The sequence below is a fragment of the Cryptomeria japonica genome, chromosome 1 (assembly GCF_030272615.1).
Source record: "Cryptomeria japonica chromosome 1, Sugi_1.0, whole genome shotgun sequence".
NCBI lineage: Eukaryota > Viridiplantae > Streptophyta > Pinopsida > Cupressales > Cupressaceae > Cryptomeria > Cryptomeria japonica.
The window spans coordinates 624,514,006-624,586,094 of record NC_081405.1 but is presented as its reverse complement, the minus strand read 5'-3'; positions in this window follow the sequence as shown (position 1 = coordinate 624,586,094).

Below are 72,089 nucleotides of genomic sequence, written 5' to 3'. Positions count from 1 at the left end.
CTGCAAAGTTAAAATAAACCGTACATTTCATTTTGGAGTACTTAAAATGAACATTAGATTTCCTTTTGGGGCTTAAAAGAAGATTCATATTTCCTTATTTGCAAAGTAAAAAGAACAACAACATTCACCTTTTTTCTTTCTTTCAAATTACAAAAAGAACACACTTTATTTTTGGAAGCTCTAAAAACAACAAGACAACATTTATTTTCTTGCAAAGTTTAAAATGAACCTCACCATCCTTTGGTGTCTAAAAGGATCAATTTTATTTTGCAAAAGTAAATGAACTTCATCTTTAATTTTTAAACAAAAAGAGGGAAATATTTCCCCTATCGACTTTACAATTTGTTGACGCAATATTGAAAATTTGCTTTGTTGACTAGGACTTCATTACTTAGATAGAAAAATCATTGATTTGAAAGTTAAAAGGAACACCATGCTTTTTTGGAGCAACATCTTCAAATAGATTTTAGCAAATCACTGAATTGAAAGGATAAAAAGAACCATTTGTGCCTTGTCTCAAAAGTGGAGGGTGAACTCACAAAGCTGGTTCCCACTTTTTGGTACATCCTGATTTTTGCTGAAATCATACATTTTTTGGAAAATATAATTATTTAAGCTTTAAGAGGTCCCATTTGAAGTAATTAATTGAAGAGAGTTAGATCAAAGGCTCTTAGATCAAAATTTCTTGGATAGAACCTCTCTACTTCTAAATCATACTTGCAATGGAGTCTCCTTTGCATCTATCAAATGCTGATAAAAAACCAATTTTACATTAGCTTTTGAGGGGTCAAACGAATTCATTTAGAAGTTTCATTTTCTTGAGGATTTAGTCCTTATTATAAGCTTTCCAAATAGTATAATTTTTAATATATTTAAGTTTATTAATATATTTTTATTTTATTTTTTATGAATGTAGGTTTTTCACCGAACATGAACTTCTTTGTTCAATGCATTGGAAAAAATAGCAAACTAATTCAAAAAAATTCTGAAAAATATCTATGCCCTAGGTATTGATGTCTTCTTTCTAACAAAAAAAATAAAACTTAATTTTTATATATATAGAGCAAGTTATGTGTTCAAACGTACACCTATATCTAAATTATAATTAGTCAAACTTCAAAACTTAATAAAATAAAAAATATTCAACATATCACTATCAAACCAAGTGCATGCCCTGGGTATTGATGTTACAAACCCAAATTTAAAAGAGATAAGTTTTTATCATTTATAGAAAAAAATTTATACGTTTCAGGATGCACATCACTCTTAAAAAATCTTGTTTCTTGTGAAAAACTACTTTTGAGGGAGATGAAAAAATCAATTAAATTTTATTCAAAAAAATTTGAAAAAAATATATTTAGAATCTACAAAAAGGATGTTACAAATCACTAGTTTACATCATCTTCAAATTCTTAACGATTTAAAAGTTATAGGTGTCAGAAAGTGAAGGTTTTTTGCAAAATGTTCATCTAAGTGTCAAAGTTGGTCAAAAAGTGGGAACCAGTATTGTGAGTTCACCCTGGAAGGTATATGCTCTCCCCTTAACTGGGTGACAAAAAAGACAAACCACTCTTTCATGCTTTCAATGTTTCAAGGTACTGAAATCCTTTAACAGGCCTACCCTCTTGAGTTTCTCTTAGAACACCATTTAAATGGTTGGTGAGAGGGGGACGAACTAAGTAGTAAATGAATTTATCGCCAAGTGTTCCAACCCACTATAATCAAAAGTGGAGGATGACAAAAGTCTCTTCAATGGTTTTTCTCAGTCATTAGCCTTCCCCCATTATCTTTACTATACATAAGGCCTTTGTTCTAAAGATTGGGAAGCCTCCCGAGGGATTTTATCATTGAAGACCGAACAAGAAGCTTGATTACGAACTTTAGCAATAGAAACCTTGAACCGAGTCAGTATCCAAACATCCTCAATATCATAGTGCAAGGGTGGGGAAGAATCTGCCCCCAAGATTACTCACCATATATCTCCCAAGATAACTACCCAATTGTGAAGCAATTCACTTTGGGTTAATTTTTGGCAAAAGGCAAAAAAATGGGTGCCCCCTAGGGGTTGACACGACTGTTTGAGCTGACGGTGTATCGAGACTAGTGGCCTATGATATTGTTAATGACCCTTGAATAAAGAGTCTGTCTGATTTGTATTCTTTGTATCCAAACCTATGAAAACATTGGGGATTTGAACACATCCTCGCAAAACATACACTATTTGTTTAGTATAGGCAAAATAAATTGTCTTTTTCATGTTGTGTTTTCAATTTATATTCTTAGAAAATCATCCATCAAAAATCAAACAACTGTTAAAAATCAGCAAAAGACCATAAACAGAGCAATCAGGACAATTTAGCACATAAGAGCAACCTCTTAACGCATTGGAAACATTGTTTAGCACATATCAGCCCAACTTTAGCACTTTTATCCATCCAGTTAGTGCATAACACTTCTTTTCCTGATAAAACATTCACTAGTGCTTTGGGAAATCATATTAGCGCTTTTAGGCATCAATCTAGTGCATTGGGGGCAAATCTTAGTGCTTTGAATCTGAACTTTAGCGCATAGTCAGGATATATCAATGCATAACCATCCCTGTCAAAACAAAATTCAAAACTCTGAGTTAGCACGTAGCACAGACATCTTAGTGTATAGGTGGCTTTGAATAGCGCACTTGGATCACACAGTAGTTGTAGTGTCCACCCTTGACTTGACTTGTTTTGACTAGAGTTGACTTTTAATTCATGCATGATAGACATTATTGGGAATATGCTATTTTAGATGATTTATATGATGTTGATACTATCATTATTGATCGTGTGATTTATTAGACACTATATACTTATTATGTGATATATTATCGAAAGATTATATTGATCATGTGATTTGATGAGCATAAGTGTTGATGGATTTTACATGCCTTACTATAATCATGAATTATACTAATCATGCACTTGATGATGTTTTTTATGTATTGACCATATCTAATGATTATCTATGATGAGTTGATCATATGGTGTGTTTGATTGTTGCCTGATTGTCTTTGAGATAGAGACAATTCCACATCACTCATTGCAAGCAGGATGTGTCGTTGCGATTCTCTAACCCTTGTCTGTTATAATATATATATATATATATGCATATGTCGTATCGTTGCTTTGCATATGTAGGATTTGCAGGTACTAGACACTGACTCCACCTAGCTCCACAGGTCTGAGTGTGTCTTTAAATCCTAGTGGCATGTGGTTTGGAGTTGGCACAAGTTCCCCTCACATACTCTAGGTCTAAGTTGTGCATTATAAGTCATCAAAGTCTTGGCGCAAGTCACCATGTCAGTTAGTAAGATTTATTTCTTTTGTGTTGTGAGTATGTTACTATTGGTTGGTTAGTTTTATCATGTTGAGACTAATTGATTATTGATATGAGATTAAATAGTTAATAATGTTTATTTTAATTATTTTGATTAATAGCGATTTGATTATTTGATTATCTAATGTTTAATTTAATTTATTGGACTCTTGCCTTTTTGTGTATTTAATTATTTGATATTTAAATATTTATTTATTTTAATGATGATTTAATATATATTGTTTACATTATGTTGTGGTTTTATATTTATTTGTGATTTGACCTTTTATTGGTATTTAATTATTTATTTATTTAATCGTCTATGGTTTAATATTTATTTGGTATATAATGTTTATTTGGTTCTTTAATTCATTTATGAGCCTTTGGTTTATTTAATTTAATTTCCTCATTTGATTTATTTAATTGTGGCCCATGTTTTATTTATTAGTTTGACTTTTATATTAAGTGGGTTGTATAAATACACTTTAAAATGAAATAATAAAATATTCCCACCTAATAGTAAAAACATGATATATATATATATATATATATATATATATATATTACCTACCCTTTTCTCTTATTGGTTGAATTTGAAAAGGGAGGTAAAATTATATTATATGGTGGGGTTGGTAAAATACATTACGGAATCGCATATTTTGATTAGTTGTTGTGAAGGCTAGGGTTCTGGTTATTGTTGGTCTTTTATTTTCATTTCTGTGAAGTTTTGGGGGTTGGCTTCTTCTTTCAAAAAATATTCTCTACAAGATTTTCCTTGGGTTTTGGCTTGGATTGTTGCTAGAGTTTGTTGATTTGGCTCTTGGATTTTGTTGGGGATCTACCTCAACTCTCATACATCACTCAGGGTGCAGGTTGGGTTCCTTGTCTTTTGTTTATTTTCAGCTTTTAAAATTCTCTATGTACGCTCGATGTCTGAAAATGTCTTCCGGGAGCTAGGTATTAAGTATTTGGTTTATTATAGTTTCAGATTAATATATGGTGGAGAAAACTTTATATTATTTGGGTTTTGTATAGTTGCTGGAAAATATGTATTTGATATTTCTTGTGTATGTCATTCCTGGTTCCGTGAAAACTCTTGTGAAGACATTTGATTTAATCTTGGTTTTTAGTCTGAGTTGATTTATTTCATTTATACCTATGTATTCCTTGTTTCTGGGCATCTCTTTTCATGTATTTTTAAAGCCCTTTGATGATGTCTAGATTTTAATATTTTACCGAAAAGTTTCCTGAGTATTTCCATCAAATTTATGCATATGCGCAAACCTGTTGAACATATGTGTGAGCCTGTTGAGTATATGTATGAACTTGTTGAACATATGTGCGAACCTGTTGAACATATGCATGAACCTATGAACATAAGTGCTAACCTAATTTATTTTTTGTCGTAAGTTTCTAAGTATTTTGTCCAATTTAGGCATATGTGTTGTATTAACATATGAACAAACCTATTGAACATATGCGGGAACCTATTGAACATATGTGCAAACCTGTTGAAAATATGTGCAAACCTGTTGAATATATGCACGAACCTATTGACAGATGCACTAACCTGTTGATCAAAAGAGATAACTTGTTTAACAAAAGAGCTAAGCTATTGAACAAAAGCGCGAACCTGCTGGGAAAATGCGCGAACCTGTCTAATTTATGTGTTTTTCACAGTTTTTCTTATTTTAATTAATTTTCTCGAATTGATTTTTATACCAGAGGCTTTATTTGAGGTCTGTTATTGTTTCCTAGATTTGGATTTTATCATTTTTGAGGTATTTTGATGGTTTTATGTATAACTACTTCTCTACTTCATCTTGGATATTTTAGACTCTCTTCCATGTGGATAGGCCATGGATGATTGAGATGATTACTATGTTGTTTTGGACCAGCAAGTGAGTAGGCCTTTCTATGATAGTATCTTTTATTTGATGGCTTGATATGTCTTTGTTTATTGCTAGCCAAGAGGCTCAATTTTCTATATTGATGTTGTTGTAGCCTTGCATATGTTGTAAGAGTATGTGTGGAATTTTTTGGCTACATTGAGTATTATTTTCATGTATTTATGTTGGTAGAGCCTCTTGTGATTTATTGTTGGGCCATGTTAGGAGGAGTGGGGTTCCTTGTGATGACTAGGGTCATGAGAGATAGGCTTGCATGAGGTTCCTTGTAATGATGCATGAAGTCTAGACCACCAGTGCACATTGGAGTTTTCCATGATTTGTAAACAAGTGATAACATTGATAATGAATTAATTGGGATGGGAATTTATAACTCATTTAAACAAGATAATGAATAGTTTTGGAGCCTCATGGCTTAGTCCTAGGGAGGATGTTTTAGGATAAGCATGAGAAGGCCGTGAAAATGGTAAGCTAATCTCCCTTGGTCTCTCATAGGTTGAGATGGCTCCATATGTCCATTAGGCTAGTGTGTTGTGTTATTATGTTATTATGTTGTGACGATGGCATGTAATGACACTCCACTCCTACATGTGTTCGCCCTTTATGATTTATGATTATGCTTATTGGATGCATTTATGTCCTAATGAGTTTTATGCCTCTGGGAGTTTATTCTTGTGGTTCTGTGTGAGTTCCTGCTTGATATTCCTTGTGTGGTTAGTCTCCTTGGTTATAGGTGCCATCTTAGGTGTAGAGTGTGTGTTGGGACCTTGTGTCATCTCCTAGCATGGGGGGTGGTTCCTTTGGTTCCACATGGTCGGGTGGTTGGTGCTTTTAAACCATTGGGATGTTCCTATCTTTGGATTCTTCTTGTGTGGATGAGGATGCTTCTTCCGATATTTCATGAATAATAAGTGCAAAAAGAATGTAAATTATGGTGTGATTATGTAATGAAATACTTATGTAATTGTTGTAAAAGAAATCATGCTTGTGAGAAATGATTATGTTGTTCTAGTTATAATGGTAGCTTTTGGTTATGGTATATGATTGTAATGATGAACCTTGAGTTGTATTGTAATGCATTCATATTAAATGAAATGGATGATGAATACTAAGAGAGTGGGGGGGGGTGAATTAGTATACCAAAAAATATTGAACTCTAACACTTAAACAGTTTAGCAGATAACCGATATGATAGATTTACAAATAAACTGGTTAAGATAAATGCAAACCAAATAGAAAACAAAGCATTCACCCACAAGAGCACAATCACCATAACACAAGAAGTTTTGACATGGAAACCCAAATGGGAAAACCATGATGAGCAAAAAATCACAAGTAACTATCTGCAGAATAGAAACCAGACTGGTTAAGGTCATACAATGTTCTTCACCAGAACAAATCCTGTTAGGAATCTAGATCTCTGTTAGGAGATAAGTCCTGTTAAAGACTACCTTGTGAGAGGATTTCAGATTCACAGTTGTGAACCACCTTGTTAGAGGATTTACAAAGGCTTTGCTAGGCCTACCCGGTTAAGGGTTTCAGACTTGTTGAAGATATGAGTAATCAACAGGTAGGTGATCTAGATACTAGCACAGTATGCTTGGTTGGATCCATGATAGCTCAATGTTAATGCATTTCAGCATTACTTCAGTCTTTCAATATCTCCACAATTCTACTCTTCACATAGACCTAATCTTCTCTTTTTTGATCGCACATACAAAACCTCATCAACTAAAACCCTAGACATGATGTCCTTATAAAGGAGTCTAATTTCATGTCAGTCCAATAGGATTACATTACAAGTTCCTAGTTTTAGTGCATCTAGACATATTTGGTAACATGACACAAAATCACTGCCAAAGTGTCAGTGGATGATTACTCATCACAGAAATATTGGTTGGTAACTCATCACAGAGTAATACTAGTTCATACATTTTACTGATTGTCGGTTGTCAAAAATGAAGACTGAAAAAATGTTAACTACCACTTTGTTCCTTTGTACCACTTGAGATCCTTGAACCTCTTGAGGTCTTCATACTACTTTGGGTCTTCAGTCAGTTTGTGACTAGTAAACATCTTTTGCAAAACACCAATAGTCTAAAGACTATAATACATAAGACTGGTTGGAAAAAATACCAATTGAGCATAACTCATACATAAAGAAAGTGATCACAAAACAAGTGTGTGTCCATCAATGAAAATCACAACATCATCAAAATGCCAAGAATCTCCCCCTTTGGCATTTATGGCAACACTTAGGAAAATTTTTGACATCTAAGTGTTTTTACAACAAAAATAAGCCATATGCAAAATTACTCCCCCTAAGCATATACACTATCCCTTTTGTAGAAACTACAATGTATACTACTCCCTTAATTTTGTAACATAAAAGTATACAAAACATTCACCAAAATTTTAAATACTACTCCCCCTTTGCCAACAATGACAAAGTACTGCAAAATAACCCCTATTTCTCTTTAATATTAAAATGGAGTAAATGTTTATGACAATAAGGAATGAAACTTGTCAAAAACCAATTTAAAATCCTGGAAAAATGTATTCATGTCTAATGACCATGACTAAAGTAATGAGGTAGCAACCTCACTTTCTGTCTACATTTGAGATACATGTTCTTCCATGGCATCAATGGTACTCATCTCTTGAGTTACCATTAGGGCTTCTAGATTGAGAAAGCACTTCTAAAGAATTTGCAGTCTGGAAAATAAGACCAATTGGACTTCCTGCAAATCTCTTGACCAGTTGCTAATCTCCAATTCAATCTGGGCAGACTAAAGCTGATACTAGTGAATGGTTTGCCCATATGTAGTGAAAGAATCATATGGCATCTTGAAGTTGCTTATGTACATCATCTTTTTGTGCAAGCAAATCATCGCAAAATATATGGGGTTGACTAATTTTTCTCATCAGTAGTTTGCCCTCATCCATAGCATCTCTTATATCCTTCTAATGTTTCTAAAGTTGAAACCAGAGCTCATTCAGTTTCTTGAGCAAGGCGGTGTTTAATGCCTTCTCATGCTTCTTCTTGGCATTTGCTTCAACAACATCTTCTAGACATTGAACATGGTCCTCTACAATAGTACATAGAAGTTTCAGTTTGGCCAGAGAGGAATCGGTACTGGGGAGGTTAGTACCTAGAATCAAACTGGTGAGAGTGTCAACCGCAGTTTGAATAACATCCTATTCCTTTTTCCTCCTCAAAGTTTCCAATATTTCTTGTGAAAGCTTTATGCTTTGCAACAACTTCAATTCATCTACAGATTGGAGGTCGATAGGGCTGGTGATGTCAACCGGTTTGGCTTGACCACCGGTTGCCTTTGGAGTCTCTGCCTGTTTGGCATTTTTTGTTGCCTTCTATTCTTCAACTCTTTTCTTTTCCTCTTCTTTCTCCCTTTTCTCCTCTTCATGTTTTTCTTCTCTTCCTCATTCTTTCTATCTTCTTCTTTCTACTTCTCCTCTTCTTGTTTCCTCTTCTCCTCTTCTTTCTTTTTCTCCTCGTCTTTCCTCTTCTCCTCTTCTTTCTTTTTCTCCTTGTCTTTCCTCTTCTCCTCTTCTTTATTCTTCTCCTTTTCTTTCTTTTTCTCCTCTTCTTTCCTCTTCTCCTCTTCATCACCCTTTTCCTTGTCTCTCTTCTTCTTGTCTATGTTCGGAGTGACATCTTCACCATCTAACACATCCACATCAATAGTGTCAACCTATTCTGTAGCTGGTTCTCCTTCGCCATCAAATGCCTCATCCGGTTTTCTAGTGTTTGTTTCCTATTCAACTTCTCTATTTTCTTGAGCAACTTGATGCATTTTCACAATGGATTTAGTATGGAAGTGTGTGTCTTTCACCACTTTAGAGGCTTTACCTTCTAGTAGCAAGAGTCTTCTTCTTCTCATGATGAAGAGACCTTTAAACCGGTCCATGATTTCAAACAATTTAGAGTTTGAAGCATCAGGGAAGTATTCTACAAAAATCTTTTCTCTGATCTCCTATTCTCTCTCGATAGCAATGCGCCATTTATTATCTAAATAATTGTATAAATAATCAAGTGCCTCAGATCTAATTTCTGATGGTGACCAGTCATAAACACATAATTAATTAATGATTTCCCACTCTACTTCTTCTTTCTCACTATTGGAAAAATCATCAAAATACTCCTTCAAATCACCAAGCAATTTTCTTTTAATATTCTTAATAGTCCTCTGACAATGTGTCATCGGTTTATAAGAAGAGATGTCAATATTTACCAGTGCTGACGATGTAGGTGCATTACCAGTAGTTTTTGCTTTCTTCCTTGTTTGCCTAGTCTTCTTAGGCTGCACTTCAGGTTCTGTATCCTCAAACTCCAATGAGTTGCTTTTGGTCTTCCGCTTCCTTTCAAATACTTTAGTGGTAGCAACCTCAGGTTTCTTTTTGATAGGTGACCATTTTGTCACTTTAGGACTTGCTGAGCTAACCGGTGCCGATACCGATGGCACTACCTTTCCCCTTTTTCATTGAAGGTTCTTCAACTGATTTTACCCTTTCCAAGTAGGTGCTAGTTTTCTTTTTCTTTGCATCAAGAGGCGACGCAATCAGGGTGGAGGCATACCCATCCAACATGTCATAGATCAGCTCATATCCCATAGGTTCTACTTTCTCCTTTCTATTCTCTTTCGTTCCATTATACATTCATCTACTTTAATGATAAAGTAGATGTCCTCTTCATATTTCTTAACAATGTCTCTAGATATCCTCATCCTCTGGCTCATCTTCCACTTGAATTCATCAAAGTATTTACTCAAGACTTCAGGATATCTGGTTCCCACCACTTGGAGACTTTCCCTATTTTGTTTGGTGATCGGTTGGTCAGTAGACCATTGAATATCATCGACTCCTAGGAAATAGCCTTGAAAGTAGAAAAATAGACCTACCAAAAGTTGTCCAAATCTGAATCTTAAGGCACTATCCTGTTTGATGGACTTCAAGTTTAATAGAAGTTGCTTGTGCAAACAGGTGCATAGATCAAATGAGGCGTCCTCCTTGATCATTCTATGGGAGGCATTCACCACAGCAGCAGGGACAAAGTTTATTCTGCTAGCATAAAATAATTTGTACCCAATCACCATGCAAGCATACTTGACCAAATCATATTTGATGGGATTGACAGTCATTCCCCATTGGTCTTTCAGAGAACTAGTGAGCTTAGTCATTTCAGTCTTGATGACTTTCCTAAGGGTTGGCACCTCACCAATGTTGTAGAAATCAGTGACTGCATGAATTGCTTCTAGCGTTATGTCATGCATCCTCTAGAGATACATTTTGTCACCATGTACTCTGCTCAGGATGATGTGGATCTGTTCTTCAGTGAACTCTTCAAGAAAATAGACAACATTATGTAGTTTCTTCCTTTCTAGGTTGTTGTATTCCAGTTTGATTTTCTTGTCATCCCCATAGAATAGACCTAGCTGGGAGTGAATCGCTAGGGATCCTAGGTCTTCCAATTTATAGTCAATGTACCCTGAAATATCTTCTTCAACAATGACTCCGACAGGTATTTGGGATAGGGCATTGTATTTTATTTTCCTTTGAATAAATTCAGCTGAGTCCATAGGTACACTAGAGCTGGAGTGCACTGCAGAAGCCATGATTAACAAGAATTTCAAGAAATACCTTCTCAAATTAAAAATTTAGGGTTTGCCAATACAGCTCACGACACACCACTTTGGCTGCTCGGTTACCGCTTAGTGTTCTTCACTGATAGATTGAAAATATCTCCAGATTCTTCTACAAGATTTGAATTCTTTCTGAATCACAAGTTGAATTGCTTTTTATTGCTCTACTCTTGAAAATATCTTTTCTCATAAACTGATAAGTGAAAATGACTTTGAAAAATTCCTTTTAAACAAATTCTTCACCTACCATAATAAATGCTCCACCGCTAGGGTACAAATCCTAATTTTTCCTTTTACCACTTCATAATCTTCTACCGATTGACAGATAACATATACCATTTAAGGAATTTATCGATATAAACTAGGGGTTCAAATATTTCACCGATATGCTCCCCCTAAGCTTTTTTTTAAAGTTCATTTTGCCGATTCAGAGACTTCCACACTAGGTGCAGAAACCAATTCATCTTGTGACACTTCTTCAGGTTTCTTTTTCCATGTTTTATTCATTCCTGCTTGAATGGTTTGAACATCAATCTTCCCTTCTGGAATGATTGGTATATCATCTGATAGGTTTTTTCTCATTCTGTAGGTTCTGGCAGGGTGTCCCGGTTTGTTGCAATGATTGCATATCATTCCAGGTGTTCTCCATGGTCCATTGTTCATTCTACCAATCTTCCTTTTGCATGTTGCAGTAGTGTAACTGCCACCATGAAAGATCAAATAGGTTGCTCTCCAACCAGTTGCTTCTTCATAGCCACCACCACCTGACTAATGGTCATAAGCATTGTACCGATTTGGATTCCAGTTCATAGTGGGTTCTGTGATAACTCCTTGAGTCCTTGGAGGGTGTCTCCCAATGTTGTACACAACAAACCTGCATTCAAATTCTCTATGCCCAAACTTGTTGCATGCATAACAGTTTCCATTGAATCTATTGGATCTAGGATTATTGTTTAGAAAATAAGGAAAATTATTGTAGGTCTTATTTCTACACAAATTAGCAGTATGTCCTTCCTTGAGACAATAAAAGCAAATAGGTTTAAAATTTTGCTTACCTTTATCCTTTGATGTTGGTTTCTTTTTTGATGCTCCATCTTTTGTTCTAGAGGTCTCACCTTCCTCATAATCGGAAAACCAATTCTAGTGGTATTCTTTACCGGTTTTGTTGACTCAAGCTTTTCCTCTAGCTTAACAGTACTCTAATTGAATTTGGCAAGTATTTCCTTTGACTCAGTGAGTTCCTCGGAAATAGTAGCATTGGATTCCTTCAAGGTTGCATTCTCAGAAATAGCTATGTTTAGTTCACCTTGCATTTCTTCTTTTTCCACTTTACTCTCTTGGAGATGAGTGGTAAGGGCACTGATTCTTGCTTCAGCTTGGAGATCTCATGATCTTTGTCTTTTACTAGATCTTCAGCTTTTCTTCAGTTCTCAAGCTCTTGACACATTCTGATAGTCAGCCCTTCCAGTTCTCTTCTCAGGTTGGCATTGGATTCATTAATTTTTTCAACTTCTTCAACTAGGGCATCCATGTCTGCTTCATCAGAAGAACTATTTTTAGTAAGCTCCATTAGTTTCTCAACATGCTCTCTTCTTTATGCCAGGGAGGCTTTATACTTGACTTTGAGTTCATCATAGGATTTCTCAGTCTGAGTGAGCGATGAGTAAGTTCCCTCATAGTGTATTCCCCCATATCTCTTTCCAAGTGGTTAGACTTATAGAAAGGTTGGCTCTGATACCAATTGATGAATACTAAGAGGGGGGGTGAACTAGTATACCAAAAAACACTGAACTCAAACACTTAAATAATTTAGAAGATAATCGATATGATAGATTTACAAAAAAATTGGTTAAGAAAAATGCAAACCAAATAGAAAACAAAGCATTCACCCACAAGAGAACAATCACCATAACACAAGAAGTTTTGACATGGAAACCCAAATGGGAAAAACCACAGTGAGCAGAAACTCACAAGTAACTATTTGCAGAATAGAAACCAGACCAGTTAAGGTCATACAATGTTCTTCACCAGAACAAATCCTATTAGGAATATAGATCTCTGTTAGGAGATAAGTCCTGTTAAAGACTACCTTGTGAGAGGATTTTAGATTCACAGTTGTGAACCACCTTATTAGAGGATTTACAAAGGCTTTGCTAGGCCTACCCAGTTAAGGGTTTCAGACTTGTTCAAGATATGAGTAATCAACAAGTAGGTGATCTAGATACTAGCACAACATGCTTGGTTAGATCCATGATAGGTAATTGCTAATGCATTTTAGCATTACTTCATTCTTTCAATATCTCCACACTTCTACTCTTCACACAGACCTAATCTTCTCTTCTGTGATCACACATACAAAACCTCATCAACTAAAACCCTAGACATGATTTCCTTATAAAGGAGTCTAATTTCATGTCAGTCCAATAGGATTACATTACAAGTTCCTAGGTTCAGTACATCTAGACACATTTGGTAACATGACACAAAATCACCACCAAAGTGTTGATGGATGATAACTCATCACAGAGTAATAACGATTCATACATTTTACTGATTGCTGGTTGTCAAAAATAAAGACTGGAGAAATGTTAACTACCGCATTGTTCCTTTGTACCACTTGAGATCCTTGAACTGCTTGAGGTCTTCATACCACTTTGGGTCTTCAGTCTGTTTGTGATCGGTAAACATCTTCTGCAAAACACAAATAGTCTAAAGACTATAATACATAATACCGGTTGGAACAAATATTGGTTGAGCATAGCTCATACATAAAGAAAGTGATCACAAAACAAGTGTGTGTCCATCAATGAAAATCACAACATCATCAAAATGCCGACAATGGATGCACGAGATGTGAATAAGTATTGTGGGTTGGAATTAAATGATGCATTTGTATTCTTGACGAGCCATGTTAAAAGGAAGTAGTATAAATGTTATGATAATGGTAATAGTATATAAATGATGTCTTTAATTAATTATTTAAGTAGAAGAAATGCTATGCCTTGGTAGGATGTATGAGTATGAGTAATATTGGAAGATATCTTAGGACATGTTTATGAGTTGTGATTGAAGAATTTGAACTTATAGTATCATACTTCCTAGTCAGTGATCTAATGGTAGGATTGAAATCTTATAATGTTGGGGATGTAGTTGAATGTTCCTTATGAAAATATTTTATGGATGTTCTTAAAGAATGAATTACTAGTCTTATTAATGTAAATTACTAGTAAGTGTATGGTTAGATGGTAAAATAAATGCTTGTCTTTTAGGAAAGGATTAGAATGTATCATGTGTTATGGTTTAAGATTATATATCCACTTGGTGGATGCTATTAGTTGTTATGGAATTAGGATATTGTATCTTAGTTTGTGTTGAGATGAATTCGTGTAGTTACTTAATTTGTAATAAGATTATTGTTGGTTAATTGATATAGTGTAAGATATTTTAGGAGTATTAAATGAGCTATGAGTTAAATGTTTAGGAATACTTTGTGATTATTGCCTTTTGTACTTTAGGAATCATGATGAAGTAATAGGAATGCTAGGAGCATAGAAGCATAAATGATCATGTGGAAGTTAATTATAAATGGAAACTATGTTAATTCAATGTAAGGGTTAATCTTGCTATGTGAATGGTGACATTAATAGTCGAAGGTTGGTTAATGGTAATATGAACATTTGGACTTGGTGTATAAAATGAACCTAAGAGAAAAAAGGAAGTAGCTATGTATTGAAAGATAGAATCTCATATTAAATCAAAGATTAAGTAGGTTGCATATCATGAGTGTTAGGTATTGCTATGATGCACCCATGTGTGTATAATGATTAAGAATATGAGGTATTGATCTGGAAGAAAGCAAATGCTTATTGCTTATGTATGTAGAATAAGTAATGGCATTGAGATACCCTAGGGACTTAGTAGTAATGATTTTTTGTATTCCACTTGCATAATTGTTTGAATAGCTTGAGCAAATTATTTTATGTTCATAACACTTAAATTTTGTTGTGTGCTCGCTACATTTCTTAAGTGATTTTATGTATTATATTGTTAAATAAAAAAAAATTAAATTAAATTAGTCTGTATTTAGCTATATTTCACTGGGGTATTTTGGCGGGCATTACAATAGCACATCCGATCTCTATCTTGGAGCATAGGTAAAACTTAGAAAAACAAAGAGTAAAACTAAGCATTTTTGAAAAATTTTATCATCAATTTTGAATACCCTTTTGGACTCTTAGTCAAACTCACCAATCAAAATTTGAACCAAAACATCCGAGAAATACTCCAAACAATTCAACAAGCATCTTTAGAACAAAATTGTTAGAACTAAAACTAGCTAGAGATAAAAATTTCTCCAATCAAAATCAGGTAACATTATCACATTGATCAAAAGGTCTGCCAACTAAATGGATTCCATCAGCTAAAAATACCTATTTTATGTTGTGATTGTCATTGATGGACACACACTTGCTTTGAGATCACTTTTTGAATGTATGAATTATGCTCAACTGGTATTATGTTGTAGTCTTTAGACTATCGATGTTTTGCAAAAAGTGTTTACCGATCTCAAGCGGCATGAAGACCTCAAGCGGTTTGAGGATCTCAGGCGGAATGGAGAAAAGGAACTAAAAGTAACAGTTATCATTTTCTTAGTCTTCATTTTGTCAACCAGTAATCTGTTTAATAATTAAACCGGTATTACTCTGAGTTACCAACCGGTAATTGGTAAAGTTGTATAAACTAGTAATACTCTATGATGAGTTACCAACCGATATATTTTTGTGATGACTTACCATCCACCGACACTTTGACGATGATTTTGTGTCATGTTTCCAAATGTGTCTAGATACACTAAACCTAGGAACTTGCAATGTAATCCTATTGGACTAACATAAAATCAGATTCCTTTTTAAGGACATCATGTCTAGGGTTTTAGGGTGTGTAGCTGTTAGGGTTTTTGGTGGTTTATGAGTTTTTGTATGTGCAATCTTAATAGAGAAGATCAAGTCTATGTGCTATAATAGAGTGTGGATTTACTAAGACTGAAGTAATGTTGAAATACATTAGCAATGAGGTATCATGGATCTAACCAAGCAGACTATGCTACTTGCTAGATCATTCACTTGTTGATTACTCACATCTTTGACAAGTAAAAAACCCTTAACCGGGTAGGCCCAGAAAAGCCTATGTAAATCCTCTAACAAGGTCATTCACATATGTGGATCTGAAATCCTCTCACAAGGTAGTCTTTAATCAGGCTTATCTCCTAATAGAGATTGAGATTCCTAACAAGATCTGTTCTAGTAAAGAACATTGTATGACCTTAACCAGTCTGGTTACTATTCTACAGATAGTTACTTGTGAGTTTCATCTCACCGTGGTTTTTCCCATTTGGGTTTCCATGTCAAAATCTCTTGTGTTATGATGATTGTGCTTCTGTGGGTGAATGCCTTACTCACTGTTTGGTTTACATTTTTGTTAACCATTTTGTTAGTTAAGCTATTATACCTGTTTACTGCTAGACTGTTAAAGTGTTTGAGTTCAGTATTTTTTGGTATACTAATTCACCCCCCCACTTTTAGTATTCATCAGTTGGTATCAAAGCCAACCTTTCTATAAGTCTATCCACTTGGAAAGAGATATGGGGGAGTACACAGTGAGGGAACCTACTCATCATCTCACTCAGATTGAGAAAGCCTATGATGAACTTAAAGTCAAGTATAAGGCCTCTCTGGCAAAAAGGAGAGAGCTTGCTAAAAAACTAATGGAGCTAACTGAAAACAGTTGTTCTAATTGTAGACATCTAAAAATGGTCAATACTTGTGGAGTCATACTTTAACATTTGCACATTGCCTTATTTTAGGGTTTTTGTGTCTCGTTAACATTTCTTCCATGTTGGGCACTTGGTCTTTATCATTTGCGAGAATCAAGTCCTTCTTCTGCATTCTTCATTTATCTCACTTTCGAATTTGGTCTTGTCGGTAGCAATATCAATCATGATTTTCGTCAATCTTATCCTATCACATCCATGTGCATATTCATTTGTCATCATTTTGGACATCGTCAATCCTAATTAGGGTTTTGTCCTCTTATCAATCTTGTCATCATGCGATCGATAATTGTCAATGACTCTTGTCTTTTGATCAATTTGTCATTAATCTTGTCATCTTGTGATCTATTTTGTCATCGATCCTTGTCCTCTTGTCAATTTTGTCATTTTGCGATCGATTTGTCATCGATTGTCCTCCTTCTCAATCATGTCAATTTGGATCAATTAGTCATTATTCCTCGTTAATTGGTGCATTTATCAATCAAATCTCTTATCAGCATTGGTCTTTTATCAATTCAAAATCATGATCGAATCAACATCAAATCAATCTTACATCAAGACCTAATTGTCATCCTTGCATTTCTAATTCATCTTTTATGGTTTTAATGATTTATTCATTTAACCTTATTTGTCATTTCTCCCTCTAGGTTAAATAATTTATTTATTTATCCTAGGTCTTCGAGTCACAACTAAATGTTTAATTTAATTGGCTAACTAATTATTCCTCTTTCTATGAATTAATTAATAAATTAAAAATTATTAATTGATTTACCTAATTTCTCCTAGCTCCTAATTTCCTAGTTTTTCATCAATTTCTAAATTCCCTCTTTGTGAATTAATTAATAAGTGAAAAATTATTAATTCATTCACTAAATTCCTAATTTCCTCATTTTCTAATTTCCTCATTTCCTAATTTCCTCATTTTCTAATTTCCCTAATTTCTAATTCAATTTCCTCCTATTTTTCTCCTAATTTCATGGGAATGACATTTCAATTTGTCATAATTTGTCATAATTGACAATCAATCAATTTTGACATAGAAATTTGTCATAATTTTGTCATAAATTATCAATCAATCAATTTTGCATAGAAAGTGCAAATTTGTCATAAATTTGTCATAATTGACATTCTTGGTTTGCAATTTCCATTTGAATCTCTTCATGCTAATTTGATCTTTTCTCCAATTTGTCTATAAATTGGATGAATTTCTTCAATCCCAGCTAATCACATTATCAAATCTAATAATCACTTTGTCGAATCAATCACGCTTTGAGTATTCTTGCACTACTATCTTGTCTACTTTCTTTCATCTCATGTGTATGCACTAGTAGGTGAGATCCACAACAAAGCTATTTGAAGAAGAAAGAAGGACAATGGAGCCACATGAAGGAGACATTCAAGTCTGCATTTGGTTTGCTTAAGTTTTTGATCTTGAATATCTTGTTTTCATATCTCTATTGGATGTAATTAGGATTGATCATTGCATTTGAGCTTTTGTGATTGAGCTATGACTAATATTGAATTACTTGTGATGATTTCCGATTTCCTATGCTACATTAATTGGTGAACCCGATGTGAACCAGCCCCCTAAGCATGCTTTTGAGTGCTTTTAAGTTGATTTGTAGGTTAAAAACCCAAGAAACAGGGTAATGCAGGGTTTTCTAGGAACTTTTGCACCTATGTCAAGCATTTTGCGCCTATGTCAAGGACAATCTGTGCCTATGTCAAGCATTCTATGCATGTGTCAAGCATTCTGTGCCTGTGTAGGGACAGAAACAGAGGTAAAAGGCAGTGTGTTTCTACTTGTAAATTGTTCTGTTTTGCATGTTGTTTCTATTTTTTGGTTTTTTGGTACTGATTCTCTATGCAAAACCTTGGCATATGTATGACAAAGACAACAAATGAAACTAATAACATGTTTTATGTAGGTTCGATAGTCAAAGACTAAACATATCAAACTTCTGACTTAAGTTTTTGCAGGTTGCCTTGGACTACAACTAAACTTTGTGTTTGTAATTAATATTTAGGCACCTAGTATGATTTATAAATAGGATGGAATGAATGTATGTTTTCTTTGATTGTTGAGTTTGAAATTAGAGTAGGAGAGTATGCTCTCATCCTTCTTAGGGTGATCAGAAATCTAGATCTTCAATACCATGCTCATGTTTTTGATTGTGTGTCACCTTTAGAGGGCCTGCCTTCCTGACCACTTGCTTTTGCAAGCAAGTGACAATCGTGAGAAGGGAATGACCCAAAGTGAGTATGGCTAGAATACCTTGGCATTCTAACTCACTATAAACAAATACTTGATGGGTGAAAGCTTTGAAGGAAGGGTTACGTGGGAATTGCAGTTATTTGGGAAGTTATGACCCTTGAACTCTTTCTCATATCAACATCTAAGTAGGACCTCATGGTCTAAATCATGCTTGCATGACTACATTTTTTTGGTATCTTGGTGGGCTTAATGTCTCAATCACACTTGCATGACACCAAGGAGTAACGCTTAACAAAAATCCTTACTAGACACCTTGTATTTAGAGGCCAAAAATCCTTCTAGTTGCTTGAGAAGGACAAGTACGGATACTTGGAAGAGATACTAAGTTCACCATGGGGAGATTTCCATGGGGACTGATGCTTGGCTGCCATGAGAAGTGAGTGCCATGGAGGGGAGCCCATGGGGTCAAGCATCTATGTATTCTCCTTTAATCCCATAATGAGTCTACCTCTCAAGTACCTAATGTCCTTGCCTACCATAAGAAATGTGCGAATGAGCATGATTGTATTGAGTCTAAGTTGAAATATCTTGTCTTCTTTGCTTGTCAAAAGTTGAATTGTATCTCATTTCAAAAACAAGGCAAATTGATTCAAAACAAGGTTAAACACAAGAGTATTTCATTCAACAAAGTTCAAAAGACCTTCAAACATGGTTGTCAAACATTTTTCAAAATCTTATCTCAACATTCATGTCACTTAGATTTAGGTTCATCCTAGGTTTGCATTTTGCAAATTCATTGTCAATTACCAAGGTTAAGTTTCACCTAGGTCATACTCCTTTCCATATCAATAAAAGTCATCCATTTACATGTGTCCTCTTGCATTAGAGTAATACCATTGTCATACATTTGCATTTGCATACCCTAGGTCTCCTCATTAAGTTTAGGTCATTATCATATCATATTAGGGTCATTTGCGTATTAATTGTCTCTTTGCATATAGTGTCAAAACTAGGTTTTGTCATACTTGAGTAATCCAAATCTTTGATAAACCCTAAGTCATTGTTAGGAAGTCTAGACCTTATCAAACCTTTTCTCTTTTTGTCATTATTGTCACTTGGTCAAACCTAGCTTAGTATCCAAGCATATAGGGGAGACATTTTCATTTGTCCTTTTGTTACTTGGTCCTTTTACCCTTTGAGGTCTAGACATCATTTCAATTTCCTAAGGGTATCATTTTTAGAATTACATTCATGAGTTTGTCAAAATCTTGAAAAACAACCAAAAGTATAGGTTGCATTCTTGCCATAGATTGCATTTTCATTTATTTAGTTTGCATTTAGTTGCATATCATATATCATCCTTGAAAAATTCCAAAAAAGTATTGCATTGCATAGTGACATGTCCATTGAAACAAGGTTCCAAGCACCAATGATGCAACAAAGTTTGACATATCAACCGACAATGCAATCACAATTATATCCAACCCAACAACAAGGCAATATCTATCAAACCTTTTATGACGAAACAAGTCTCCAAATACAAAAACTAGAGGAGAAGCTAGCTCAAGAAAATGAGATTTTTGAACAAAGAGTGAAAAACATTGAGAAGAATAGATCACAAATGTCCAAAATGTTTCAAGAATTTCCAGGTCAAAATCCAAAGATTGAGCCAATTGATGTAAGATCTCTTCTTGAATGATCAGACATACCAGCTCTCCTCTCCCAAATAAAGATGATGAAACAATTTCAAGAAAAGAGACAACATCAATTTCAACATTATGTGCCTCCACAACAAGAACAAGAAGGTGTTTACTATCAATCAGATTTTCAACCATCACAACCAACTGTTCAATAGTTTGAACATTTCCAACAGACACAACCAATGGTCCAACATATACAACAGACACAACCAATGGTCCAACATATACAACCAACACAATCAATGGTCCAATTTCAACAATATGTCCAACAAACTATACAATGTCAACAAATAGTTCAACCAATGGTGGAATATCAATGTCAACAACCACAACCAAACATTCAAAAACAAAAGTTGCAACATGCACCAAGCCAAATTTTGAACATATCAAACCAATTTGATCAACATCTAGTTCAAAATCAAAACAGGACATCAAACCAAGACCAAATTCTTGCCAAACAAGTTCAAATTCCAGATACAACCATGTCAAAACCTCGAAAGAAAGGTGGCTTTATTGCAAGGCTCTTAAGGAACCTACCAAGTGAGTTCTTTGAAGAAGATAAAGATAATACACTTATTTCTAGCAATGCCTCATCCCCCTGCAAACAAATTGACTCTCCAGTGGCATCTATCCCTACACCTTTAGAAGTTTCCCAAGAACCTTCCATGTTGTTCTCATCAAACAATACACCCAAGGATGCAATTATCCAAGAGCTATCCATAATTGATTGCCATGATAATCCAATTCATGATGCACATCCTTGTCATGTTTCAGAAATACTAGACCCAATGCCATCATGCACTTTATTGCCATTACCTATTTTAGAAGACCCCATTCAAAGTCCCTCTTCCTCATGTTCAAGCATTGATTCCTTGCCAAAATCTATCACAAATCCTCAAAGTGCATTTCCTTCATGCCAAAACATTGATTCCTTGTCAAAATCCCCCATGCATATCCAAATTCCAACCTCATGTCAAGAGGATAATTTAGCGCACGAAGAAATGTGTCTCAAAAAGATCAAGATCAATATCCTGAAACCTTATCATTCCTTCCAATTGTTGACCAGGACCCCATGTTCCCAAACACTCATGATGATTCCCCTATTCTTGTGAATTCTATCCAAGAGCACAATGTCCTTTCAAATCCCATTGACATTCCACTTCCTAAGAAAGATCAAGATATCCCTTCCATCCTTTCCGATGATCCCACTGAAAGTCAAGAGCAAAGCACCTTTAAAGAGGATTCCAATGATCTTCCTCCTTGTCAAGATCAAATTATTCCTTTAAATCCTCCACAAGATCCTTTTGTTCCTCCATCTCCTTGTCTTAATGCTCCATATACACTCCAAGATCGCATTTCTTTTGATGATCCCATTCCATCTCTTGAAGAGCCTGTCATTGAACCATGTCCACTACATGATCCTAATCCCCCTCATGATTCTAACGTGTCAGTGCAAGATGTTCATGAACCCTCGACATGCATAATGGGTTCTTCCACTTTGGTGCAATATGATCCACTTCAAGACCTCATTATTTCTCTCATATCATATCCACCTCATAATGGACTCGCGTCTTCTTCCCAAAGAAAAGAGTATCCTACAAGTCAAGATATTCATAAAGGCAAAGGAGTAGATCTCCATAAGCAAGAATCTCTCCATATCAAAGAAGATCTTAAGGGTCTTGTCTACATAGCTCACTCTCAAGACGTTGGTATCCCTCCATCAAGATCAAAACATACACCTTCCCCATCATACTTTCCATCCATCTTAGGTCCTTATATTCCTTTGCCCTCTATGCAAGGTCAGCAAAGGCACACATCCTTGAGTAAATTTCAACCATCCAAAAGAAGTCCATTTCATTCATATCCATCCATGCATTCCTTTCCCCCTCCAAGCAATTTGGATGCTAAGCATAAAATTCATAAGTCTAGCTATCAACATGTATTCAAGGATCAACATGTCCAATATAATCGACATGTCAAAACAAAGAACAATATGATCTATAGAGAAAAAGAAATATCCAAAAGGCCACAAAGGCCCACTGAGCAAAATAAAGCAAAGTCAAAATATGTATGGGTTCCTAAATCCCTTGTGCAAGCAATGCACTCCAGGAACCACAAAAGCATGAAAAATAAAATACCATGTGGATCCCTAAGCGGCTCCTTGAAGCACAAAATCCTAAAGAAACATCAAAATTTGCATCTAAAATTGCTATTCCTCAATCCAAACCTTCCAATTCTATTCCTCCATCACCTTCTTCATCCATTTTGGGCCCTTATGTCCTAAAATCCATAGCTATTCCTTCATCAAAATCTCCATATCCAAAACCCACTCTTCCTCCATCAGTCCATCACCCCTCAAGGTGTGTGCCAATGTTGATCTTGCCAACATTTCCATCCACTCAAGCCCAATTCTTCCAATACCCTATCCATTATCCAATGCATATTTTCCATCCTTCGATCCCTTTGGTCCAATCCTTTGCCTAAATCCTTGCCTTAGTTTCATCTCTTTTTCCATGTCCTTATCCTACCAACGTCTTTGAGCATACTTTTAAAGGTCATGGTCCATTTTTTTTCAAGGCTACTATCCAAACAAAAAGATGTTTGATTCCTTCTTCCATCCCCTATCATGTGTCCATCTTCTATTGAAAAAGTCAAAAAAATAAAAAAAGTGAGAAAAAAAGATAAAGAATAAAAAAGTAAAGAAAAAATAATTCGTCCACTGGTGAAAACCTGGCAAACAAGTGCCTTGGGCAAGTACCGTGATGAAAACCTAGCAAACAGGCGTCATGTGTAATCTATGAACTTCTTGTATACTGTACTTGGGGGCAGTTTCCTCCTTCATATCTTATTGCCCTTCACTATCCTATCGAACCCCTATCATTACCCTCCATTATCCTATTGTCTCTCATGTCCATTTCCTCTTTCCACCTTTGATCTTGACAATGCTGACGATCTTCATGAGCATCATGGATCTTGTTTGCAGCTTTCAGTCTATCATAGCTTTTGGTCATTTATCCATTTGATGATTATAACCTTTCATCCATATTCCCCAGCTTATTGCGACTTTCTGCCACTATCCCGTATCCTATCCCGACCTTCAGTCCATGTCCCTTATCCATTCTTGGTCTTGCTTATCCTATCCATATCTTATCACTATCCATACACTCTTTTTCATTCCTTGATCTTGATCTGACATAAAGACGCAAAATTTAAACATAGGTTCAAAAACCTCTTGACATGTCCCTCATGCCATGTCACTGCTTTACATTGTCTTATCCAGTCTCTTGTCCCATCATGCCATAGCCCTTGAAAATTACATCCGTATTGTCCCCATGATAAAAGGCCTTTGTCTTCCCTCTATCCAACATTATTTCAGCAAGCCTATTTATTCACCTGTCATATTCCTTGCCTTGCTAGACACTGGGGGCAAATAATTCAAAAAAATAAAAAAATGTCCTGAAATAATTCAAAAAAATCAAAAAATGTCCTGAAATAATTCAAAAAAATTGAAAAATGTCCTTAAATAATTCAAAAAAAAATTGAAAAATGTCCTGAAATAAATCATAAAAATCAAAAAATGTCCTGAAATAATCCAAAAAAAAAAAATTGAAAAATGTCCTAAAATAATCCAAAAAAATCAAATAATGTCTTGAAAAAATCCCTAAAAATTTGAATAAAGTCCTGAAAAAAATGAACACAAAAAAATTGTAAAATCTCGAATTGCAAAACAAAAAAAAAATATGACCCCTTTGTGCATAGACAGATTGCTGAGCATACATCCAACGACACACAATCCAACACTATGCTTTAAATGAAATCACGTATTCACAGATGAACTTTTTCACTCAAACCAGACATTCAAATTGATCAAAATTGTCTTCTCAATCAAACATCAGCATCACTATCATTCATCCTTAGCACACTATCATGGTCTTATATAGGGTGTGGTATACTCGAAACCAAACTGTGTCCTATCTTAGACAGGGTACCGCATGTCCTGAAACCAGACAGCATGATCGTCCTATCAGCACTTTCAACTTTTGACAATGAAGATCAAGATGTTTGTTTTCTTTGTTGGAATTTGTGCATCTTATCTTTTTACTAATTTATCTTTGGCTTCGGTCATGTTCCTATTTTTCTCGATGATTTCATTGAGTGATTTAGAGTGACCGGGATGGTTCATGGTCCCTTTCTTTTTTGTTGTGATTGTTGTTTGTCTGTGATGTGTTTGTCTTTTGCAAAAAAGGGTTGCATTTTAGCTCTGGCCTTTAATGCCATGATGCTATGCATCCATTTTTCTACATTAAAATAAAGGTTCTCACCTACAAAGTGCATTACTAAAAGCAAGTTTTTGTTTGCCTCTAACTATCCTCTATCTCATTTCTTCTTACTAACATTTCTTCTGTCAATTTGGGCAATCAGTTCGGTCTAGTGCTCTGATCTCCACACATATGCTGCATGTTGCATCCATTTGGTTAGTACATTTGCATTACATCACGCATTACATCAAGCATTTTATCCATTTCATTTTATAAATGTATCAAAAACACATAAAAATGCATCCATACATGTTCCACAATAAATAGTGCATAAGTCATCCATACATGGAAACTAAACATAAGTCATAACACATTGCATCCCATCATATCAATGCATATCATATCATATGTCACAATAATATCAGAGTACAAAATTGGACTGTCTATCCTAAGTATCACCCATAGGCTGACTACATAATGTCAAACTACATCTGTCTCTGTCATAAGGAGCACGTGCCTCTATCACTGGGTGCTCCCTCTGTCCTCCTCGTCCCTGCCATGTCTCAAGGATGATGTCCCTCCTGCTCTAGGTCCTAGTTGTGGTGGTCTCATAGGTCCACTCACCCCCATGCTGCTTAATGACCTCCGAGAGCGTGCCCTACTCTTTGTCCTCGATCATGCCTGATATGAAGCTGCTCTCTGCTCTGGTAGGACTGCACTCTCACATAGTGTCCTCCAATGGCGTATCTCCTCTTGGGTCTCTACCAACATCTGTGCCATCTCCCGTGCACTGGAATCCCTAATCGACCCAATATACTCGGTGACTCTCTGTTCCTCTCGCTATGCCTGAGCTATTGTTGCATCTTGAGTTGTTGTAAGTCTGGCTATCTCCGCTCTAAACTGATCCTGCTCTGTCCTCAAGATGGCATTCTGTCTCTCTAAAGTCGCAATATGATCATGCTGACTCGCTATGATAACCCTACACATCTCCATCTCCTCTATTCTAGTTGTCTCTGGCTCTATGGGTATATCCTGCAATGACTCCTGATTGGCTGAGTCTGACTCATAATCATCATCCTCCTCATCATCTTCATCCTCATCATCTTCATCCTCATCATCTTCATCCTCATCACTGCCCTCATCCTCCTCATCCTCATCATCTCCCTCCTCCTCTCCTGTGAGTGGGAAGTCCTCCTGTCTCTTCGGTACTGGAATATCAAGATCTATGAATGCCACTGGCCGTCATCATGCAAACCATCTCTCATACTCCTCTGTCATCCTAGCATCCTCCACATCTAATCTCCAATCCCACTGTCTCTGTTGTAGCTGGGTGAAGTCAGCATATGCTATGTGTGGCTGAATCATACTCCCCCACTGACTCGTCTCTCTGTGAGATTGGGCAAAGTGTGCAGTCCTCCTAGGTACATCTTGCCTCTCTCCAAACTGTCATCTGACTCTCTCTGGTAGGTACATCTCAATCACTCTCTGGCAATTCACTAGTCACCCAATCAGGTACCTCTCCTATCTACAATACGATAGCTCATCACTATCGTCTGACCATCTAGGGAAATCACGATATGGCCTCCATGTGAACTCTCTCAGTCTATCTAGCTCATGTCACCAATATAATATGCATCCAAACGGACCCTGTCTCAGTGCTCCACAATAGTAGTACACATATGGTTGATGTGGTAATACCTGTCTCTCTGTAATTGGTCGACATATGGCTATGTGCTCAAATGCCCATACCTGTAACAGTGTGACTCTATAGCTCAAAGTCTGCACTCCTTGATATGCTATCTGATGCAACTAAAAATATAGCATAGCAAGTACACATGGTCCCCATGCGTACACCATCCCCTCTGTTGCTATCTGCTCTAGCACTCTTCCCCATTCAATAGGGAATCCATGTCCTCATTTGTCTCCTACTAGTACACATGCTATCACCACTACTATCACCACATATCGTCGATCATACTCTAATGTCATGGTCTCCCAGCCAATCTCCCTCTCTATGATATCTAGATCATCTGCGTCACACTCAAATAATCTACACAACGCATCTCTCCCTATCACTGGGTCATACTCTACCATCTCCCTATGAATCAGAATGCGGAGGATACGCCATACGTCCTCTAGTGTCACAGTCGCCTCTCCAGTCGCCAGATGGAAAGAGGAGGTCTTCGAATGCCATCGCTCTGCCAATGCGGTAAGCAGTCCTGTGTTTGCCCTAATCTCGGGCATGAATGTGATATAGTATATCCCAAGTCCTGCTAATGTATCTATGTCCGTGCTTCTGAGTCTATGTCGTAACATGAAGCAGTCTAGTCGGTTCTCCCGTGTGATCAATGGATACTATCGACTCTGCATCACAATTGGGGCATATTTTGTCAGTTTTAGGGTTTGCTCCTACGGGTTGCATTTCCTCATTTCATGTCTAAATCAGGGTGTTTTTCATCTATTCTGACCTATCCTACCCTTATCCTCCCTTTCTGGATCATTTACATGTTGTTTTTGACCTAAATTGAGTTCCCAGGACACAACTGCGCCTGTGTTGTGTATCCCGCGCCTGTGTCACATAACTTGTGCCTGTGTCCCCCTACACAAGTGCAAGATTTTCCCTACATAGGTGCAAAAGAAATTACACAAGTGCAAGATTCACCCTACACAAGTGCAAAAGTCAGTTTCTGCATTTTCTGTGGGCCCGGCAATGTCCTGCATGCAAGTCAAATTCATAAGATTGAAAACATGGGTTTTTGAGATACATACCACTGCTCCTACATCGTCCGGTCATTTGTACATGTGTACACATTCTCTGAGGTGATCTACCATTGGAATGTTTGCCATCTCTCTGCAAGTGTCCTTTTCCAGAGCAACAAAACCTCCTCTTTGGCTAGTGCAAATGAGCAATTTTCACTCTCTTTGTCTCATTTATAGATCTTTGTCAGTGCATAGATGGATGTGCACCCTCTCCATCTCATGTTAGTCATAGTCTTTTGCACCTTCAATTGCTTGTCCTTTGTTCATCTGGTCTCCGATTGTCAGTCTGTTTGTTCCTATCATGATCTATCATTCTTATCGATCAATTGGCCTCTTTTTTGGATGTTTCCGGCCAATTCCTCGAGGGGGCATGCATATGTCATTATTATTGTCTGGGGCATTTTCATTATTGTTCTTTGAAACAATGCTTAAAAATGCATTGTCTTAAAGAGGGGCAAAATGTAGACATATAAAAATGGTCAATGCTTGCGGAGTCATACTTTAACATTTGCGCATTGCCTTATTTTAGGGTTTTTGCGTCGCATTAACATTTCTTCCATGTTGTGCACTTGGTCTTTATCATTTGCGAGCATTGAGTCCTTCTTCTGCATTCTTAATTTATCTTGCTTTCAAATTTGGTCTTGTCCGTAGCAATATTAGTCATGATTTTGGTCAATCTTATCCTGTCGCATCTATGTGCATATTCATTTGTTAGCACTTTGGACATCGACAATCCTAATTAGGATTTTGTCCTCTTATCAATCATGTCATCATGCAATCGATAATTGTCAATGATTCTTGTCTTTTGATCAATTTGTCATTAATCTTGTCATCTTGTGATCTATTTTGTCATCGATCCTTGCCCTCTTGTCAATTTTGTCATTTTGCGATCGATTTGTCATCGATCGTCATCCTTCTCAATCATGTCAATTTGGATCAATTAGTCATTGTTCCTCGTCAATTGGTGCATTTATCAATCAAATCTCTTATCAGCATTGGTCTTTTATCAATTCAAAATCATGATTGAATCGACATCAAATCAATCTTACATCAAGACCTAATTGTCATCCTTGCATTTCTAATTCATCTTTTAGGGTTTTAATGATTTATTCATTTAACCTTATTTGTCATTTCTCCCTCTAGGTTAAATAATTTATTTATTTATCCTAGGTCTTCGGGTCACAATTAAATGTTTAATTTAATTGGCTAACTAATTATTCCTCTTTTTGTGAATTAATTAATAAATGAAAAATTATTAATTGATTTACCTAATTTCTCCTAGCTCCTAATTTCCTAGTTTTTCATCAATTTCTAAATTCCCTCTTTGTGAATTAATTAATAAATGATAAATTATTAATTAATTCACTAAATTCCTAATTTCCTCATTTTCTAATTTCCTCATTTCCTAATTTCCTCATTTTCTAATTTCCCTAATTTCTAATTCAATTTCCTCCTATTTTTCTCCTAATTTCATGGGAATGACATTTCAATTTGCCATAATTTGTCATAATTGATAATCAATCAATTTTGACATAGAAATTTGTCATAATTTTGTCATAAATTATCAATCAATCAATTTTGCATAGAAAGTGCAAATTTGTCATAAATTTGTCATAATTGACATTCTTGGTTTGCAATTTCCATTTGAATCTCTTCATGCTAATTTGATCTTTTCTCCAATTTGTCTATAAATTGGATGAATTTCTTCAATCCCAGCTAATCACATTATCGAATCTAATAATCACTTTGTCGAATCAATCACGCTTCGAGTATTCTTGTGCTACTATCTTGTCTACTTGCTTTCATCTCATGTGTATGCACTAGTAGGTGAGATCCACAACAAAGCTATTTGAAGAAGAAAGAAGGACAATGGAGCCACATGAAGGAGACATTCAAGTTTGCATTTGGTTTGCTTAAGTTTTTGATCTTGAATATCTTGTTTTCATATCTCTATTGGATGTAATTAGGATTGATCATTGCATTTGAGCTTTTGTGATTGAGCTATGACTAATATTGAATTGCTTGTGATGATTTCCGATTTCCTATGCTACACTAATGAAGCGGACATGGAAGCCCTAGTTAAATAAGTTGAAAAGATGAATGAGTCTAATGCCAACCTGAGAAGGGAACTTGAAGGACTGGCTATCAGGATGTGTCAAGAGCTTGAGAACCAAAGAAAAGCTGAAGATCTGGTAAAAGACAAAGATGATGAGATCTCCAAGATAAAGTAAGAAATCAATGCACCTACCACTCATCTCCAAGAGAGAAAAGTGGAGAAAGAGGAAATGCAAGGTGAAATAAACATGGCTATTTTAGAGAATCCAACCTTAAAGGAATCCAATGCTGCTATTTCCAAAGAACTCACTGAGTCAAAGGAAATACTTGCCAAGTTCAATAAGAGCTCTGTTAAGCTAGAGCAAAAGCTTGAATCAGCTAAACTGGTAAATAATACCAATGGACTTGGTTTCTCTGAATATGAGGAAGGTGAGACCTCTGCAACAAAAGATGGAGCATCAAAGAAGCAACCGACACCAAAGGATAAAGGTAAGAAAAAGTGCAAACCTATTTGTTGTAATTGTCTCAAGGAAGGAAATACTGCTAATGTATGTAGAAGTAAGGCTTACAATAATTTTCCTTATTTTCTAAATGATAAGACTAGACCCAATAGATTCAATGGTAATTGTTATGCATGCAACAAGTTTGGGCATAGAGCATTTGAATGCGGGTCTGTCATATAGCAAGATTCTCCATCATGAAAAAAAATATTGTAGCTAGGAAATTGGAAATCATCAAAGCAAGTAGTATTAATAATATCTCAATCACAAAAGAAAATTGCAATGATCAATCCTAACACACTCAATAGAGACATGAAAATAAAACATTCAAAACTGAAACTAAGCAAACCAGATGCAGATTCGAATGTCTCCTTCATGTGGCTCCATTGTCCTTCTTTCTTCTCCAAATAGCCTTTTGTTTGTGGATCTCACCTTCAAGTGCATAAACCTAATGTGAAAGCAAGATTGACATTGGCACAAGAGTACTCAAAGCATAATTGATTTGACAAAGTAATTCAAACAAGTGATTATTATTAGCCGAGATTGAAGAAATTCATCCAATTTATAGACAAATTGGAGAAATGATCAAATTAGCATGAAGAGATTCAAATGGAATTTGCAAATCAATTATGTCAATTATGACAAATTAGGCACTTTCTATGCAAAATTGATTGATTGATAGTTTATGACAAATTATGACAAATTGAAATGTCATTCCCATGAAATTAGGAGAAAAATAGGAGAGAATTGAAATTAGGAATTAGAAAATTAGAAAATTAGAAAAAGAGGAAAATTAGGAATTAAGATAAATTAGGTGAATTAATTAATAATTTGTCATTTATTAATTAATTCACAAAAAGAGGAATAATTAGCCAATTAAATGAACATTTAATTGCGATGAGAAGACCTAGGATAAATAAATAATTTATTAATATTAAAGGGAGAAATGACAAACAAGGTTAAATGATTAAATCATGAAACCCTAGAAGATGAATTAGTAATGCAAGGATGACAATTAGGTCTTGATGAAAGATAATTGACTCGATCATGATTCTGATTAACAAAGAACCAATGCGATAAATGATTTGATTGATAAATGCACCAATTGATGAGGAACAATGACTAATTGATCCAAATTGACATAATTGAGACAGACAATGGTCGATGGCAAATTGATCGCAAAATGACAAAATTGACAAGAGAACAAGGATCGATGACAAAATAGATTGCAAGATGACAAGATTGAAAATGACCACGATCGATCACAAATCAATCGCAAAATGACGAGATCGAACATGACAACGATCGATGACAAATCAATCGCAAAACGACAAGATTGAAAATGATAAGGATTGATGACAAATCGATTGCCAGATGATAAGATTGATAAGAGGACAAAACGCTAATTAGGATTGATGATGTCCAAAATGATGACAAATGAGCACACAAATTGATGCAACAGGATAAGATCGATCAAAATCATGACTGGATAGTGTTGTCGACAAGACCAAATTTGAGAGCGAGATGAATGAAGAATGTAGAAGAATGACTCGATGCTCGCAAATGATAAAGACCAAGTGCGAATCATAGGAGAAATGTTAATGCGATGCAAAAACCTAAAATGAGGCAATGTGCAAATGTTAAAGTATGACTCCGCAAGCATTGACCATTTTTAGGTGTCTACATTTTGCCCCTCTTTGAGACAATGCGATTTTAAGCATTGTTTCAAAGAAAAATAACGAAAATGCCCCAGATACTGACAATGACATATGCATGCCCCCTCGAGGAATTGGCCAGAAACATGCAAAAAAAGAGGCCAATTGATCGATAGAAATGATAGGATCGAACAGACTGACAATCGGAGATCGGATGCATGAAGGACAAGCAATGAAAGATGCAAAAGACCATGACCAACATGAGATGGAGAGAGTGCACATCCATCTATGCACTGACAAAGATCTATAAATGAGGCAAAGAGAATGAAATTTGCTCATTTGCACTAGCCCAAGAAGAGGATTTGTTGCTCTTAAAAGGACACCTGCAGAGAGATGGCGAACATTCCAAGGGCAGATCACCTTGGAGAATGTGTACGCATGTACAGATGATCAGACAATGCAGGAGTAGCGGTATGTATCTCAAAAACCCATGTTTTCAATTTGATGAATTTGACTTACTTGCGGGACATTGTGGGGCCCACAGGGGATACTGAAAGGGACTCCTGCGCTTGTGTAGGGCCAATCCTATGCTTGTGTAGGGTCTTCTATGCTTGTGTAGGGGGACACAGGTACAGGTTATGATACATAGGCATAGGATGCAGAACACAAGCACAGAAGTGCATTGGCAACCCTAATTTTGGTCAAAATAGCATGCAAATGATCTAAAAAATGGGGATAAGGGTAGGATAGGTCAGAATAGATAAAAAACACCCTGATTTGGATATGGAAATGAGGAAATGCAACCCATAGGAGCAAACCCTAAAACTGACAAAATATGCCCCAATTGTGATGCAGAGTCAACAGTATCCATTGATCACACGGGAGAACCAACCAGACTGCTTCATGTTACGACATAGACTCAGAAGCACAGACAGAGATACATTAGCAGGATTGGGGATATACTATGTCACATTCATGCCCGAGATTAGGGCAAACACAGGACTGCTTACCGCATTGGCAGAGCGATGGCATTTAGAGACTTCCTCATTCCATCTGGCGACTGGAGAGGTGACTGTGACACTAGAGGATGTATGGTGTATCCTCTGCATTCCAATTCATGGGGAGATGGTAGAGTATGACCCAATGAAAGGGAGAGATGCATTATGGAGATTATTTGAGTGCGATGCAAATGATCTGGATATCATAGAGAGGGAGATTGGTTGGGAGACCATGGCATCAGAGTATGATTGATGATACGTGGTGATAGCAGTGGTGATAGCATGTCTACTAGTAGGAGACAGATGAGGACATGGATTCCCTATTGGATGGGGAAGAGTGCTAGAGTAGATGGTGATAGAGGGTACGGTGTATGCATGGGGACCATGTGTACTTGCTATGCTATATTTTCAGTTGCATCAAATAGCATATCAGGGAGTGCAGACTTTGAGCTGTGGAGTCACATTGCTACAAGTATGGGCATTCGAGCACATAGCCATATGTCGACCGACTACAGAGAGATAGGTAGTACCACATTGACCATATGTGTACTGTTATGGGGGAGCACTGAGACAGGGTCCTTTTGGATACATATTGTATTGGCAACATGAGCTAGATAGATTGAGAGAGTTCACATGGAGGCCATATCGTGATTGTCTGCGATGGTCAGATGATAGTGAGGAGCTACCATATTGCAGATAGGAGAGGTACCTGATTGGGCAACCAGTGAATCACAAGAGAGTGATTGAGTTGTACCTGCTAGAGAGAGTCATATGATAGTTTGGAGAGAGGTAGGATGAACCTAGGTGGACTGCACACTTTGCCCGATCTCATAGAGAGACGAGTCAGTGGGGGAGTATGATTCAGCCACACATAGCATATGCTGACTTCTCATAGCTACAACAAAGACAGTGGGATTGGAGATCAGATGTAGCAGACACCGGGATGACAAAGGAGTATGAGAGATGGTTTGCATGATGACGACCAGTGCCATTGATAGATCCAGACATTCCTGTGCCGAGGAGACAGGAGGACTTCCCACTCACAAGAGAGGAGGAGGGAGATGATGAGGATGAGGAGGATGAGGGCAGGGATGAGGATGAGGGGGATGATGAGGATGACGAGGATGAAGATGAGGATGAGGGGAATGATGAGGATGAGCCAGATTCAGGCGAGCAAGAGGCACTGCAGGATATACCCATAGAGCCGGAGACAGTTAGCATGGAGGAGATGGAGATGTGTAGGGCTACCATAGCGAGTTAGCATGATCATATTGTGACTTTAGAGAGATAACATGAGCAGTTCAAAGCAGAGATAGCTAGACTGATAGCGGCTTGAGATGCAGTGATAGCTTAGGCACAACGAGAGGAATAGAGAGTCACTGAGTACATTGGGTCGATTCGGGATGCTAGTGCACATGAGATGGCATAGATGTTGGTAGAGACCAAAGAGGAGATACACCATTGGAGGACACTATATGAGAGTACAGTTCCACCAGAGCAAAGAGCAGCTTCATATCGGGCATGATCAAGGACAGAGAGTAGGGCACGCTCTTGGAGGTCATTGAGCAGCATGGGGGTGAGTGGACCTAGGAGATCACCACAGCTAGAACCAGGAGGGACATCATCTGTGAGACATGGCAGGGATGAGGAGGAAAGAGGGAGCACCCAATGATAGAGGCACATGGTCCTTAGGATAGAGACAGATGTAGTTTGACATTTTGTAGTCAGCCTGCGGGCCATACTTAGGATAGATAGTCCAATTTTGTACTCCAATATTATTGTGACATATGATATGATATGCATCGATATGATGGGATGCAATGTGTTATGACATATGTTATTTTCCATGTATGGATGACTTATGCACTATTTATGTACCATTGTGGAACATGTATGGATGTATATTTTTTTTTAATGTGTTTTTGATGCATTTATAATATGAAATGGATAAAATGCTTGATATGATGCTTGAGTAATGCAAATGTACTAACTGAATGGATGCAGGGTACAACATATGTGTGGAGATTGGAGAACTAGACCAAACTAATGGAAGAAATGTTAGTAAGAAGAAAATGAGACAAAGAAGAGTTGGGGATGAAGAAAAACTTGCTTTTAGTAATGCACTTTGTAGGTGAGAACCTTTATTTTAATGTAGCAAAATGGATCCGTAGCATCATGGAATTGAAGGCCAGAGCTGAAATGCAACCCTTTTTGCAAAAGACAGACACATTGCAGACAAACAACAATCACAAAAGAAAAGAAAAGAACCATGAACCATCCTAGTCACTCTAAATCACTCAGTGACATCATCAAGCAACATAGGAACATGATCAAAGATAAATCCATAAATGATAAGACTCGCTAATTCCAATAAGTCAAACAAACATCTTGATCTTCATTGTCAAAAGTTGAAAGTGCTGATAGGACAATCATGCTGTCTGGTTTCAGGACATGTGGTACCCCGTCTAAGATAGGACACAGTCTGGTTTCGAGTATACCACACCCTGTATAAGACCCATGATAGTAGAGACAAGGACAAATGATTTTGAGGTTGATTGATATGACAATTTTGATCAGTTGGAATGTTTGGTTTGATTGAAAAAGTTCATCTATTTATGCATGATTTGTAGTAAAGTGCAGTATTGGATTACGTGTCATTGGATGTATACTCAGTGAGCTATCTATGCACAGAGGGGTTATTCATGTTTTTGTTTTGCTTTTCAATTTTTTACAATTTTTTTGTGTTCATTTTTCTTTCAAGACTTTATTTGACTTTTTATGGATTATTTCAGGACATTATTTGACTTTTAGAGATTTTTTCTGGACATTATTTGATTTTTAGAGATTTTTTCAAGACATTATTTGATTTTTACAGATTTTTTCAGGACATTATTTGATTTTTAGAGATTTTTTCAGGACATTATTTGATTTTTTTTTTGGAATTATTTCAGGACATTTTTCAATTTTTTTTTGGAATATTTCAGGACATTTTACAATTTCGGAGCTCCAGTGAGTGATCATGACAAAGGGAGCGTACCCAATGCACCACGGAAAGACATAAAAAGTGACCAGGACCAAAACATATGCACAAGAAATGGAGTAGGACAATGATGTTGACCAATCATAGGCCTGGAACAGAACATTGGGTCAAGACAAAGATAGACGTGATAAACCGACCGAGAGAAAGCATAGCTAGAGGTCATGACAGATGACGGAGCAATGATCTTGTTACACATGGTGCCTGTTTGCCAGGTTTTCACCATGGTGCTTGCCCAAAGCGCCTATTTGCCAGGTTTTCACTGGAGGGCGAATCATTTTTCTTTACTTTTTTGCTCTTTTTCCCTTTTGCTCTTTTTTGCTTTTTTCATTTTTTTGCTTTTTCAATTTTTTTGTATTTTTTTGCTTTTTTCAATTTTTTTTGTATTTTTTCAGGATCATACTGGAAGAAGTGCTGATAACAAATTATGCCTAATACTTGCGAAGATGCATGCTATTTACAGGATCAGACAGAGGTTCACCTTCTGGTGTGGCAAGCTGATATGCCCTTGAGCCATAGGCTGCAGTCACTATGAAAGGCCCCACCCAATTAGGTTCAAACTTACCTTTGATGATCTCAGTAGATTGTGCATTCTTAGGGTTTTCCTTTAAAACCAGATCTCCCACTTTGAAGTGTTGCCCTTTGACCTTCTTATTATAAGAGTGATGGAGACGGTTTTGATACACTTGCAAATGTGTCAGGGCTGCCTGACGTTTCTCATCTAACATTTCAAGTTGGTGCAACCGAGAGACTCTATGCGTCTCATCATCAATCAGATGTTGCAAGAAAACATGCAAGGAAGGAATCTCTACTTCCAAGGGTAAAATGGCTTCCGCACCATACACTAAGGAATAAGGTGTTGCACCAGTAGGTGTGCGAATAGAAGTGCGATAGACCCAGAGTGCTGGATTCAACTGAACATGCCAATCTCAACCAGCGTCATTGACAACCTTTTTCAGGATCTTGATAATGGTTTTATTTGATGCTTCGGCTTGACCATTCCCCCGTGGATAGTATGGACTAGAGAAACGGTGTTGGATATGAAACTTTTCACAGAGTTCCTTGACATCTTTATTTTTGAAGGGACGACCATTATCTGTGACTATGGCAAGGGGAACCCCATACCGGCATATGATATAATTCAATAAGAATTTTGAAATTTGCACACCAGTGATATAGGTCATGGGGATAGCCTCGATCAATTTTGTAAAATACTCTGTGGCTGTAATGATAAACTTGTGTCCATTTGCAGATGTCGGGTGAATCTTGCCAATAAGATCCAATCCCCATTGAGAAAAGGGCCAGGAAGATATGATAGAATGAAGCTCTTGGGTTGGTGCATGAATGTAGCTTCCATGAATTTGACATTTGTAGCACTTCTTAACAAAATCATGAACATCCTTTTCTAGAGTGGGCCAATAATACCCAGCACGAATCAACTGTTTAGCTAAGCTTAGACCATTGAAATGGCCCCCACATATACCATCGTGAACCTCATGTAAAGCTGTTTGTGCTTCATCAGAATCCAAACACCTGAGGAGGGTATGGTCAAAGGAACAACGGTAAAGGGTGTCGGCAATGATGACATATTTGGCCGTCTGTCGGATGAAGGCTTGATGTTGGTTAGCGGAAAGGTTAGGTGGTAAGATTTGGGATTTCAAATATTGATATATATCATTATACCATGGGGAGTTGGGACCAACAAGAACGCACATCACATCCACTGTCGGAATGTCAAAAGAAGGAACTAGCAATTGTTCAACTAAAAATTCACATTTGTCCATATTGTGGGGCATATTCAACATGGAAGCAATCATAGCCATCGCATCTGCCGACTTGTTTTGCATTCTTGGAACTTGATTGAAATGGATAGCTATGAATTTTGTCTTGAAGAAGTCTACCATATGCTTATAAGGAATAAGCTTTTCATCTTTTCTTTCGTAGTCATCATTCACTTGTCGGATGACTAATTGAGAATCTCCATAGACTTGCAAATGTGTGATATTCCAGTGGACCGCTACTCGGAGTCCTGTGACTAGTGTTTCATATTCTGCAATGTTATTGGTACAATGGAAAGTGATTATGTAGGACTTGGGAATAGCATCACCTTGAGGGGTGACAAACAAGATGCCTACTCCGGACCCGAACTTGGTATGGGATCAATCAAAGTATATCTTCCATTCATGAGAAGATGTGAGAGCAAAGACTGATTCATCTAGAAAATTGGTCAACATGGGATGATCATCATAAATAGGAGCCTCTGCAAGTTGATCTGCTTTATTTCCTTTCGCTCCATATATTCAATATCAAATTCACTGAGGATCATAACCCACTTTGCTAGGCAACCTGTCAAAGCTGCTCTACTAAGCAAGTATTTTAGAGGATCAATTTTTGCAAATAGCAATGTTTGGTGATTTAACATATAATGTCAGAGCTTCTGTGTTGCAAACACCACTGCTAAGCATGCCCATTCAATAGTTGAATAATTTAGCTCATAGCCTACTAGTGTCCGGCTGATATAATAAATAGCTCGTTCTTTGCCGTTCTCATTCTGTTGGGCCAAGAGAACTCCTAGTGCCGTTTCAGTTGCAGAAATATACAATAAAAATGGCTTTCCTTCTATAGGAGGCATTAGGATAGGTGGTGACAGCAAATAGTCTTTGAGAGCTTGAAAGGCTAATTGACATTGCTCAGTCCATTTAAAACTGAAACCTTTATGCAATAGATGCTGGAATGGATGACATTTGTCAGCCAACTAAGCTATGAAGTGGCAGATTGACTATAGCTTTCCTTGTAGACTTCTTAATTGCCGGAGATTTGAAGGTGGAGGCATATCCATTATTGCTTTAACCTTGGTAGGGTCAACCTCAATGCCTCTGTGAGAAACAATGTACCCTAGTAATTTGCCAGCTGTGACACCAAACACACACTTCTTTGGATTGAGTCTGAGCTTGTATGTCTCCATTCGGTCAAAGATTAGGCCCAGGATGGCTAGATGACTATCTCTTGTGACAGATTTGCATAATAAGTCATCAACATAGTCTTCCATCAAAGTATGCATGAAATCATGGAAAATTATCGTCATTGCTCTTTGATATGTTGCGCTTGCATTTTTTAGACCAAAGGGCATCACATTCTAGCAATAGGTACCCCAAGCACAGGTGAATGCTATCTTATGTTGATCTTCAGGAGCAATGCGAATTTTGTTATAGCCGAAGAAACCATCCATCAATGAAAGCATCTCATATCCAGCAGTCATGTCCACTATGATGTCTATGTTTGGCAGTGGAAAGTCATCTTTAGGGCATGGTTTATTGAGATCCCTAAAATTTGTATAGATTCTGATGCCCCCAGTTACTTTGCTAACTGGTACCAAATTTGAAATCCAGTCTGCATAATCGATGGGTCTAATAAAGCCCACATCTAGTAATTTTTTCAATTCTACCTTGACCAAAAGAGCCACCTGGGGATGCATCTTTCTAAGTTTCTATTTGATAGGCTTGGCATTTGCTTTCAATGGAAAATGATGAAGGACTAATTCTGGATCAAGGCCAGGCATGTCTGCATAGGACCATGCAAAGTTGATCTTCTTCTCAAGAAAGAAATTAACAAAATCTATCTTTTCTTGTTGTGATAGAGAAGCAACAAAATGAATGACCTTAGGGTTGTCAGGTGTACCCAAATTGATTTCCTCGGTCATTTCCACAAGCAATGTTGATTTGTCCTGACTTGATAGGGGTATGTCCACTCTTCCACCTTTGGGCACCTCAGAGAGGTTTTGACCCGCAGGTACGTCTTTTATTTTTACTTTTGTATGATCATAGAGTGCCGTACGGTTTTCACTCAAAGATCTATTTTTTTGATTTTTTACTGTTTCTTTTCTTTTTTCATTTTAATGAATGGAAGATGGTGTTGACTCCCCAAAATATGCTATGGAATCTAGGTCAATAGCAAATCCTGCCTTATGATCACCTTGCGGTATGCCTTCCCGTAGTCCAAGGAATTCTGCAATTGCTTCATCATTTTGAAAATAGTCCAATGTGAGTGGTTCTTGTTGGTCATGTTGGATAAGATGGGGATAGATGAGGGGCATGTCATCATCAGTTTTTAGGAGAGAGAGGGCTGATATGGTAAAGATGTAAACATCTATGGTATCACTATCCAAACTGCTTGTATCTGATTCGGAGCTTGCATCCCAGAATGACTCTATCCAAGCATTAGGACATGTTTTAGGAAGAGGAGTTATTTCATGTTTGTCTTCCATAGGAAAATTATCAGGGTCAAGGAAAATATTGTCAAGGGCATAGGAGCTAGAAGAAAAAGAACTCCACTCCCATTCATTGGAATTAGTTTTAGGTCACGTATCCTCAGGTGTTATTTCATCATCAGAATCATGCCCTTTTCTACACATGGGCACTTTGGTAGATGAGGATCCAATTCGCAATGGTACAAAACCTAACCCTAAAGATGGGGGTCGCATCTTGGGTATAACAGGTTCTAGCCTTCCATTGTTGTTGAGGCCTAAGCCACTGCAGTTGTCATATCCTTTCTTTTGTAGCATAGTAAATCCTTTGCCGTATCGTTCCAGTGGAAACCTAACAGGTGGGGTCTTAGTTGGATCTTTATAAAGCCAATCTATGACATCATCATCTAAAGTTTCTTTGTCAAGTTCACCCCATCTTGTAAATGTAGTGGGAGGCTGATATTGAATAATGACCTTAGGTTCCTTTTGCAATAAATGCAGTTTGCCATATAATTTTGGAGATATTGGTAAATTCCCGATGAGGAATGTTTGATCCATTGAATATTCTCCACATCCTTTTTCCTATATCTTCAATTTTCCTTTGACAGCATCTAACAATTCATTAGGATCCACATAACTATGTGATTTGGTCTCTCTATTGATTGGGACTTGCTGCTGAGGGGTATCCTTTAGAGTAGCACAAAATTGAAATGGATTAGGATCTCCTAGAATTGTTATCTTAGTTCCATTGTAAGGATATTTTAAACATTGATGATAGGTGGATGGAACTGCTTTCATTGCATGGATCCATGGATGGCCAAGAATCATATTGTAAGGGAGATCAAGGTCCAAGACTTGCAAGAAAGTGTTTTCTATCACTGGACCGACTCTGATAGGCAATGTAATTATCACTTTGGATGGGAGCTCAACATCATCATATGCTTTGATTGTTATTCTTTTGGAAGCATCAATGTCATTTGTTGTATAACCAAGGCTAATGACCACTCTCAAGGTACAAATATTAAGACCCACTCCACCATCTATCAAGACTCATCAGATTTTGCAGTTATGGACAAAGACTTCAAGGTGTAAAGGATCATTGTGAGGGAGCTTATCAAGTGAGATATCATTATCAGAAAATGCAACATTTTTGGAAACAGCTAGATGTCCAATCTGGGCTTGAAACTGGTCAACATCAATATCTGTCGGGACAGTGGACTCAATTAAAGCTTTATCCAGGACTGCACGATGCATGGGGGACATTTTCAACAACTCAAGGATTGATATTTGTGCAGGTGTCTTTCCTAGATGATCCAAGAGATTATACTGACTTGCAGGATTTGGTTTGGAAGGAACTGCAGGAGCTCCTTTCAGGACTATTTTAGATCGATGAGTGGTAATTGCACAAGAAAGATCTTGTCCCTTTATTCTTAGGGTGGAAACATACTCATTTGATGCACGAAAACAATTGATGACATTGCTATAACTAGAATTTGTATAATTTACTATTTGGGTAGAGTTTGAAGAAGATGCTTTACCCTTGTCATGATCAAGCAAAGGAGTTTTGAAAATAGTATGATCAGTGTTAGAGGTTGCATGGGGTGGATCTACCTCAATTACTCCTTGCTCTAACAAATCTTGAATCATATGTTTCAATTGAAAACATGACACGGTTTTATGTCCTTTGGACCGATGATACTCACAGTATGCATTATCATTCCACCAATGTGGTTTTACCACTGGTTCTGCCTTGATATCTGGTAGCTTAATAAATTTTGCTTGTATTAATTGCTTCATTACCGACTCAATAGGCTCTCCCAATGGCATAAATTATCGAGGAGGCCCATCCGTTGATCAAAAAGGTTTGCGTTGTTGGCTTTGTTGTTGGCCTTGTTGTTGATTATATTGTTGAATATGCTGTTGGTATTGCGGCTGTTGAGTAACATTGCTCGCTGGTGTTCGATTTTGTTCCATAGTTGACATATTAGGAACAATCAATTTCTTGATCATGAATGGGGGTTGATTTGTATTCACCGCTCTTGCATCAACAACTCCATCATTAGTGACATTCTTGTTCTTATACCAAAATCTATTTCTGTCCCCTGAATTGTTCATGTTGTCACTGTCTTTGTTAAGCTTAATGATTCCTTTAGCTATGAGAGCAGTTTCAATATTCATCCATTTCTTAATGAGTTTCTCAATAGTATTGGGACTTTTCAATTTTAGTTCATACATCATTTCTGGGACCAAATTTTGGATAAATAGATTCACTTGTTGTTCTTCAGGTATATCTAGGGAAGAACAACTATACAAGCTTTGCCATCATTGCAAGAAAGTCACTAACGGCTCGCCTTGCTTTTTCTTGGTGCTGCATAAATTTGACATGGTCACATCACTGTCGATGTTGAATGCAAAGTGAGATATAAACTTTTGAGCCAGTTCTGACCAAGTCTTTATATTTCCTAGCAGATGCGAATACCAATCCATGGCTTGTCCCATGAGACTTCGTGCAAATAAGCACATTAAATATGTCTCCTCATAACTCACTTCAGTACATGCCGTGAAAAATACTCGAATGTGATCTTTTGGATTGCCATTCCCTTTATATTTCTCAAAATTAGGTGCCTCAAAATGTTTAGGGAATGGAGGCATGTATAAGCTCTTGTCAAATGGATTAGGACATAAATCCTGATCTATATACAACTTCTTTGTTCCTTTAGTTTCTAATGCGTCAACTTGTCGTTGCAATTTCTCAAGTTGTTGCGCAATTCTATCAGATTTTGGAGGCCCATCATTAATCTTGGTGGGTACTCTTTGTCGATACATCATGTTTCCGATTGGTTGTTGATTCTCTAAAATGGCCGTTTTTGGTGTCTCTGGCATATAAAGTTCTTGGTACATCTCTTGTTGTTGTGGTTGTGCCATGCCTTGATATCGACTTTATTGTTGTACTTCTTGGAGCCTAGGTTGATATTGCAATTGATTGGGTTGTTGATATTACACAGGTGCCAATTGCGGTTGTGAAGTATGATAGCTTGTTTGCCTTGGCATATATTGAGGCACATGTTGGTGTTGAGGCTGATGAATTGGAATTTGTTGACTTTGTGCCAATTGTTGTCGTGGTGTATATCCCATCATTTGCAAAAAACTTTGTTTAGGTGGTTTTTGTTGTTTCTCCTTAAGATGGGGTATAGCACTTGCATTAACTTTCTTTGTTGTTTGTCCAATCCATTGGGATGGTTGCAAGTTTGCATTAACTTGTAATGGTGCCGAAGGTGCTGCAATTTGTTGTCAAATGCGATATTGTTGTTGTTGTACATTTCTTGTTTGCACATTCGATTGTACCTTTTGTGTATTACTCAATTGTTGCAACAACTGTTGTTGGTGCAAACCACTATCCATAGCTCTTTGTGTCACCATTATCGAAGGATCATCACAATATTGTTTGGTAAATATATTGAGCTTAACGGGACATAAGAACTTTGTTGTATCGTGGAATTGTTTTGGACATTGGTGATATCAAGCATTCCAGTCGTGAAGCTTTCTTTCATCTTAGATGTTGATCCAAATTTATGCATGTAAGGAACCACTTCTTGTTGAGAGATAGTTGTCAATATTTGTGTGGTCTTCATTTGATCTTGTTGCACAGGTGTTGTGTTGAATAATGGATTATTTATTGTTTCAAATAGTGACTTTTGAGGAATAGTCACTGTCAATGCTTTTGAAGCACGTTTACTCATCAAGGTAGGTTGAGTTTCTTGTTGCATATTTCCTTCATTTGGATGCAGAGAGAAACTTAACAGCTCACCACTTTGTTGGTTTTGCACATTGATTTGCTCACTTGAGGTGGTCACATTACTCATCATGTTAAGATATTTTTGTGGGAACATCTTAAAGACCTTGTTCAAGAATTTATCCATCTTTTTTGTCAACTTTGGATCTTGAAGGAACATGTCAACATCATCAGAAGCATCAGAATCTGATGAAGAAACTGGTTGGACATTTGGATTCGTTTCTTGTTGAATGCCTTGATCTGAACCAAATCCTTGTGAAAGAGTTTGTTCTTCATATAATGTTTGTATTCCATGTTGCAAGTTTGGTTGATTCCAATCAAAAGGTGCATTTCCTCTTGGAGTTGGTGGAACACTCCCATGTCCTGGTTTCATAGGTAAAAAAACTGGTTCATATAATGGAGGTGGTCCAAGTTGAACCATTCCATATGGTGGTAGTGATGTGTTTGATGAACCTTCAATTTGCACTGTTTGACTAGTTTGAAATTGCAAATTTGATATGTTGTCAATGGGTTGATATGCTGGTTCACCCATCTTTTTAGATTTTGATCTTGTTTCAATAGGCATGTCACTTATGCAAATGCAATATTTTTGAAAGTTTTCAAGGGCAATATATGATATGCAACTAAATGCGAACTAAATGAATGAGAATGCAATCTATGGCAAGAATGCAACCTATGTTTTTGGTTGTTTTTCAAGATTTTGACAAACTTTTTGGAATGCAAATCTAAAAGAGACCTTTAGGAAATTGAAATGATGTCTAGACCTTAAAGGATAAAAGGACCAAGTGACAAAAGGACAAAATGACAAAGTCTCCCCTATATGCTTGGATACTAAGCTAGGTTTGACCAAATGACAATAGTGACATACAGAGAAAAGGTTTGATAAGGTCTAGACTTCTTAACAATGACTTAGGGTTTATCAAAGATTTGGATTACTCAAGTATGACAAAACCTAGTTTTGACACTATATGCTAAGGGATAATTACTATGCAAGTGACCCTAATATGATATGATAATGACCTAAGCTTGATGAAGAGACCTAGGGTATGCCAATGCAAATGTATGAAAATGGTATTACTCTAATGCAAGAGGACATATGCAAAATGGATGACCCTTATTGACATGAAAAGGAATATGACCTAGATGAAACCTAACCTTGGTACTTGACAATGATTTTGCAAAATGAAAACCTAGGATGAACCTAAATCTAAGTGACATGAATGTTGAGACAAGATTTTTGAAAAATATTTGACAACCATGTTTGAAGATGTTTTGAACTTTGTTGAATGAAATGTTCTTGTGCTTAACCTTGTTTTGAATCAATTTGTCTTGTTTTTGAAATGAGATGCAATTCAACTTTTGACAAACAAAGAAGACAAGATATTTCAACTTAGACTCAAGACAATCATGCTCATTCACACATTTCTTATGGTAGGCAAGGACATTAGGTACTTGAGAGGTAGACTTGTTATGGGATTCAAGGAGAATACATAGATGCTTGACCCCACGGGATCCCCTCCACGACACTCACTTCTTAGGGCAGCCAAGCATCAGTCCCCATGGAAATCTCCCCATGGCGAACTTAGTATCTCTTCCAAGTATCCGAACTTGTCCTTCTCAAGCAACTAGAAGGATTTTTGGCCTCTAAATACAAGGTGTTTAGTAAGGATTTATGTTAAGCGTTACTCCTTGATGTCATGCAAGTGTGATTGAGACATTAAGCCCACCAAGATACCAAACAAATGTAGTCACGCAAGCATGATTTAGACCATGAGGCCCTACATAGATGTTGATATGAGAAAGAGTTCAAGGGTCATCAGTTCCCAGGTAACTGCAATTCCCACGTAACCCTTCCTTCAAAGCTTTCACCCATCAAGTATTTGTTTATAGTGAGTTAGAATGCCAAGGTATTCTAGCCATACTCACTTTGGGTCGTTCCCTTCTCATGATTATCAGTTGCTTGCAAAAGCAAATGGTTGGGAAGGCAGGCCCTCTAAAGGTGACACACAATCAAAGACATGAGCATGGTATTGAAGATCTAGATTTTTGATCACCCTAAGAAGGATGAGAGCATACTCTCCTACTCTAATGTCAAAATCAACAATCAAATCAAGCATAGATTCATTCCATCCTATTTAGAAATCACTAGGTGCCTAAATATTAATTGCAAACACAAAGTTTAGTTGTAGTCCAAGGCATCCTACAAAACCCAAGTCAGAAGTTTGATATGTTTAGTCTTTGACTATCGAACCTGCACAAAAACATGTTAGTAGTTTTATTTGTTTGTCTTTGTCATGCGTATGCCAAGGTTTTGCACAGAGAATTAGTACCAACAAAACCAAAAAAGCAGAAACAGAATGCAAAAGAAAACAACTTGCAAGTGAAAAACATTGTCTTTTACCTCTGTTTCTGGACTTTACACAGGCGCAGAATGTCTGACACAGGAGCAAGATGTCTGACACAATTGCAGAATGTCCTTGACCAGGCGCAAAATGTCTAACACAGGTGCAGAATGCTTGACACAGGCGTAGAAGTTTCCAGAAAACACTGCACTACCCTATTTCTTGGTTTTTTTGACCTGCAAATCAACTCAAAAGCACTCAAAAACATAGTTGAGGGGTTAGATGGTTAGTGTTCATGTCAGGTTCACCAATTAATGTAGCTAGGAAATTGGAAATCATCAAAGCAAGTAGTATTAATAATAGCTCAATCACAAAAGCAAATTGCAATGATCAATCCTAACACACTCAATAGAGACATGAAAATAAAACATTCAAAACTAAAACTAAGGAAACCAGATGTAGATTCGAATGTCTCCTTCATGTGGCTCCATTGTCCTTCTTTCTTCTCCAAATAGCCTTTTGTTTGTGGATCTCACCTTCAAGTGCATAAACCTAATGTGAAAGCAAGATTGACATTGGCACAAGAGTACTCAAAGCGTGATTGGTTTGACAAAGTAATTCAAACAAGTGATTATTATTAGCCGAGATTGAAGAAATTCATCCAATTTATAGACAAATTGGAGAAATGATCAAATTAGCATGAAGAGATTCAAATGGAATTTTCAAATCAATTATGTCAATTATGACAAATTATGCACTTTCTATGCAAAATTGATTGATTGATAATTTATGACAAATTATGACAAATTTCTATGTCAAAAATTGATTGATTGTCAATTATGACAAATTATGACAAATTGAAATGTCATTCCCATGAAATTAGGAGAAAAATAGGAGAGAATTGAAATTAGGAATTAGAAAACTAGAAAATTAGAAAAAGAGGAAAATTAGGAATTAAGATAAATTAGGTGAATTAATTAATAATTTGTCATTTATTAATTAATTCACAAAAAGAGGAATAATTAGCCAATTAAATGAACATTTAATTGCGATGAGAAGACCTAGGATAAATAAATAATTTATTAATCCTAAAGGGAGAAATGACAAACAAGGTTAAATGATTAAATCACGAAACCCTAGAAGATGAATTAGCAATGCAAGGATGACAATTAGGTCTTGATGAAAGATAATTGACTCGATCATGATTCTGATTAACAAAGACCCAATGTGATAAATGATTTGATTGATAAATGTGCCAATTGACGAGGAACAATGACTAATTGATCCAAATTGACATAATTGAGACAGACAACGGTCGATGGCAAATTGTCGCAAAATGACAAAATTGACAAGAGAACAAGGATCGATGACAAAATAGATTGCAAGACGACAAGATTGAAAATGACCACGATCGATGACAAATCGATCGCAAAATGACAAGATCGAACATGACAACGATTGATGACAAATCAATCGCAAAACGACAAGATTGAAAATGATAAGGATTGATGACAAATCAATTGCCAGATGATAAGATTGATAAGAGGACAAAACCCTAATTAGGATTGACGATGTCCAAAATGATGACAAATGAGCATGCACATTGATGCGATCGGATAAGATCGATCAAAATTAGAAAATTAGAAAAAGAGGAAAATTAGGAATTAAGATAAATTAGGTGAATTAATTAATAATTTGTCATTTATTAATTAATTCGCAAAAAGAGGAATAATTAGCCAATTAAATGAACATTTAATTGCGATGAGAAAACTTAGGATAAATAAATAATTTATTAATCCTAAAGGGAGAAATGAAAAACAAGGTTAAATGATTAAATCACGAAACCCTAGAAGATGAATTAGCAATGCAAGGATGACAATGAGGTCTTGATGAAAGATAATTGACTTGATCATGATTCTGATTAACAAAGAACCAATGTGATAAATGATTTGATTGATAAATGCACCAATTGACGAGGAACAATGACTAATTGATCCAAATTGACATAATTGAGATAGACAACGGTCGATGGCAAATTGATCGCAAAATGACAAAATTGACAAGAGAACAAGGATCGATGACAAAATAGATTGCAAGATGACAAGATTGAAAATGACCACGATCGATGACAAATCGATCGCAAAATGATGAGATCGAACATGACAACAATCGATGACAAATCAATTGCAAAATGACAAGATTGAAAATGATAAGGATTGATGACAAATCATTTGCCAGATGATAAGATTGATAAGAGGACAAAACCCTAATTAGGATTGATGATGTCCAAAATGATGACAAATGAGCACGCACATTGATGCGACAGGATAAGATCGATCAAAATCATGACTGGATAGTGTTGTTGACAAGACCAAATTTGAGAGTGAGATGAATGAAGAATGTAGAAGAATGACTTGATGCTTGCAAATGATAAAGACCAAGCGTGAATCATAGGAGAAATGTTAATGCAACGCAAAAACCTAAAATGAGGCAATGCGCAAATGTTAAAGTATGACTCCACAAGCGTTGACCATTTTTAGGTGTCTACAAATATATCAGATGATATACCAGTCACTCTAGAAGAAAATATTGATGTTGAAACTATTCAAGCGGATATGAAGAAAGCGTGGAAAAAGAAGCCAGAAGAAGTGATTCAAGAAGAACCAGTTTCTGCACCTAGTGTGGAAGTCACTGAACTGGCAAACTAAGCATCAAAAAATTTTAGGGGGAGCAAACAGTGAAATGTTTCAAACCCCCGATTTGCACCGGTAAAAGACCTTAACCGGTATGTGATACCTATCAATTGGCAAAAAACCAGAAATGGTAAAAGGCAAATTAGGGTTTTATGCCCTAATAGTGGAGCATTTATTATGGTAGGTGAAGGACTTGTTTAAAAGGATTTTTCAAGTCATTTTTCACTTATCAATTCTCGAGTAAAGAAGTTTTCAAGTGTTGAGCGATGAAAAGTGATTTGGATTGTGATTCAAAGAATTTTCAAAACCCTGAAGAAGAATTCGAAGCTAATATCACTCGGTCAAGTGTAGAACACAAAGCGGTATTTTAGCAACCGAAGGAGTGTGTGGCGAAGTGGAATTTGCAAGCCGTAAATTTTGATTTATGAAGGTAATTTTTGAATTTTTATGTTTATCATGGCTTCTGCATCACACTCTAGTTCTAGTGCTGTAATGCCCATACCCTAGTCAGACTTTTAAAACCCGTTTAACCTTGATTGACTTCCTATGTGGCATTCTTGAATGGTAGATTAACCGATATGCAATGTGTAGTTTAGATAATATAAATAAATTGTGCATACTTATTATTGTGCTTTTGCATCGATTTTCGTGTAAATGTAATTGTTTCCTAACCCTTGAGATAAATCTTGAGCTAACGCCTTCATTGAACATGTATATGTATATGCATGCTTGTATGAGTTCATGGGTGCAGGAGATTGCGGGTACAACACCGCTTAGGGCAAGGTTCACCTCCTTTGGAATTTGCAAGGTTGAGAATGCTCCTTCATCTTTTGAATTCGGATTTAGTGGTCATATAACTCTCATCTTGCCTTAGCCATGGTTAGGTGAGCATCGTGTGTGGATTCGTGGGGCTTGCTTTTCATTGAGATGCGGGTCGAGAGATTTGGAGGACTTCCTCGATTTGCATGCCTTGCACGAGGTAAGCGAGGTTTGTTATCCTAAGTATTAAATTCAAAATTTATGAGTAGACGAGCACATTAGAAATTTAGAAATTGAAATAGGTAGCTTCTTTTATATGATTAATCATTAATTTAAGAGATTTCTTTAAATTATTATTGTAGCAAGCTTAAGGTAATTAACTGGGGATTAGCATGCTCATTTACACAGTTGAAACATTTACGCATATGTAGTTGGGAAATTAGAATAAATAAGACTCTTGCATTAGATCGGTCATTTATTTTAAAATGTCGCTTTATTTTGTTGTAGCGAGTTAATTTAATAGTTAATTTTAATAACGACGATTTTAATAAATTATGCGTTTTGGAAAGGAAAAATTTAAAAGTCAATTGTGAAATAGAAATAAATTAATCGTTTTCGCTTGTTGGGGGAAAAAGGGTAAAATTTATTATTTAAAAGAAATTAGTTTCATTTTACTTGTTAAGTCGATATAGTATAAAAGTTGATTATTTTAGAAAATTAAATTAATCAAATGCTTTACCCGGTCAATGGGTTCAAAAAAAAAGAAGTAGGCCTAAAATTAATATTGAGGAATTAAAAATTTAAAACTCAAAAAGAAATAGAAGCACTTTAATTTTAATAAGGAAAACAAATAAGATGTAAGAGAGAATGGAAATGAATGACTCCTATTTTGATTTTCATCTATTTTATTTTTAAAATAAAATGCCTAAATTTCGAAATTAAAAATTAGGGCAAAATTAGGGTTCTCTTTTTAACCTAGTTTTGTAAGCATTTTTGGGGGTTCTTTGGCTTGGGAGTTTTTTTTTGGAAAAATGGGGGGAGATTTGCATTGGAGCAGCAGATTGGGGAAACTCTACATCAAGATTCATGCCTGGAATTGCACTATGAGGTAGGATTTGAATCTACCTTTCTACTTCTTGTTTAAAAAAAAAAAAGAGAGAGAATATTACTCATGAATGTGTTTTCTTTGAAGAATAGTTGCAGTTGATTCTTTCAAGCTTGGTTGGTTTAGAGTGAAGATTCGTTCTTAATAGACTTTGTGTTTAAACTTGATGAGGAAATATAGTTTTCCCACAATGAAGTCTTCTTCTTTGGAAAAATCTGATAAAAGAATGGGGCTGTGAATAAGAAGTGAACAAAAAGAAAAAAAAAGATAATAGTAAATACAAAATGGGAGATTTCTGGAAGATATATGGGCTGGGGTTTTCTTTCAAAAATGGGGGAATGCTGGTTAAGGTTTTAAATCCCTGTCTCAGGCTGCATGGTGTGCTTTGGGAACCTGTTATTTGTTTTTGTTTACTGATTTTAAATGTTTTAAAAAAATATATATATACATAGATCCAATAAATGAAAACCTCACTGCATTTTTTTTATGGCAGCTTGGACTGTGGCTATTGTTGCAATTTTAACAGCAAAATTTTAAAAAGAAAATAAAACAAAAAAAAAAATAATAAAATGAAACTACCATATCGCCCCCCCCCTGTGCTCCCATGGCCACGCAAGGTTTCCCCTACGCCCACAGTGGGCCGCAGGGAATTCCCTGCGTCCACCGTGGCCGCAGGGTAAAACCTGTGACCACGATGGCCGCAGGGAAACCCTGTGTCCCACCGTGGTTCGCAGGGAACACCCTGCGCGAACCCTAAAGCCATCGCCCTTCCTTTTCTTTGGATATTTTAAGTGCTTTTTGTATTATTTCATGTTAGTTATTAAAAATCGATTTAGTATTAAAAAATAATAAAATGCAAAGCAATATGCATAGTAATATTTGGGTTATTAAAAAAATAAAGGGGTATTTTGGTGGAAAAGTTCATTTTATTGAAAATTAGTTTTATTTAATTTTTAATTCACTAAATATTGTTATATATATATATATATATATATATATATATATATATATATATATATATATATATATATATATATATATATATATATATATATATATATATCAAACACGAAGTTTGTGTATATATATAGGTTTGTTGGTTTTAACATATCATTAGACATGTAATGTTAAATTTATATTGATCACGTATAATTTTGGAACCAAACCTAGAAGGGAAGTAAACTTGGAGAAGAGACCAAATATTGTCGGATTTGAAGACCTTTGAAATAAAACCCCATTGCTAATGTCATGGAATATATTTTAACAAGAAGTTGTTCTCCTTTTAAATAAGCATCGTCTATCGAATTTAATGATTCAGATCTCCCGATAATTTTACAAATGAAAACTAAAGTATAGGAGAGTATGAAATTTGAATCGAAATTATCCTTGTATATTTTGTATTTCTTCATTAGTATGCTAGTAGTACGCATGTAAATTGGATTTCGTATCGATATAAAAGGAAAATGTTGTAAGTATAAGTTCCATATTTGCCTTGTTGGGGGTGGCGACATACCTTGGTGTATTTGTTTTCAGACCTTGTTATCTAGATAATTGTGTCGGACATAGCCGAAATATGCCCTAGTCAAAATATCGTCAGTCATTAGAACTTGTAATTTGTTTGTAGTGGTCAGTTGGAACCCGCTCTAGGAGGGATCCATTATGTGAATTCTTATCAAGGTGCCTGTTGTATATTGTGTTGTAATTCGTCTAAGTGGCAAACATGTAAAAGACTTATAAACTATGTATTCCTAACAATATAATACCAAAGGGGTCTTGCAGTTGAGCAGACCCGGAGATGTAGCCCATCCGGGGTGAACTCCGAGATCATATCTGTGTTATGCAATGTTTATAGCGTGCTTTGTTTTATGTTTTAAATTACCATGAATGGTTGTATTCTTGCATAAGTGTATGGTGAAAATTTAATGAATTCAAATTTAAGTGCATAACATTATTCATATGGATAAATGTAGTTGTTTAAGTTCATAAAACGTTGTAAATTATGAATATGGCAAAGTATTTAAATATTGAAAATTAAAGTTGTGGAAAAAGTAATTTTGATAACATTAAATTAGGTCGTAATAGTGGAAAGGATCTTGCTGGAATACTTTATTGGATTAACTTGATATTAAGTATATAAATGGAATGAATGTAAAAAGGAAACAAAGTTATAATTTATGTCACAAATTCGTAGATTGAAATCTAGAAGATGAACATCATATAAATAACTATCTTCTTACCTTAGAAAATGAATCATGCCATGTCAATTACGTTTCATTGCATTGGACGAATTTGTTAAGTTATATCACGTTTTAATCTTAACAATAATCCTCACCGGATTAACTTATAATTGGGAGAAACTCAATTAGATATCCATATTTTAATCCTTATAAATGGAATCCCTCATGATTGCTAAAATTAATCTAAAATGGGAAAGTAATTGATTGGTGGGTTATACATTAAATCTTAGTAAAAGCATCCCTCGCATATTAATTCATTTAACAAAAAAAAAGATATGCAATAAGATAATTGTATTTTAATCCTAATAGAAGGACGTCATTTTGATCTCATTACTCTAATCTTGAAATGATGAATGTCATCTAGTTAACGATACTTTAATTTAAAGGATGCTTCTGTTTGTCCTAATGCATATCCATCTTAATGAAAAAATTAGTCCATTTACTTGCATTATTAAAACTTCAAATGTATCCTATGGCTACTCACATTTTACCTTCATAAAAGAACTTCAACTCATTAGTTGGCTATGCAAGAAATCCAATGAAGGGATCTCGCTCTAATTGTTGTAGTTAATCCTTAAGGAACAAATTTTTCTTATTAATCATACCTTTTAATATTTAAAGAGAGATATCAAATGTGGGTGTATATTTTAAAATCAAATGAAGGAATCCTCGCTTTACTAATCGTAGTTTAACTTTAAAGGAATGAATCTCAATAGGCATATTTATTAAACATTAAAGGATGAAATCAACTGTGAATGGATACCACAAAACCAAGGAATAAACTTCATCATATTAAGCACATGAATCCTTTTGGGGGCCCCTTAATGTAACTATGAAATTAAGTGCATTGAATCAATAACTCCTCGATGGCCTCCTAACCACTAAAGTAAATGAATGCCTCCTAAAATTTTAAGATGTCATATCCTTGAACCCATATGTAATTAAGATCTATGCATTATCCCGTAATTAAGATATCCAGATTAATGGATCTGATGATGCAAGTTGAGCTAGGTGTAAGGTTATGTAATCGCGTTAGGAAACTCCTTAGGATTGTTTGAGCCTTCCGCTGTGATATTTAAGTTGACAGATAACTCCAATGTATTTTAATGTCGTGCCTAATTATGAATTGAGTTAACTTCAATCTATCTTAATATTGTAACTTTTTCATTAACGCTCTTAATTATTATAAAAAATAAATAAAAATTTTACACTCTATTTGAGTGTTTTTAACTTAAACCCTTAGGGGTTTCCTGGCGGGGCATTACAAGTGCACCTATTGATTCAGTAGACTTCATCCAACGGAAGGCAAAATATAATGCCCTGTCTCAAATACCTGTTGGTGTTATAGTGGAGGAAGGTATTTTAGACTATATTGATTGTAAAATTGAAGACTTAGGATCTCTGATGATCCATTCTTAGTTAAGCTTATTCTAAGGAAAGTACAAGAAGATCAAACTGAAATTCAATGTCTTGGAAAAGAAGAAGCTTCACAATGTGGTCTATTTCCTTGAAGAGTTTTTAGATGATCACATCTGCATCATTCTGAGTAGAGTGCATGGTGACAAAATGAACTTAGAGTGGACACACGACATCACATCGGAAGCTATTCATGTCATCACCGGTTTCTATAACATTGGTGAAGTGCCAGCCCTAAGGAAGATCAGCAAGACCAAAATGACCAAGCTCACCGATTCTGTGAGTGACGAATGGGGAATGACCATCAATCCCATCAAGGATGATCTAGTCAAATATGCCTGCACGGTAATAGGTTACCAGACATTTTATGCTAGCAGGATCAACTATGTCTCTACTGCAGCAATAAATGTTGCCTACAGGATGATCATGGAAGATGCATCATTTGATTTATGCACCTATATGCAAAGGTAACTTCTGGTGAACCTGAAGTTGATTAAATACGACAATGCCTTGAGATTTAAGTTTAGACAACTATTGGTTGGGTTGTTCTTCTACTTCAAAGGTTACTTCCTAGGAGTCAGAGATATTCAGTGGTCTGTCGACCAACCGGTTACAAAGAAAATCAAGGAAATCCTTCAAGCTTTTGTTCACCAAAAGTGATAACCCAAGAACACCTACAAATCTTTCTATGAAATGGCCAATTTTAGTCTACAAAACACATCAGGGCTTGGACAACATAACATAGGACCCTAATTGATCCTCCTACACTTCAGGTTCTGCTAGACCTAGGGGGGGACACCCTTTTTATGCACTAAATACAACAATTATAGACACATAACTGCATCAACACTAAGCAGATAGATCATTTCACAAGCTCAACATGTTAGGAAACATTACAGATTGGCTAGATCTATACAAACAATAGGATGAAATAGAGCTTAGAAAGAATGGAACACAAACACCCCTAAATATGAAGGGAAATTAGATTTATCTTTTTAAATGTATATCTGAAACCATCCCCAAACCTGCAAGACCAATGCCTTGTTCATTGGGCAACAAAGTCACACACAAGACTACAAATATGAATCATAGATGCAAGTTTGTTTTTCCTTTCAACATATCCCTGCACTAATACCTTGTACTAATGCATTACTCAATCCATTCATAAAATTATCAGATCTAGGCCATATTTCATTATTTATGACTGATTATAGAATTTAAACTCTTCATTGAAGAATGCCTACAAACAATCATACAATCTCCTTGAGATGACAAATTATAAGCCTCCTTGAGGATTCAATTCATAACAATTAAATGCATACACAGAGACAATATCATGGGAAATTACTCATGCCTGACACAAGACCTACAACTAAAACCACATTCACAACACTGCCATGCAATCTCTATACCCTAAAACCAAATAGAAGCATTTACAAACTTGGGTCAAGACATTTAGAAAGTGGAAACCATCAAATCTAGAGCATTTTCCAAATTTCTGTAACCCTTCCAATTAAGAAGAATAGGGAATAAAAAGGGAGAGGGAACCAAATCAAATCTTCAACTGAATTGCCAAGTGTCTCCTCTCTAACTGAATTTTACTCCTGGACAAACTGCTTCTAAAATATCACACACTTATCAAAATTAACCACACAATCGGATTCCTCACTCCGAGAGCTTTCCGAAAACATATAACACCTTATAATTTGGCCAAAATTTAGACCCTGGGCGAATTAATTCCCCAATGTGCACATCATTTAAATTTTTAAATTATTTAATATAGTTTGAACTATATCATTAACTAATTTTTATTTTTAATTTTTGCCTCTGATGTGCTCTAAAACTTTCCCATGTGGCGGCCTCCGATTGGCTGTTGGGGTTGATCGGACGCCACTTGGGATGACACCTCATGATTGCCATGTCATCTGCTTTGTCACTGCCACTTGGCCACCACGTGTACACCACATCAGCACCACATCATCACCACCTAGGCGCCACCTCACCGGGACCCGCCTACTAGACCGCTGACTGTACTTGCCACCTGGCTTTCACAACTTTGTAGGGTGTAACTCGCATGCATCTTCCTTTTGCGAAATAGTGCGCACCATTCATCCATCTCGAACTTACTCACTTGTTAACCCAACCTTTCTCTGCAAAATTTTGCATGTCTACCTCAAGAAGTGTGCCTATGTGGGGTCCATCTGGTCACCGCTTAGTCACCTCCTCCATTGCCTCAAGATTCATGCTCACATGTGGGCCCACCTTGGGCGCCCATAGGCACCGTCTGTCAAAACCCTTTATGGCTTAGACATATTACTACTGTAAGAAATGCTCTTGCCCAACCAATGTGGGACAAAACGTTTTGCCTGGGAATGCCTTTTTGAAGCTTTTCCTGAGTTTTTAATGGCGCCTGATTGCATTTGCTTTAAAATTTCAATGTCTCTTTTCACCACCACAGAGAGGAAGCTAGCAAACAACGGTGGGGAGTGGGCTTTACAACAACCAAGTGCATTTGCTTCAAGTTTTTGTTGCTGCCAAACATCAACATGAGCATTTTCTTTTATCTTGACTAGCATTTATTTGTTTTTGGCAGCCTTCCTCATCTCCACATCCAGCAAGGAGGTCTTTTGCAGTTAAAGTCTACAACCACACAATGGTCCACCTTCTAGCTCACACACAACAAAGGAATTTGGCACATACACCTGCCATTGTGCATTCACTGGAGTTTATAAAGTCTTCTCTTTGTCAAACTTCAAGCATGGAGGATGTTGGCAGAGTCATGAAATTCGGCTTACACCTTCCACATTGCATTTATTTGGGAATTCCTTTACCCACGTGACCTACCAATTTGCATCGGACTGTTTGATTTCACACCATTTCCATGCTAAAGGAGGCTGTAGGAGGGAATTCTTTTACCAGCAAATTGCATTTCACTAAGTTTAAGGTTTATCAAACCTTTCCCAGCAATACATTTCTCATTTACCATATGCACTTCAAGAAACAACTCATGTGCAGCAAGGGAGATGATAGACCTGAGCCTGCCAATGTGCATTTTACAAAATTTAATGTGCCCAATCTGCCATTTCTATTTGCATTTTTTTGAAAGCTTTTGCCAAAGCCACACAGCAAGGGAGGATTGATAGCTGCACACTTGCTATTTAATTTGCTTGAAAGTTTTTATTGATTGCCTCCTTACCATGCCATGTAGAAGCCTGGAGTGCCCAATGGCATTTGTTATTTCAATTTTTTTGCTGTTGTAGCTTCACATGGGGAAAGAGGTCTGCTGTTTGCATTGGCTAGAGTTTTAAAATGCACTCCCAGACATCACACACAACAAGGAGAATGCTGGGAAGTGTAAAGTGGAAAATCGAACCCTAGGTGTTCCCCCACTCCAAGGAGAGAGAAAGGAGGTCACTACGATTGATGATTTTCACTTAGGAGAGACTTTACATTCAAAAGAGGGTTTGAAACTCACAAGATCCAATCCCACACAATGCAAGATTGAATTCTAAATGAGTTTCAAGGGTTGAGACAGCAAGGATACCCTCTTTTGTAAAGAATGTAGATAGAAGGTTAGAACTAGGAGTGTATGTAAAAGTAAGAAAGATTCACTTGTAGACGGAGATAGGGAAATGGGATGAAGCTACGGACCTAAAATTAGTTGTAAAATGTTGAGGCGATGTTGTCTTGCAAGTTTGAGCAAAAGTTGATGGGACGATGGTGCCCGGAGTGCACACGGTCCTCCGAAAAATCCGCGAAACAAAGGGGGATCTATTCGTCTCTGCATAAGGATTCCAGATCTTCAATTATAGCCATGTATCTACAACCTACACAAAAAAATGAGAGGATGATTGGGGGGGTTAGGGATTAGGGGTTTGCCTTCAGGTCAAACCCCGGTTTTGGAATTAACCAAGAAATGAGAATGCTGTAAATGTAAGTGTTCGTAATGTAATCAAGTATTGATACCTTGTTGTAAGAATGTTTGTGTTCTTACATGCGAATGTGTAATGATGTTGTATGTTGTATGTTGTAGGTGATCTCCTCTTCAATGGTTGAATCCTTGTCTTGAATGCAACACCTAGCCTTGAATGAAGACCTAGAATGCTCAATTGCTTGAAGGAATGCTTGAATGCTTGAATGTTTGTCTATCACTTCCGCCTCTTGTACACATATGTTTCTCACCCCTATCCAAATGGGAGGGGAAATGTAGTTTATATACTTGTGAATTAGGGTTAGGAGACTGATTTTTTCTGACCTTAGGCTGACCTAGGAACATTATTTTCCAAATTGCAAACTTGAAGACCCGATGCCCAACAAGAGACCGGGCCCAAAATAGGGCCAGGGACCAGGGCGCTGGGCGCCATGGTCCTGAGGGACCAGGGCACTGGGCGCCATGGTCTTGAGGGACCAGGGCACTAGGCGCCATGGTCCTAAGGGACCAAGGCACTAGGCGCCATTGTCTTGAAGGACCAGGGCACTGGGCACCATGGTCCCACCTCCTGGGATAGCAAGGTGCAAGGAGGATCAAGCCAAGGTGCAGAAAGATGCAGTTTTTGATGTCGTAAACAGGTTTCGGGCTCTCCATTCAGTTTCAATGTTGTGCCACCATCGTGAAGACCCAAATGCAGTTGAAATTGCAAGTGTCACAATTTTATGATGCTACATTTAGCCCCCACTTTAGTGGGAGTATAAGCGTACATCCATACTTCCGGTACAGTACAAGAAAACAACATTGAAAGACTTTCACCACGTCAAGGAGGCAAGATACATGAAGCCCCCAGTGGACTAAGGATCTTATGACTTCGATTGACAAAGTAAAAGGGAAGATCATGAGGGAGAACCATGACTATCAGTAGTAAGGTTCCCTCACTATGAGTCATGCAAGAAAAATACCAAAAATTTTCAAGGCAAAGCTAAGTTCGCCAAAAAATTTTCAAGTATCCTGAAGAGATATGAACGGAGTGTATGCCCCCTACGTTAAAGCAATCGCACATGCCTTATCAAGGGTGATTGCTTTAAGGTAGTGATACACATAATAAATGAGAAGGGAAAGGAGTATGTTATCACAAATATTTAGCCCCCAAGTGTGAGATAAACCCAAGGATAATAGACACAAAACACGAAGCACGAGGTGACTTCACTTTCCTTGGGGTTAGTATGTTGTATGATAATTCATGTATATCATATGTATGTATGCATAATTGTTCTTCATTCCCCAATCAAGGAAGGTCACCTAGAAGAAGGGAACACATGTGTCTTTTGAGTCAACATGAGAGAGACCAAAAGAGATCTCAATGCTTTGCATTGTCCTCAAGTAGACAACACTAAGGACAACAAATAGAAGAATGGGAATAACACATAAAAGAAGTAACAAAAGAGATCAAGAGAGGAGGAGAGATTTTGCTATGCTAATGAAACTAGTCTAGCACGTCATCCACCCCCCGATCTTGCTGATCAATATTTCGGGAAGGCAGGAAACACGCTAGAGGAGGAACATCCAACACAGCAGATGGAGTTATCAAAAGATCCAAACAAGGGCTATGTTCATGTTCCAAGCCATGTTGTTCTTGTATAGGAGCTAGGATAAGTGCTTTAGAAAATTCGTTAGATAAATGGTTATCAACATCAACATATTCATATTCACTATCAGAAGCAAGAGGAGTAACATTTTCATCATGAATAACATTTTCATCTATATCATCATCAAGATTTATAAAAATAGGATCTTTAACTCACACAAGATCAAAACCATCATGCATCTTATGTTTAGGACATTTTGACTCAATTTTCGACTAAGGAGAAAATGGAATAATACTAGCTGAAGGTGTCTTAGGGGATTGCAAAGTTTGAGAAGCAGTTGCACGAGCTCTAAGATGACGCTTTTGTCGGCGTTCACACGTCGAACGATTTCATCTAGTCTTAGTAGGAAGTTGAGAAGATTGAGGAGGAGGAATGTTCTCATCCTTATCACTTGGGTGTTTAGGCTGTGGTCTCTTAGGTTTGATGATAGGAGGAGAGGAAGGTCTCTTCTCTTTATAAGAGGAAATAGGAGGAACTGCTCCATATAAAGGAGGAATATCTGGTTTAGGAGGGAGACCAAGTCCATCATGACAAGGAGGTATAGGTCTACCTTTAGAAAGTTTATTAGACAAAGACATAGTCACATCCATAGGGATGGGTTGGGAATCTTCTTGAGGAAAGACATTAGTTTTATCTTTCAAAGGAAGAATAAACTTCTCAAGAATGATAGGATTATCAAGTTTGGGTGTTCTAGGTTCACTTAGAGATAGGATCATATCTTTTTTCCACTTTTGATAAGATTTGAAAAGATGATCACTTCGTGGTGGAAGAGATTGAAATTGTTTAGGCCAAAAATAATCAATAGGAATGCTAGAAGTTCTTTCAGCTAGTTTAAAGAGACTATGATTGACAGTAACAACTTCACCATTATGGGGAAATTTCAAACACTTGTGAATAGGAGAAGCAATAGCTTTCATGGAAGATAGCCAAGTATAGCCTATCTTCACACAAAATTGTTCGGATGATGGAATAATAGCAAAGATCACATCAAGGGATTTGTTATGGACCTCAATAGGTAATGTAATAGAACCAATTGCAGGAGAAGAAAATGCATCAAATAGTTTCACAACCACATTTGTTTTGTCATAGATCACTTGATTCAATTGCAAAGTAAAAAGAAATTCTTCAGTAATGACATTAACCATGCAAGAAGGATCAATAAGCACTCCACGGAAAGGTGTATTCTTGACTTTCGCAACTATATATAAAGGACCATCAGGTGCCCTGATAGTTTCACTAGAATCAAATGTGATGGAAGGCTCTTTAGGGATTTTTTGCTGCTCTACAAAGTTGACCACATTCGGAGTCATAGACACAAGACCATCAGGTGAGAAAGAGGAATCGTTAGTCTCAATCATAGTAGAGGTATGGGAAGGTAATGGATCAGTAAAAATCTTAAGATTTTGGTTAGGAAGAGCTATAGATGTGTTGCCTTTATCATTGACACCTGAAACAAAGATAGTATTATTATCAATCAAATCTTGAATTTTACCCTTTAAAGCAAAACATTTTTCAATATGTTGCCCAAGTTGATGATGAAATTGACAAAAAGATTTGTTATCAAAATTGGGTGAATTCATCTTTGCAGGATCTATTTGCTTTATAGGAGGGAGAGTAAGCACATTTCATTCCAATAACTTATTCATAATACTATGCAATGATTCATTCAAAGGAGTAAACTCTCTTTCTTTCTTGAAAAACTTAGAAATAGGATACACACCTGATGCTGCATTCACATTGTTGTTGGTGAGGTTTTCATTGAACTTGATGAACCTTCTATTCGGTTTAAACTTCCCAAATGGTTGTTGACTACTATCACCCTTATCAATCAGAGCCATAGGATTTGCTTGTTCTATTTGACTCACAGTCAGTTGATAATTGTGAAGAGTTGCACACAACTGTTGGAAAGAAGTAAACTCAGAAAATAGAAGTTTTTCTCTAATATCTTTTTGTAAATTAGAAATAAAGATTCTCTGAATATCATTGTCAGGTACTGGAAAAGAAATTTGAGCACACAAATGCTTATATCTACCAATGAAATTAGTCACTTTTTCTTTAACACCTTGTTTACAATGCATTAAATCAATCAAAGTAACTTTAGGACCTATATTGTTTTGAAATTGTTGAATAAATGCATTTGCAAGTTGTTGGAAAGAAGTAATAGAATAGGAAGGCAATGAGCAATACCATTGTAGAGCCTTATCTCTTAATGTTCTAGTAAATAGTTTTGCAAGCAACCTTTGGTCATGAGAAAAATTGGTACATATTGTTTGAAAGGTCTTAACATGTGTTAGAGGATCACCTTTACCATTATAAAGCTCCAATTGCGAGATTTCAACATGCTTAGGAGGGATAGCTCGAACAATGTCAAGAGAAAGTGGGCACACTAAACTTAGATTGATTCATAGAGGCAATTTGTTGTTGTAAAGAAGAGATAGTTTGTGCAAGATTGTTAATGGTCACTTCAGTCGAAATGTCATATTAGACATGTTAGATTGTGATGGAGGTATTATGTTATTGAAAGAAGGTATTGATTGAGAGTAAGGTGGCAGGACACTATGATGGTTAGTCATAGGAGATGATTGGAAAGAAGGAACACTACAAGGAGGAATGGAATGGTTAAATGAATTGCCCCCTTGCATCATGTTCATTTGTGGAGATGTAATAGGGACACTCATTGAAGGAATGAATGAAGAAGTTGGATTGAATGAAGGAAGAGGGTTGATTGAAGAAGAAGGATTGCCCCCATGACTGGTGATCATAGGTGAAATGTTTTTTATTGAGGTAGTCAGTATGTTTGATGTAAAAGTAGGTATACTAGCAATAGAAGTTGTCAAAGGAATAGAATGATTGACTTGAGTAGGAGGTTGTGTATAACCTAAAGTTTTGGCACAACTCTTCATAGGCATTGTAGTCACATAAATCTGTCCACTTAATTAAATGAACACTTAGTATTTATTTGATTATTTAACCATCAATTAATGAATTAATTAAATTAATATTTAATTAATTCATCTTAACCCTCTTCTCCTATTAATTAAATAAATTATTCAATTTATTTGATTTAATTCACTTAACCAAATTCAGACCATTAATTAAATAAATAAATCATATTTATTTAATTAAATACTCTCTCACATTTAAATAAATTAATATTTATTTAAATCCCCCAAAATCTCACCTCTCACATTTAAATAAATTAACATTTATTTAAATCACCTTTATCCTCTACCCACTTGTATTTTCCTACAAAAGCAAGTTGCACAATTATTTTAAATAAATAATTTATTTAAATCACCTTTATCCTCCACCCACTTGTATTTTCCTACAAAAGCAAGTTGCACAACTATTTTAAATAAATTATTTATTTAAAATCCTATTTATCCTCACCCACTTGAAACCTTTAATGGTTTCCCTTAAAGTCTTCAAACTTGATGGCTTTAAAGTCTTCTTAAGACTTTAATAGTTTTCCTTAAAGTCTTCAAGCCTTTAATGGTTTCCCTCAAAGTCTTCAAGCATTTTAATGCTTTATCTTCATTTTTCTCATTTAAATAAATTAATGCTTATTTGAATATTTATCCAAATGCAAATTACACCATTTAATTGAAATAAATGATTTTATTTTAATTGAAAATACCAAAATTTCTCCCACTTGCATTTTCCTACAAAATCCACTTGCATGCCTAAACCCCTTCTAGAATTTTCTAATCACTTCTAAATAACCTAACCCCTTCTCTAAACTTTGTCACATTCCTAAGCAAAAGGGAAGTCACTTCTCAAACCCTCAAAGTCTTTGATAACCATTAAAGGCTTTCAACCTTCAACCACTAAATGGCTCAAAGTCTTTGATAACCATTGAAGGCTTTCAACCTTCAACCACTTAATCCCCAAAGTCTCCAATAACCATTAATGGTTACCTCAAACCCTCCCACATGGTTAAAACATTTGTTTTGACTCAACCTCTACCCAACCCAAAGGTCTCATCAGGCCATTAATGCTTTGACCATGATTATCTCTTAAACACTTGCACAAAGGTTTATCTTTGGATTAACTCTTAATCCAGTAGGTAATCTTAATTTGGACTTGACCTTTAGCCTCTAGATAACCATGAGGTCTTCTCAGGCCTTTAATGTCTCCAACCTCTTCTCTCAACCCAATCCTATGTTGACACTTGTCACCATTTTATTGGTGCCAATTGTGCACATGGATCCCCAACTTTCAAACTTGGCCCTTGATTAAACCATTCAATCTTAACCCTTCATTTCCCCATTTCTTCTATAAATAGAACCCTTCTCCTCAAGCAAAAGGAAGCATTAGAGTATTGTTGTTATACTTGCATTAGCATAGAGCTTTCTCATAGCATCACTATCTACACTTGCATAGCATTTTCTTATCATATTCAACTATCTTGAATCTCCATATGGCATCCATGGCTAGTGCTAAAAGCTAAGAGCTACACTCATTTGGGACTTGGAGAGGAGAGGAACAAGGGAGGAGCAACTATGAGCATCTTGATTAGCTATTTTATTCTATGTTTATATGCTTTCTATTTCATGCTTAATATCTCTCTTGATATGCCTGTTTAGGATAATCTTTTGTTGCTAACACTAACATTTGTTTCGTGTGCTCTTGTGTGTGTTGCCATCAAACAGATTTTCTAATCCTTTTTTGCAGAGCATCATTTGGTGAACCCGACGTGAATCCAAACACCACAAAGATCCACTTTTTTTTTTAACCAATAACATGTTTGAATGTTGAAAATGTCACACAGGTTGCACTTTTGACATTGTTTTGGCGTGTTTGACATTGTTTTGGTGCTATTCACCTTGTTTCAATGCTTTTCCCTTCTCTGTCTTTCCCTTTCTTTTAGTGCGTTTGTGTTAAATAGGGCCTCTGTTCAAACGCAGACTAGCGCTATTGTAATAGAACGTTGTACAAATCACCTTGTAACCAAAAAAAATAAAAATTAGGCTTGTAGAAGCCCACCAAAACATGCGGATTTTTCTAACTAATTGTCTTTTATGCAGGTTCTAATCTTTTTGTGCAGGGGAAGGAGTTAGTTTAAATGCTTTAAAAGTTTCTTTTTTTACTTTCTTTGAACAAAAGTTGGTTAAAAAGAATCCATTTTTCCTTCTTGCACAAGTTAAAATAAACCTCACATTTTATTTTAGAGTGCATAAAATGAACCTCAAACTTGTTTTTGGTGCTCAAAAAGAAAATTCATCTTTCTTTATTGCAAAGTAAAAAAAAACAACAAACTTCAAAATTTTGCTTTCATTGCAAGTTAGGGATACATTTTGTTTTGGTGCTTAAAATCAACAAAACAAATTTTCTTTCTTACATCAAACTTAAAAATCACAAGCCACACTTCAATTTTTGGGCAAATAAAAAGAACAATCCACTTGTTTTGATTTTTGCAAAAACAAATTTTACTTCAAGCAGACATGTTTTTCTTTAAGTTGACCAGGATTTCCGAATTCTAGGTTACAAAACACATTGCCTTTGAAGTTAAAAAGAACACCATGGCTGTTGGAGCAACATCTTCAAATAGTTAGATCACATTTGTAATGGTGGATTAAAAAGAACAAGTGTCTTTCATACTTGGCACACTTGTGCAAAAAGTCAGTCGAGTGGTCCTACCTCTAACACACACTATCCTCTCCCTTGGCTTTCGTGGTCCTAGGTGCAAGAGAAAAGTGTTAGTAACACTCAAAATTTTATCTTTTTAAGAGAGGCCTGCCAAGGGATCGATACTCTTGGGAATGATCTCGAGCGGTAAATCCTTCGAGCCGCTATAGAAATCAGGTGAGAACGAAAGTTGTAGCCTTGGGTATAGCTGTTCTTACAGTGTAACTGGCCGAAAGGACAAATGGGCCCCACCACCAATTACAAGGCTCTTAAGTGAGTCACTACAGAATGAACTTATGTCCAAAAACATCGAACATGACTAAACGCCTTTAAGTAGTTGCCCACCTGTTCTATTGATTGAGGATATTTGCGATATAATTTAGTGCAAGAGCATAGATGGTTTTGCTCCCAAGATACTCACCATACATATTTCCTTGAGTAGAAACATAGTTTTTTGAAAAGTCACTTGTGGCTTGATAAAAGTGGTGACTCCCCCATCATAGGGATCATCTATTTGTTATGCTCGTGCAAGACTTAGTATATCACATCCTTACCTGCCAAGGCGGGATTCATAAGGTATGTAGTACCAAAGTCGAAGAAATATCAAGATGTGGGCTAAATTTATCACAACTGGCCATTTGACCTTAGGGATAAAAAGTGTTTGAAGTGTGTTCATTTTAGTAAAGACCAAGTGCAAATTGAGCCAACTTCAGGCTTTGGAAATACACCTTAAAATACATCTAAAGGAAGGGTTATATACAAGTCCAAAGATTGGGTTGATCTAGACCCATACTCATTTGTGCCTTTGAGGCAACATTTTGGTGTTTGTGTGCTTGCTTTGTTTTCTTGTCAAAGAAACATCAAATCAGAAAATCAATCCCAAAAACAAAGTATTCATCCAACCAAACATCTTTCAAAAACAACCAAAAACATCAAAAACAAAGTGCAAACAACAAAAGAGTCAAAAATTTTATGACCATTCTTCGCATCTTGCGAAAGAAGAAGCGTCATCAAAATATCAACTTGAAAAGAAGACAATTAAGCTCAAAGGCTTTTGATCAAACGAAGGAAATTCTTCTATATCAATAGACAAATCTTTGTCTCCCATAGAGTTTTCTTGTGTCACATGTGTCTCTATCTTCAAGGAAAAACAAACGAATTTGAATCCAAATCATTGAACCGCAGAGCTTTTATGCAATATAGTGCTCTGAGTTATCACACAAACCAAGGAGGAAAGATTAATCCCAACTTCTTCCCAAACGTCTGTATCACATACAACATAGCTCGAGAAATACCACCAACACCTGAAAGGGAATAGATAGAGTTTGTCCCATTTATAACACAAATTTTTTATTGAAGTTGAAAACATTTTCATCCATCATCTCACTCATACATCATCACTTCATCATCAATCCGTCCCAACTCTCAAAACATTAAGAGGTTCTTGTCCCAAGTTCTCTTTTAGATATTGCTTGAAATCAAACACATCACATCACTTTTTAGATTGTTTCTACATCTAGGATAAGCTCATCCTAAGAGACACATCTACGTAGGTTAAAACTAGTTCATGAGTGAATCCTCTCATTACTAGGTAGTTAAATCTGTAACACATCTTAGATTTCTCTACACCTTATCACATCAAAACTTATCAAACAAACAAGCAATTCAAAGAAGGAATTTTGGTTACATCCACCTTAAAAGTGCTAGAGATCCACGTGCAACACAATTCACCAACCATCAACCTTTCATTTCATCAAAAACTCATCATTATTTTCACACAACTTCAACAACAGCTTGCAAGCAAAATGGCTCAAACCCGATCACAGTCAAGGCAACGAGAAATAGAAAGGGAAGAAGAAGAAGAGGAAAATCTCAATGAATCTCCAGAAGCACTTGGAGGAAATGCAGATGATGAAAACCCAAGTACTCCCACTCCTGTAACAATAGAAAGGGCTCAGCATAACCCTCTCTTTAACAGACTTTTTGACGAAATACTTAGGAGCAATGTGGATGCTCACTTCTTAAGACTCGCTCAAGAAGGAGCAAAACTCCCCTCTGACTTTGATCTTACCCAATTAAGACAAGCATCAGAAGGACAAAGTCACCATGAAGAGGAAAGAGGTAGAGATCCCATCAGATATAACATTCCTCGAGGTAACCCACCACCTCCTCCTCCAAATGAAATGGAGATGTTGCGGCAACAAGTCGAGAATCTCGCCCAACAACTTCATAGTGGTGTCAAGACTAACCAATTCTCACTCAATGACATCTGTCCCTATCCTTTTGATAGGAATCTTTACATGCCACCATTTCCACGAGGATTTGAAGCACCCAAATTTGAAAAATATAGAGGAAAGGGGGATCCCTGCGATCATGTCCGAGAATTTCATTCCGCTTGTCTTGAAGTAGCATATGAAGACACATAACTAATGCACCTTTTTCCCCAAAGCTTGGGAGGAACAACCACATCATGGTTTTCCCGACTACCAGGTGGCATTAGAACATTTGAGGAACTCACCCAGAAGTTCCTAGCTCATTACTCTCATAACATTGAATGCGACATCACCATGGTTGATCTGTGCAACACCAAACAAAAACCAGGTGAACAATTCTCAGTATTCCTGCAACGATGGCATCAAATGTCTAGCAGATGTTCTCTTCAGTTACCTGAACGAGAACTAGTGGAAATATTCATTTCCAACTTAAACGAAGAAATGGAATTTCACCTGGATGTCAAAGACATAGACTCTTTTAATCATATGATCACCAAGGGTTTGAAATGTGAACGGGCACTTATCAAGAAAGGACTCATCAAAATATTTAATGAACCAAAATATGGTCCTCGCCCGCGCTTCAATAGTGATAAACCAAGCTTCTAGAACAAAAACAAGAATATTGTCAACGATGGGGTTGTGGATGCCCGAACTATCCAAAACGCACAACCTGTGGTTCAGTTTGCAGGACAAAATCCTCCACCTCAGAATAACACAAATGTTCCTTCCAATCAAGGTCGCATCACATCTCATGATGAACCAAGACCTCGTCAGCAAAAACAGAAACGAACATACACTCCCTTAGGGGAACCCATTGAAACAGTATTGCGACAACTCATTTCTCAAAATTTGGTCACTCTACCTAAACTATCAAACTTTGAGCCTCAGGTCAAACCGGCATGGTGGAGAGATACTGAACACTGTGAATTCCATCAAGGAAGAGGACACAAGACAAGTAATTGTCACCACTTGAAAGATCTTATTCAGGATCTTATTGACCGAGGAGAAATTGAAATTGAAGGACATGACCCAAAAACAACAAATAATGATCATCTGATGTTCAAAAATCCACTTCCATACCAAAATCAAAGGGGTCCTTCTACTTCTAGGTGAGGCACTGATACCACTGATTATACACAGGCTGCGTATAATTACACTGTAAATCACCTGTATGATGCCAATGAACAAGTTGCAACAATAACCTTAAAAAATCCCAACTCAAATTGCAATGTTGTTACACGTCGTGGCAAGGTCACCATAAAGGCAGCTCCACAAAACACCACCTCCATCCCAAAGCAGTACAACCTTGTGGAACAATTAGACAAAACCCCTGCGCTTATATCCATTTTAGAGATTTTGCGCCTCTCGCCATCTCATAAAACTATCTTGGATCAAGCACTCCAAGAGGCGTCAGTCCCTGCAAATCTGAATATAGACCAATTTCAAGCCATGGTTGGAAGTCTGAAGTCATCACCTTGTCTCACTTTTTCTGAAAGTGATAATTCTTCCTTCCAGCAACCTCATAACGCCTCACTCCACATCGAAGGATTTATTAACCAGCATAGGATCAAGCGAGTCTTGATCGATAATGGAGCAGGCCTGAATATTTGTACATTACAGTTGGTCACAGCATTGGGATATGCAGTAGAATCAGTGGATCCTCACAAGAAGATCACAATCAAAGCCTATGACGATGCAGAGCATTCATCCAAAGGAGCTGTGGTACTACCAATCTGAGTGGGCCCCATGGTAAAGCACATCATTTGTCAGGTTCTAGACCTTCCTCTGCCATACAATCTATTGTTAGGACGACCTTGGATACATGCCATGCAAGCTGTTCCATCTACCTACCATCAATGTATCAAGTTCCCACATAATGGTGTAGAGATCACAATTCTGGGCGATGCAAACCCCTTTGCATTTTGCCACAATATCAGCCATCAACCAGAGATTACTGTTCCTAATAATAGAGAAGCCATTTCCTCCACATCATATATAAGTCCAGCCTCTCTTGCCAGTTTGAACACCACTATACCAAAGCAAGAAAAGATTAAGATGAAAATAGCAGAGGAAGGTCCCGGGGAATACAACTTGAGTCAACTCTTTTGTGTGGGACAGATGCCCACTTCTCCTAGAACACATGGTAAACCACAGCAGTTACTCCAGCAACCACTTAGCAAAATGGATCTATAAAGATCCCATCACCACTGATCTACCACAAGTTAAACTTCCTATAGATCAGTATGGCAAAGGCCTCCTCATTATGCAAAGAATGGGGTATGATGGTCAGAGTGCTTTAGGATATTGCAAAAAAGGATGACATGAACCTCTACTGCCAGAATTAAAGCCCAAAGGTAATACAGGCCTCGGCTTTGAAAAAGAGATCTTTCCTAAACTCAAGTTCAAAGGAAAACCCAGCAAACCATTTTGTCCACCTACTGCAAAGCGGGCACCTTTCATCATTAAAGCAGCCTCAAGCACCATCCCGACTGCCCCATCGAGGCTCACAACCCCAACACAACCATCTACAATACCAATCATCCCACCAATCAAACCAGTAATCCCATTCGCAACAGCCATTACATCCATAGTACCATTAGCAGCAGCAACTGCATCAGAACCCGTAGCAGCATCTATGGTACCAGCAGTTCCCGCAGAATCCACTGAGTCAACACTACCGATACTTCCTATGCCAGATTCTTTTATCCCCATCAAACTTCCTGTAGCACCGATCACTACAAAGGTACATCAACCAATCACACCTGCAGTGTTTAACTCAAAAGACATCCCAGTATGGTATAGCAATTGGATGCTAGAAAGTGATTTAGAGACCGACTCACATGAATGGGAATTTGATTCAGTACAGCTTAATACTTCAGATGAGGAAGACACATCACCACCTCCACCATGCAAAGACATCCCTATTTATGGAGAAGCACAGATAAAGACCACTTGGGTTCCTAAACTAGAAACATCTTCCACAGACCCTACGTCTCATCCTATGCCTAATTCTGATAGGGAGAGTACCATTAATGACCTTCACCATAATGTCTTAACCCTCACTGATACATCTAACGCACTTAACCTAATCGATGAAGTAATGCCCATTATCCACCCTGAACTCATCGAATGGAACCAACCAAATCCCCCATGTCTTGACTTCTTCCAAAATGATGAGGCCATCATTGAATTTTTGGAATTAAGGGATAACCTACCAAGCGAGGATCACAAAGCTGGATTTGCCATAGAACTAAATAGCACAGCATACTTTAGGGTGGATGCCAAACCTTTCAACTGCAAAAATATAACAATAAAACATGGATCTTCCAGTGAAAACCACACTATGGCACTGTTTGACCTGACAAAAGTAAAAAGAAAGAGCGTATCCAATGGTGAAAACCTCTCTGAGGTGCCTGAGGATGAAGGGTTTGACATTCTCCCTGATAGTACACAATAAGAACGATCAACGATTCTCATCGAGGAAACCAAAGAATACAATGTGGGGACTCCTGAAAATCCTCATCTCATACATCTAGCATCTCTTCTCACTCCAGAGGAATAGCCTAAGTTTATAGAATTCTTCCAGAAGCATCAGATCAACTTTGCATGGTCTTATGCAGACATGCCTGGGCTTGATCTTGATTTAGTCATGCATGACCTCACCGTCGCAGAAGGAGCCAAACCTGTCAAGTAGAAGCTTCGTAAGATGCATCCTCAGATTGCAGTGCTAGTCAAAATAGAACTCAAGAAACTCCTAGATGTTGGTTTCATTAGACCAATTGATTATGCAGAATGGATCTCCAATATTGTGCCTGTCGGCAAACCAAAAGGGGGCATCCGCATCTGTACTGACTTCAGAGATCTGAATAAGGTTTGTCCTAAGGATGACTTCCCCCTACCAAATATCGACATCATAGTGGATCTGACAGCAGGACTTGCCATGCTTTCACTCATGGATGGCTTTTCAGGATACAACCAGATAAAGATCGCACCAGAAGATCAACATAAAACAGCCTTCACATGTCCATGGGGCACATACTACTGGAATGTAATGCCTTTTGGTCTAAAGAATGCAGGAGTGACCTATCAACGA